Source organism: Camellia sinensis, chromosome 4, assembly GCF_055761805.1.
Source record: "Camellia sinensis isolate YWXY chromosome 4, ASM5576180v1, whole genome shotgun sequence".
NCBI lineage: Eukaryota > Viridiplantae > Streptophyta > Magnoliopsida > Ericales > Theaceae > Camellia > Camellia sinensis.
This window is the reverse complement of record NC_138964.1, coordinates 24,940,314-25,012,402: the sequence shown is the minus strand read 5'-3', so window position 1 is coordinate 25,012,402 and position 72,089 is coordinate 24,940,314. Positions and strand designations below refer to the sequence as shown.

At 35.5% G+C, this 72,089-nt stretch overlaps 2 protein-coding genes across 2 annotated transcripts; one reads left to right on the top strand and one right to left on the bottom strand.

Annotated features, from left to right (window-relative positions):
• Nucleotides 1-14,163: 14,163 nt before the first annotated feature.
• LOC145824522 (uncharacterized) lies at nt 14,164-14,953 on the top strand. The gene is made up of 2 exons (XM_082924457.1): nt 14,164-14,621; nt 14,753-14,953. Exons 1-2 carry the CDS (start codon nt 14,229-14,231, stop codon nt 14,756-14,758), a joined length of 399 nt encoding a protein of 132 aa, XP_082780583.1. The 5' UTR covers nt 14,164-14,228; the 3' UTR covers nt 14,759-14,953.
• Nucleotides 14,954-35,325: 20,372 nt separating this feature from the next.
• LOC114273261 (uncharacterized) lies at nt 35,326-53,624 on the bottom strand. The gene is made up of 5 exons (XM_028215035.2): nt 52,870-53,624; nt 43,935-44,078; nt 43,206-43,349; nt 38,657-38,800; nt 35,326-36,874 (listed from the first exon to the last, which is right to left on the bottom strand). Exons 1-5 carry the CDS (start codon nt 53,561-53,563, stop codon nt 35,484-35,486), a joined length of 2,517 nt encoding a protein of 838 aa, XP_028070836.2. The 5' UTR covers nt 53,564-53,624; the 3' UTR covers nt 35,326-35,483.
• Nucleotides 53,625-72,089: the final 18,465 nt, after the last annotated feature.

Sequence of the window (72,089 nt, the reverse complement as noted above, 5' to 3'; positions counted from 1 at the left end):
AGCAGAAGAATCAACCGTCCGGGTGGAAAACAAATTTATTCACACATTTTTTTATGTGTGCGAACAGAACACTTTGGCCTTGTTTGATTTTTCTCGAGTGATAAGTTTTTAAAAAAAAATTAAAAATTTATTTGGTTAAAAAAATTTGAAAAAAAAAAATTTTAGATTACTTTTTTTTCTCTACAACACATTAATCAGTCATTTTTTTTTCTTTCCAATCTCCTTCTCTCACATATGATATATCAATCAATTATTTTTTTTTCTCATACTCATCTATTCAACTACTACAAAAAAAAAAAAAAAAATTCTGCCATACTCCAAAATTTTAAAAAATATACAACCAAATAAATTTTTATTTTATAAACCCTTTTCGAAAAATTATTTTATAAATACAAACCAAACATCACCTTTGTAATTAGTAAAATTGTGTATCATCCAGACAAAAGGTGTGTTGATCCCATGACCCCACCACTATCCAGTATTAAAAAAATGTCTCTCGGTGTGGCTAATTTTGTCCACATAAAGTTTGTTTCAGGCAGTACAATCACCTCCTTCCCAGCTATATATATGTATATATAGCTACACATTTGGGTCACCATTTCCCTAGCTCGTGAGCGTGACAAACAAGAAAGAAACCCAGTTTCAACAGAATCAAAATGGTTCTTATCAATTGGATGTTCTTACTCTCCGTTTGTTTCTACTTCTGTATATGCACTAGGAGTGCATATATTGCTGTCAAAATGGGGGGAATCCACCCCATTCCCTCATTGACAAATGCTACCATGATGCTGGTTGTTTCATCCGTTTCATTCACCCTTTATACCTCCATCGTCACATTTATCAGGGCTTTCTTGTTCTTATTATCACACTTGGAAGAAGCGTCCAAGTTATTTGTCAAGCTTTTGATGGGAGTCATCTTTCATGTTGTTTGGATATGGGGTGTGTGTGGTATGATTTCTCCGTCTAGCTTGATTGTATGTCAACTGAAGATGGTGCTGAACCATTATACCATTCACCTTGCTTGGTTATCATTTTTCAAAAATACTTTTCAAAAAATTCTACTTTCTTATTTTTCATATTTTTTTTTGTTTTTAATGAATTTTTTATAATTTTTTAAGTAATTTTTTTAATTTTTAGACATATCTAACATAAATATACCTAAAAAGTAAAAAATTTACAAAAAAGACCTTTTAAAAATTCACTAAATATCAAAAATATAAAAAAAATACAAGAATTTAGTACATTTTTTATATTTTTATGTATTTATTAATTTTTTAAAATATTTTTCACAAACTTTTTATTTTTTAGATATATCTAAATAAGGTGCATCTAAAAAAATAAAAAAATATTTAAAATTTTAAAAATATTCACTAAAAATAAAAAAATACGAAAATCAAAAAACTTAAACCAAACATTGGTGTTATAGAAGAAATTGCAATGGGTTATCTGAGGATATCTATTGAGATGATGTGGGAGGGTCATGCAGACATGAGTGTTGCGTGTGCTTTTCCTTGTCTACTTGGATTTCTTGCCATGGTAATGTTTTTATCTCGTTTTTATGTTAATGTCTTCATGTTTTGGATGATTTTTCTTTTGTTCATTAATCTCTCTCTCTCTCTCTCTCTCTCTCTCTCTCTCTCTCTCTCTGTTTTTTATTGAAATTTTTGGTGCAGTTCTCACCTCCAACAACTGACCGAATTGATGAACAACTTGGAGCAAACTTCTCTGAAATGGATAGGGAAGGAAATCATCAGGTATATTTCATCGTGGAAATCTGACATTTGTCATATTTGCATATTTTTCTTTTATCTTTTTATGTTTCTTTTTTTTTATTTATTTTGTTCTTATTTTCTGAAATAAGCAGCTCTGAGAGAGAAAGAGGGTGTGTGGACGTTGAAGGTATATGAGGCTGCTACTGGAATCTGGATTGGACTATACGGTGTTTATAGAATTTCCCCTATACATACATATATATATCTATACTAGCGGTAACACATGCGATGCACGGTGTATAACGTTTAAAATGAATAATTTAAAAATAGGATTGCAAAATATATGATGCATTATGGTTTTAGGTTTAATATCATCCACATTGATTGTCTTTTATTATTTATTTTTTATGAGATTTTTATAACTAAAAACATAAAAAGTAATTCAATTAATCAAACAAATAAGTAAAAAAACAACTCTAGTTAAACATCAATTGAGAATTATATTTTGCTATGATAAAAATAATATTCTATGTCAACCCACAAATAAAACAAAACAAAAGACTCAATTATTCAAGTTTCTCATCAAATAAATAAATAAATATCAAATTTAAAAGAGAAAAGTGCATTAGAATTGCATAAAGATACAAAAAAAATAAATATCACAAAAAAAATATAGAAATCACAAAACTGTGTGAACCCATCACCAAAATATCCTCGAAAGATCAAATTTTAAGCAAAAAAAAATATAATGAATGCTCAATGACCAAGTTATTACTCTAAAATTCTCAAATAAGAAAGAGCTTTTTAGTTTGACGGGAAATTCTTTATTAAAATGATACACACAAATAATTTTCTTACATTTTTTTTTTGGGGGGGTGCAATTTTGGTACATGAAAAATGTTTCAGAGCTCTAAACAATGATCTCTAAGGGAGCTCTAATCAATGGATCACACCCATTGATGTGATGTTTTGGCTTCTTTTTTTTTTTTTTTTTTCCTTCACTTCCAGCATGAGCTGGCTTTAGAGCTCATTGTTTAGAGTTCTCTATCATTTCTGTTTGGTACATAATATCCAACATTGATGCAATAAAAAGAAATTCAAAAACTCTCTAGGCATCAAGCTTGGTATTATATTTATGATGACTTGGGAAAAAAAATTAAAATTTAGACAAAAATTGCAAATGTGTGGAGCATTTCAGTCATATCTATAACAATATAAAAATTATATATATAAAGAAAGAGGAGGAAAGAGAAAGAGCAACATAGAACACCAAGATTTGAGCTCAAAAAGTAATGAACAATTAATAATTTAGTATTCATGTTGGTGGGCCAACCTTTAGATTTGAATACAAATGGCCTTGTTTGATTTCATTAATAGTTTTGTATGTGTTTATAATCAAATATAACTGTATATATAGGAGGAGAGAGATGTGAAATTGGATAGCTAAATGTAGATTATTTATATTGAATATTTGAATTTAAATTTAAATTATCTTTATTTTGAAGTTTGTTGATAGATATAGATTATCTTTATATAAATTTTCAATTCAATTATTTTTTAATTTTCTAATAACTTTGTGTGTGTGTGTGTGTGTGTGTTTTTTCTTGTTGATAAGTTTTATTTGGATAACTATTGTTCTATGAGCATATTATTTTAGCTTCCTCTATCTAAAAAAAGAGAGCATATTATTGTTATTAAATTATTAAAGAATATAGTTTTTATTTTAAATGGGAGTGATGGGAGAGAAGTGAGGTTGAAACTTAAGTACCACACAATTTTTCAAAATTTTAGATTTTATAAAAAATTAGGAATAGAGATTTGGAGGTCTAAGAACATACCTACCACATTTGCTTATATATATAGTATAGATAGATAGATAGATAGATAGATAGCTCATGCAGTTTAGAAGTAAACTCTACCCCTGGGTAATTTTGAAGTTGTATTTTGATACCCAGGTCAAATTAGGAGTAACTCTCCTCCTTGGGTAATTTTTGAAGTTGTATTTTGATACCCAGGTCAAATTAGGAGTAAACTCTCCTCCATGGGAAATTTTTGCAGTTGTGTTTTGATACCCAGGTTAGTTTAGCATACATAACTGCTAGCTTATATGTTAATTTACACAAACTATGGTTTATCTGACAGGTAACAGTGGGTTTTTGATTGAAACAAAATTTGATTATGTATTATTTAGTTATTTATTTACGACAATAACATTTTTATAAAAATTACTTAAAAATAAGCAAAAACAAACTATATCAATAGATTACATTAATTTTAAGAGTAATTCACGTCATATTACCTCAATTTTGAATCTACATCAAACTTTAAATTTATACTATGCATCTCATTTTCTTGTAATTTTTGAGATACAAACTTTAGTTAAATATTATTTTTTATTTAGTTGTAATTTTTTCAAAAATAGAAAATTTTAAGCAAATTGAAAACTAACACAGCAAATCCCTGGTTTTTAACTTGGTCTATTTAGTTTTATAAAAAGAAAAAAAAATGGAAAAAGAAAAAGTGACACCACGCAAGTGAACGGAGAGTTTTTCCAGACTTATTATAATTTAAATTGTTCATATTATAAGATTTATCAGATATGTTATTTATAAAAAAAATAACTTAATTAGTATAATCTCATGATTAGATCCTAATTATTTTAAATAAATTATTAAAATTATGTTAATCATTTTTTTAAATGTGCTCCTGCTATAAGGTTTCAAATGTCTAATCAATTTATTTTTTATTTTGATGATTTATTCTGACAAAATTAAGCAGCTTAATACCGTCTAAAAAAAAATTAACGCCATGTTTGTTTGGGCGGACTGGATTAGCATTCCCATGACTAATAGTCCTAAGACTACGAATCCGTTGGATTATGTATCCTATCTTAACTAATAGTCAAGTTTAAAATAATTAGTCCGTACTTCAATTGTTTAACCAAATATTGGATTAATAATTTTATTAGACTATTAATCCAATCCCAAACTCATGTCCACCCAAACAAATATGACCTAAGGCCATGTTTGTTTGGGCGGATTGGATTAGTATTCCCATGACTAATAGTCTTAGGACTACGAATTCATTGGATTATGTATCCTATCTTAACTAATAGTCAAGTTTAAAATAATTAGTCCGTACTTTAATTGTTTAACCAAACATCGGATTAATAATTTTATTGGATTATTAGTCCAATCCCAAGCTCATGTCCACCCAAACAAACATGGCCTAAGTGTCTTAACTCATCAAAAGAAGCTCATGACAAGTAGATGTGATTCATTTTATAGTAGGACAGATAATATTTTCGTTGATGCGTAGAATAAAGCAAATATTTGTTAAGATTCTGATTAAGTGCGATGTAAAAAGATTAATAAGTATTTTGAAATTCTCAAAAAAACAAAAAAAACAAAAAAAAACCTTGTTTTATGGCTCCAAGATTAAATTGAGAACTTGGCTTTACTGTTTGGTGTAGGGTCACCCTAGGTGTTGTGCCGATTATTTAAATTATTTATTTTATATTGATAATTACAAATTATTTAATTTATTTTTTTGTCAACAAAACAAATGAATGATCTCTTTTAAAAGAACATTTGTCGTTCATTTTTTTTTTTTTGACAAAAATGTACCAAGTTAAATTAGTTACAATTATCAAATCAACTTAATTTTATGGATAAATTACACTGATATCCCCTTGAGGTTTTTATTTAATACAAACTTCCTCCTCACATTAAAAAAATTACATTCTCCTCCCTGAAGTTTGTAATCTCATTACAAATTGTCATCTGGATAACTGCTGTCATGCCTTAAAAATTTCTAAATGACCATACTATTTGTTGTTCCTATTAGCATGACTACATTCTATAACTTTTCATCATTAAATTATACCTGAACATATTCTTATTAAGTGATTATATATAAATATAAAATTTAAAAATAAATTTTCAAAAACAAGATATAGCTTAATGGTGATCTTTCAGTTTAAAACAAAATATCCATAAACATGATTTATATTTATAACAACATTATTATCACAATATTTTATGATATTTTTTATATAAATTTTTATATATGAATAAATTTTTTTATTTTTTATTTTTATTTTCACCATCATTTTTCTTTCTCGTCTATTCACTCACATTTATTACAGTATTATCAAATATCGTCATTCACATTTATTACAGTATTAGTAAATTTTTATATTTTTGCATTTTTTTTATATTTGGTGAATTTTAAAAAAAAATACAAAATATTATACTTGTTAAGTATATCTAGATTATGTGTATCTAAACATTAAAGAAAAAAATTGCTTAAAATATTTTAAAAAATTCAGTGAAAATAAAAAAACACAAAAAATAAAATTTAATTTTTTGTGTGAGTTAAACCAAAGAAGATGATTGTTATTTCTCTTCAAATGACATAAACAAAATATTAGCATTATTTTATTATTATATATGTATAACAGGTAAGGGATAAATATGTCATTTTAATCTGACAAAGCAGTAAGTGGAATTTTTCAAACATAAAGGGGGTTTTGCATTAAACAGAAACCTCAGGAGATATAAGTGTAATTTATCATAATTTTATTTAAATGATATATATAAAGAGCATGTAAAATAAACTATTCAAATTATCAAATTAAAACCATTGATTAATCTCAGGAGCCCAAACAATCACGTTTGGTCACGTTATAAATTGGAGGAAATTCAAATCCTTAAATTAACAAATCACATCTCCTTCGTATATAAAACAAATATATTTGGACTATACAAACTTAAGCACGGTCTTTTACAAAACCAATTGAAATGAGTTAAAATAATTTAATTTAGACTAAAATAATTAACAAGATAAAATATTTTAAAATATTATTATTTTTTACACATTTTTTCATAAAAAAATAATTAAAATAGAAAATTTTCAACGAGGCCTAACCATATTCTAATGATTGGTATTTTCACTATATTTAGTTGAATAATTTGATAAAGAACGTAGAAAGGGAAATAAAAATAAAAAGACAAAGACAAAGAGTTGATAGAATTTATGTTTGGTTAAGTTGGAAAATGAAAACCAAAAAGAGCCTAAGTGAACTCAAAAGACAAAAAGTAATATTACATTTTCCTTTCACTTTTTTTTTTTTTTATTATAACAAAAAAGAAATGTTAGATTGTATTTCTTTTTCCGTTTATGTTCCTCTCATCAAATCCTTCTACCAAACTTAGAGCATCCGTGTTAGCCTTACCAAATGTAATTTTTAGTCAAATATAACTAGTAAATTATAAAATTATTATTTTATCAATTTCAACAAATTATTTTTAAACTATTTTTTGATTAATTTTGCTACAATACCTCAACAATTCATTAGTTATTCAATAATTTATTAGTTTTTTTGATAGATATGTTTCTTAAATACTATTTATTGAAAGGATATTTAAAATTATATAAATATAAAAAATAAATCAGAGTAAATATTTTAATAAAATTAAATTTTAAAATGAATTGAGAGATGCTAAATTAGAACTTTCCGACAATTTTTCTTGATAACAAGCCTTCGTTTGATATGATAATATTTGGGGGGAAAAAGTTAGGGATTATGAAATTTTTTTTATGAAAATGATTATGAAAAATTTATGATTCTTGAATTATCTTGATTAATGTTTGGTATTTTATTCTATGTGTAATTTAAGGGTCACAAATTTTTTATGATTATTTTTATGAAAAGATATTTGTAACAGTATTTTGTAACCAGTGAAATGAAGGGGACTCGACTTTTTCTTCTATTTTGGGTAAACTTTTCTTCCTTTTTTGGGTTAGCTCTCAGCTATATGATATTACCCCACAAATCTGTACATAGATTGTATAGTATCTCTCCATATCTCACCTTTTTCTCAAGACAGAGGTGAAAGAGAGAGAAACGCAGAGAGAGCGCACTACAGGAAAAGTAAGAATTAACGGCGTTGATTTGGCGGCGTTTAAAAAAACGCCTCTGTTTCTAATATTTTACAGCGTTTTTTAAACGTCGCATTCTTATTGACTTAATACGACACCGTTTTAACTTCCGAAAACGCCTTCAAATGTTTTTTGCTTTTTTTTTTTAACGTAAATAGCATGTTCTCTCTCTCTCTCTCTCTCTCTCTCGCTCTCACTGTACCCTGATTTCACTTTCTCTTGCTTCAAACCCTTTCGTTTCTCTCGATTCAAACCCCTTCATTTATTAATCGATTAATCTGCAACCCTTCTCTTCAAGTATTCGATTCACCCCTTCGTTTATTCGATTCAAGTATTCGTAGATCGTCGATTCGTAGATCATAATGTGCCATCTCGAGTTTGTGTTCGAGATCGCAGGTCTTTCTTCGTGGTAAGTGTTGATCAGTGCCATCTCTATCTTCTCACATTCAAGTTCGATTGAAGATGATACTTACTGATGGAATCATTTGATTCAGGTATGCTAGGTTTTGTCTACTTTATCATTCTTAGATCAGATTGATTGAAGATCTGTTGATCGATTGAAGGTGATTTCGAAGTTCAACCTTCTTCAGCTCGATGATTCAATCTCAGATTCATTCTGCGATTTCGAAGTTCTCTCTCGATTTCAAAGCTCGGTGATTTAATCTCAGATTCGTCCGGTGAGGAGAGTGAGTACCATCATCTACCAAGGTGAGCACCATCGCTTTAGAAAATCTCAAGCTCTATATATATCTCTCTCTCTCTCACTCTCAAGTTCTTCCTTCCCGTCGATTCTTCTCCTATGGTTTTCAATCAATGTTTTGAAGAATTTTAATCTCTGTTTTTTATTGATCAGTTTGGATTGATCAATCAGTGTTTTACACATCTCATTTATTTTTCCCCAGATCACCAGAACTGATTTTTCAACCAGTGTTTTTTATTTTTCACTCTCTGTTTTTTTATTACCCTGTTTTAAACCCTAAATTATCCTGGTTCAAAGTGACCTGTTAGATCTGGATACTATTGAACTAACAATATGTCTGTTTTCCAAGAATATTTTATTTTACTATTGAGCTCTTGTTGTCCTACCCAGATATTTGGCGGTGTGGGCTTTGCTTGTCTGCCATTGGGACTTATCTTTTCATTCTTTCGGCATCCAAAAGCTGTTATCACTCGTTCACAGTATATTAAGGTACCTTTTGCATTGTGCTTTATGTATCCATATGAAATTACCTATTTATGCCTTCTGTATCAACGTAATGGTTATTTGCATGTTCAAGTTGATTATAGGCAATTGACTCGATAATTTGAGGAAGCAACTGAACTAGGTAAGAACGCAAGAGAATTGAAGAAAGCAGCTGATGCGCTTCGTCAGGAGGAAAAGAGTGGCTCAAAAGGAAGGAAGTGGCGTAAAAATGTAAAGGCAATAGAAAAGGTACTAACCTTTTTCAGTATTGTTAGCTGAAGGGTGCCTTGCCATGGCTAAAAGGGAAGGTGCATGGTTTAAGTCCACCCTAAGACATATCAAGAAAATTGGTACATCTTATAATTTGGTGTACTTCAGCCCAAAGTTAGTTTTACAGATGATGTAGGGTCTAAGATACAATATGTTGGATTTGAATATCGTTTCTGAGATTTGTAAAAGCTTCTTTTCTTCTGTTAAAATGTTTGCATCAGAAATTAATGTCATGAATCATGATCCAACTACAAGATTGTTTTCATTTAAGACATAACAATTGATAATTACAATTACAAGGTTTCCTGCTTTTTTTCCAATTGCTATTATATGCTTAGGGGCGTTTAGGGTTTGTAGAAATTACATCATTTTTGATGAAATTTGAGGTTTACATTGTTGGTTGACTTGTCTATGTATCCATGGTTAGATAGATTGGAATCGGGTACTGACTTATTCTTAACCTTGTAGGAGCTGCTTCTTCTGGAAGAAGATGTAAAGGCTTTAGAAGAGATGTATCCTCAAGGTGAAAAGGTGATGGTTTGAAATTTTTTTAATGTGCTGACCTACACATTTTTTCAAAAGCAGTTTTTGAGAATATGTTTTTTGAAAAAATTTCAATAAAACTAAAAACTAATTTGATGAAAGAAATGAAAAAATAAAAAACACTCATCATTTTTATATGGTTTTAACTTTTTTTGGGTGTGGAAGTAATTTTTAAAAATCTGAAAATATTATTTTTGATGTTTCTTTTTGTCAAACTAATTTCTATTTGAAAAAAGAAAAAAGAAAAAGAAGAGAGATCTGATTTTGTCTCCTGACTTTGCTGCTTGATTCATTCAGGCGGAGACTGCATGGGCCATGACTGTTCTTGGATACTTGACCAAACTAGTGTTGGGGGTTTTAGGGTAAGTGTGAATTTTATGCATATCGTTAATTGTGACTTTGACAAACAAAATGTTATTTTGATTTCCTTGAAACTGTCATTTTTTGGTGTCTCTCCAGAAAATTTTAGATGAAAATTGTGTTATCACACCAAAAACAAAAAAAAAAAACAAACAAAAGGAATTTAAAAACATTTCTTAAACATTTCTTATGGATAACATATGGATGATGTTTAGTTTCTAGTTATTTGTTCTGGCCTTTAATTTTAAACGCAATGTATTTGGGGACAGGGATAGGGAGCTTGCTTTGATGTGTATGAAGTATTATATTTCTTATGGGGATATTATTGTTGGGTAAATATAAGATGATCTACATCTCTTTCGTGTTGATTCTATTTGTTTTCTCTATGATTTATCATATGCGTTTCTCCTATACCTTACTTCACACTCCACTATTCGTTTGTTCTTGGCATTTAGTTTAGGTGTGAATAGAGTCCAAATTCTCTCTTTGGGGTATGAACAATCAAGAAAAGTTCTATGTTCTAACTGTATGGAAATTCCTTGAAAGCTGAAGGACCTTGAAGGCTGAAAGACCTTAAAGACAAACATTGAAATGCAATTTTGATGGCACCGTTAATACACATTAATAACATTGGCAAATCACCTAATTAGTTTATGGTTCTCTCTTAGATGATTTTGTTTGAACACTGTAGTTATTGAATTCTATAATGTATGCCAGTTTAATTCTAGTTATGACATGGAGATTTTGACACGGGTCTCTGATTTAAATTACAAAAGTAACATTTTGTGCATACTGTTATAGGGGGATTGTGCATGATAACTATGTTATTTGCTATGCTTCTAGCATATATTAGCATCAGAACTTCATGAGATATCAGAAAGCTCTGTGGCTGCGTTGGCTGCATTTAGTCGAGGATTTGAAAACTCGATTGTAGTGTTGTTCTTATCACAAGTGTGCCAAGGCAATCGAGTGGCTGCGCTATTGCTCAGGACTTCAACCCCTGCAGTTGTCATTTTCTTTTCTTCTTCCCTGCTTCCACAACCTGACTCTGTCAGCCCATATAGTAATTAGTTGAGTTGAGAGCTCCAGAGATTGTGAAATATACAGGGAAGACTCAATGGCTGAAACATTTCCAAGAGGAAATATTAGTTTGTCTTTTCCCTGGTGAGATTTTTCAAAAAGAATATTTGGAAAATTGGGGAAAAGTTAAGTTCATCTCTTTTCTTTTTCTTAACTCAATTGTGACATTGACGTAGCCGTAGGTGTAACAATTTAATCGCAACTGTTCAGCTAATTTTCAGAGTTCAAGAATGAGAGTGTGAACCCTGCTCTATTTCTATTAATTTAATCGCAAACATCCTAATCTCTTTTGCTTTATTTTTGATTTTAAACCTATGAATTACTGGTTTGGCGTCTTTGTTTACTTCATTTCTATATCCACTGCAAAGTCTCTGTATGGTTCCATGTGGAAGAGTTTACAAAATAAGCTGTGTAAATTGCATTCTTAATTAAGCACAATTAACTAACACTTCACTTTTTTGGTTTCTTAACTATTATTTTGTTGTTATTGTAGGGTGAGGAAAAAACAAATGTGGCTCCTAATGGAGAGCTGGAGACAGAAGCCAAGGTTGTAAATATACCAAGTTCATGCTCCATGGAGTTTGATGCCCAAACTATGAATGATTTACCAGAAGTAGAAGTGATCCGTAAGTGTACTTGCCATTTCTTCAAGTTTTACTTTCGTGAATAAAAAATAATGGTTAACAACTCTCAGTTATTGAAGCTAAACATTAATGAATTTCTTCAAGCTGTAAAATTTTCTATATGCAATGCTAGTAGTACATCTTTGATTTGTAACAAAACATACATGTGTTGCTCTAAGGGCTTCACTCTTCTAGTATTACCAAAATATCAACTTATATCAAACTTAGACACATGTATTGCCATATTTGGTATTGGCTGATATATGGTGATTGTAATTGCAAAGGTGCTGGCAAATCCTGTGGCAAAATCCTGAAAAATATATGACCAACTCTAGAACCTGAATCAGGTGTCTACAGGAGGTATTGTTGCATTTATGAGGTTCCTGGTTTTTGGTCAGGTTGTGTTTTAAGGTTGGAAGGTGGAATATGTTTGTTTTGGCGAGTTTGTGTTTAGTTTGAATGTAGACAACCAGTGGTTTTGAAATACTCGATATGTCTAGTTGCTTCAGAGCAAAATAAGATGTCAAAAGAACTCGGGCTCATTTAGGAAGCTAATATGGTGCGACCTTTTCTTTTTGTGCAGCTCTAGAAGAAGTTTCAGCTGTTGCTTGTGACGATAAACCAGATCGTTTGGAAATGGCTCAGCTTTATAATGAGGTAAAATCCCATTTATTACAGAATCAAATCATATATCTTACCTGATTTTGATGTCTATGAGAAGAAATATTATTCAGGAAATGATATGTCATCACTAAAGATTGTTTCTTAAATGTAGATGTGCAAAGTACTTGGACAAAATGCCAATGAATCAATGGAGGCATTTTTAGCAAACAAACCAGCAGGTTTCAAGTTGAAGACGATCTGCCTCTATGGGGTATGTATTAACAAATGATTATTAAAGCTTTTTTCACTAATTTTATAATTTGCATATAGGTTGGGGTAGAAAGTTCTGTCCTCTTCGTCTTCGAGGACTGTTTTCATGTCAACTTTTTCCCCTTACAAACACATTAATGTATACTAATTGGACGTTATTTTTCTTACTGTTTTCATGTCAACTGAGAGAATTAAATAATCAATGATATCTTCTAGGATAATGTAAAGCTCCTCACTCATTTGTATTTATTTCTTTTGAAGGTTTGGTAGAGGGAACTGCAAGCTCATCTTAAATTCAGATCGTTACATATTTGAAGAGAGAATCGAGGAGAGAATTTTTTATGGTTGTGCCTTTTTTCTGCTTTAATATTATTTTTCTTTATGTTAACATAAGGGCTTCTTTTGTTTAGGTTGATTTGAAGGACAAGTGGAGAAATATGATACATTACTGACTCTTAAAAAAAGAAGATGGTCTGCAGTTTGTATAAACTCTTTACTTATCTAAAGAAGATGGTCTGTAGTTTGTATATTATAGGAGGGTTCTTGCATGTTGATTGATTCTTCATAGTTTTCTACTCTACTTGATGGGTCTTCAAAAAGGAAAAAGAATATATTGATTGCTTGAATACAATGTTGGTGCATCAGATTTCTTCTTCTTCTTCTACTATTATTATTTATTTATAATTTATAATTTATAATTTTTTTTTAAACTTTATACCAAATGTGTTATGTGATGGATAGATGAGAGTGTAATCATGTTACTAATCGGTATAATAACATGTCAAGAGCCTTATTATTTTATTTTTAATTTTGTTTTCAAACTTAGTTTATTTATTATTTTAATAAACATCAATTATTAGTTCTTAATAATTGTTTATGACAGGTATTTTTTTCAACCATATAAAATTAGCACAACGTTAAAAATAAAAAAAATAAAAATAAAGGCTATGGCAGCGTTTTTTGAACGTCACTATATCCCTACCCCAACGGTTAGATTTTTAAAATGTATCCAAAATGTCGCTAAATGTCATAGTGACGTCACAATACAATTAGGTAGGACATTTTGCGGCATTTAATATAACGACGTTTTTCAAACGCCATGAAGCTATAGCGACGGCCGCGTCGTCGGCGTTTGGTACTAAACGTCACAAAAATAATTAGCGACATTTTTAATACCTATAGCGGCGTTTTTAAAACGCCGCTAAAAATCGATTTTCCAGCAGTGGAGAGAGAGAGCAACGCAGGGAGAGAAGGGGACAAAAGAAAGAGAAGAACAGAGATGGTCAACCAAGGTGTTCTGGGTTGAGGATATCTAAATCTTCTCTCTCTCTCTCTCTATATATATATATATATACACTAGTGTAGTGATTGCCTCTGTCAATTCAACTTCGAAAGATGCATGCTCTATTGTGGTTCTTCTCTTTGATTGCGTCGATCTTCACATCCTCTCTTCTAGGAATGCTTCAGCTTGTGTGCTGGAGTTTTGATTTGGGAGTACAGCAAGTTATGGAGCTTCTACCAGGAAGATCCTATGCACTCTTGTTGATTCCTCTCTCTCTTGCCGTGTATTCTGTCGTCTTTGTAGCCTGCTACCTTCCCATCTTACGCCATTGGAGGGAGCTTCTCACCTACCTCTCATCGATGGTAGGTGAGACCAACCTTTTACTGCTGAAATTTCTAGTCAGCCTCCTTCTCCAGGCCATCTGGGTGGTGGTTGAAGACACCAAAGACAAGCTCTACTTGCCTCTCATTATGCTGATAGCCTTCTCCATTATCATCATTGTCAAAGTGAAGATACTTGTAAGACATGATGAGATGAAAATACTTGAAGAAGTAGCTGGCTCTTTTCTGCGATTCATCGTTGAAGCTGTTGAAGTTCAGAACTATGTTGGGGCTTACTTATGCATTTGCCCTACCGTGATTGCAATCATAGCAGTGCTCTCTCCTCCTTTGGATGCTGATGTGGTCCTTAGCAGATTTTTCACATCTGTTTATGAATCTATCGGTGGCTATTTTGCTGCTATAAGAATCGAGGTAAAATGTTTTTCCAAATTTTCGGTGTTTGTTCAATATAATAGGGTAAAACAATACAGAGAGAGATCAATCCACCCACTCATTTGTCAATTGTTTTCGTTATTATAATGTTTCTTGTTTTGGCAATACAGAACTGATGGGGCTGTGACTTGTGATGGAGGGAGTAAGGTTCTACCATGCACTTGTGGATGGGGGATCAATTGCTCCTGCTTGTTTGCCTCTTTACTTTATTGTTTTCCTTACGGTCTGTTTATAACTATTTAGCCAATAGATGATGGTTACATATGTCCTGTAGTAGGAATCTTATGTATATATATATACAACAATGCTAGGTATCATGAAAATTTTTTCATGAAAATAATCATGAAAGTTTTGTGACCTTCGGATTATACATAGAATAAAGCACCACACACTAATCAAGGTAATCTAAGGATCATAAATCTTTCATGATCATTTTCATGAAATTTTTTTTATGAACCCTAACTTTTCTCATATATATATATATATATATATAGGTAGTTTTGTTGCACAGTTAACTAGATGTGTGATTTTCCATGTTATGCCCAACTCTGAAAGGCTTGCCCTGTTTTGTCCTTCTATTGGCATGAGATTTAAGTACTGCTACAGATTTATCTATATATTATGCTAGCCCTCTTTTGAAATGTGCTGTGTTATTGATTTTATTAATCTGATGATTTAATTTAGGCTTTGTTTGTTTGACCATAATTGATCATCCAACTCCACTCTGAACATGCTCTACTATGGATTAGTTCCCAATTTTGTCAAATCCGTAGACACATAAATTTAAGGTCATTTGGGAGTTGATTTGAACTTAACCCAAGTCACACACAATTCACCAAATTCATACTAGAAGTTTTGGATAAGAATTTGGGACAAGTCTTGATTTAAAAAAATGGTGAAGGTGAAGATCTGTTTGTTTTTTAATGTGAGATTGGGAGTGAACTATAATTTTTGTTGCAACCAATGAGACCCGTATTTGATGTTCCTTTGCTTAATATAGGAAATTGTTGCTAAAACTAAATGAGTTTCAAAGCGAATATTTAGCTGCTGGCAATTAATTAGGAGGATTGAATATGATTCACTCATTTTGATACATGTATTTCTAAACCCATCTGTCCATTCATCACAGGACAGAAAATATCCAAAAGTAGGCTTGAGAAAACAACTTAATTGATAGTAAGTAGTCCGGCATTAACAAAGTCGTCGGATTCACAACTTTATGGATCAAATCCTTGCGGTTGTGTGTCGTATTAGAAAATTATCATGTATTAATCACTCTTATTTTCATTTTAGTTGAAGACACAAAAAAAAGAAAAAAAAAAGAAGAAGAATTGAATTCTGTGTAGCTGTGGTCAGCCACGTGAAGACAGTCCTCCTCTTCACCCACTACAAGAAGTATTTCATTAGTTGTTGTGGCTATCATGTTCTCATCTCCCTTTGACTTACTGCTTTGGCCTTTATCTTTCCAGCTTGGGTAGTTCCTCTTTGTAACGCCCTAAAAAAATAACCCATTATATATATATCATAGACAGGCATTATTTAAAGAAGACAATATATATTCATTCATTCATCAGAATATTACTAAATAAAGCATTACATGTAACATCAAATAAAATGCCCCACAGGCTTACATCTTTCCAAGCCAACACTTGGATACAAAAATATGAGTTCTAACTCAATACAAGAAAAGCCCTAGGCTTGAATGTTTACATGTAATAATAATTAAAGACAATTAACTAAAGGTAGTCTTCTCCAATCCAGAAGCCGAACCCTCCCAAGCTAAGTCCTTGGAGGTAGTTTATCAACTGAACCTGAAAATGATGTTCCCATATAGGGTGAGCCACAGCCCAGTAGAAATATACTAAACCACATATAAGCAATGAATAAAGCAATAGCATTCAACAGATGGTTAACCAAAATAATCAATTACTTCATTTTACAAACTCATGACATTATTGCCAAAGATACGTTTTACTTTCCAGTTTTATCAACATGGCTCAGAACCTGGCAAAACTTATAACAGTGAAATCACATATATCATATTCACATCCTTCCAATATTAACAACAAATGAGACTCAAGCTCAAATCAAACACTTCATACTTCCAGATTGATACACATTTTAGTGCTGTATCAATAAAACACTTCTATATAAATAAGCACACATAAAAGTGATGCTAATGGAGTCCATCCCCTATCTCCTCCCAAACAAAATCCGGTTTAGAGGTCCATCCCCTATCTTCCCCTAAACCGTGGAGTACATCCCCTATCTCCTCCCACACACAAACAATGTATGCAAATGCAATGCTCAATCAATACACGTATTATCTGTATCAATGCCACAGTCAAAAGTAATGACTTAACCAATGTGATTAGTTTCAGTTATTCCTAATTCACATGCACTGTCTACAACAATCACGACTATCCTCCACCGATAGCCCAAAACAGTTATTTCTAAACTGAAAATAACCATGTCAACAATACAATGGACAAATGATACCAATTACCCAATTATGCCATTTAATCAATAAATTCCCCAATTCCGTGAATTTAACCCTCTTTTCCCAATTCCATGAATTACTTATACAAATTAATTCAATAATACAATTAGGGTTTTTCCCAAAATTTACCAAAGTAGTCCCAACATATTGAAATACCAAAACTTAGAACATAACCTATAAAATGGAGTAGGAAATCCCTACCTCAGAGAAAACAACCCAAATGGTGAAGACAGAGATGAGTGCCCAAAGACCAAAATGCTCCAAATTGCCAAATGTTCAGATTAAATGAAAGCTCTTGACTTCCTCTATCTTTTTAATAAAGCAATTAGGGTTGAAACACTCTCTAAACAGATCAAACCTAAGAGAGAAGGTGAGTAGGGAGAGAGAGAGGTCGAACCTGGGGTTTTGAATCAAAAGAATATGAAAAAGACTGATCAAATCCCGCTTCTGTGTATTTAAACTGGACAGGCTCGCTCGAGCGAAGACTTGGTCGCTCGAGCGACCAGACACAGAGAATCTACGCTCAAGCCAAGGAAGCCTTGCTCGAGCCAACAACCCAAAAGCTCGCTCGAGCGAAAGAAAGCTCGATCGAGCGAAGAACTCAAACCCTCAGGTCTGAAACCAGACTCACGCTCGAGCGAAGGAACTATTGCTGGAGCGAAGAACAAACTAACTCGCTCGAACGAAGAAAAGCTCGCTCGAGCCAAGAATGCAAAGCTTCAGGTCCAACCCAGACGCAAACTCTCGCTCGAGCTACCAAACCCCGGCTCGAGCGAAGAACCAAAACAACATCTCGCTCGAGCGACAAACTCCTCGCTCGAGCGAATAACCAAAATTCTGGACAACAACACTTGGTTTCTAAACCCAACCAACCTGAACAAACCTGCCCAACACATCCTATAATTCCAAATGAGAAAATAAGGAACAACAACAACAACAACTATACAATGACAGAATCTACAGAACAGACCGGATACAATAATCAAATGGGAAAAGACCGGGGTCGCTATAACCTCCCCCCCTTCAAAGAATTTCGTCCCCGAAATTAGGCACAAATTTGAAAACAGGTTTTTCTCAATACCCAAAAATAGTACATAACAATAATAAACAACTTGACCCAATACTGGTCACTTCATCTCTTTATCAAAATGCATCCCACAATATATATAAAACAACATATATTTCAACCTGCACCACTATTATGCATTATTCCTTTCAATATTAACAATTTCCATATCATATTCAATTGCATGATATATATAACACATCCAACAATGTAATCAACATATACAATGTTACACTAATCTTCTATAATGAAACAAGTTTCAAGATACACCCATTTACCAAAACATACTCAATGTTTTACAACTTAAGACATATGTAAAGCTCTTAAGTTCAACAATATAACAGGATCTAATTATAGGATTACAAATCAACAAACATGTCCGGATATTTCTCGCGGACTTCCAATTCACGTTCCCAAGTGGCTTCCTCCACTCCGTGGTGTTTCCACAAAACTTTGACCAAAGGGATGGTCTTGCCTCGCAAAACTTGATCCCGCCTATCCAAGACTCGAATCGGTCTCTCCTCATATGAAACATCCTCATCAACTACTAAATCGGTCCAATCCAACACATGTGATGAATCTGGCTCATACTTCTGAAGCATACTCACATGAAACACGTCATGTACTCCGGACAACTGCGGCGGCAAAGCTAAACGATAAGCAGCCTCGCCAATCCTCTCAAGGATCTCAAACGGACCAATGAATCGAGGGGACAACTTCCCACTCTTCCCAAACCTCATCAAACCCCGTCTAGGTGATATCTTCAGAAAGACATGATCACCCACCTCAAACACCAAAGGTCTCCTCCTACGGTCGGCATACGATTTCTGACGACTCTGTGCTGTAACAAGCCTCTTACGGATAAGCTCAACTTTCTCCGTCGTTTCCCTCACCAACTCTGGACCCAACAGAGGTGCATCACCCACCTCAGCCCAACAAACAGGAGATCTACACGGTCGGCCATACAAGGCCTCAAAAGGTGCCATACCAATACTAGACTGGAAACTGTTGTTGTAGGCAAACTCCACCAACGGCAAGTGCCTCTCCCACGACCCACTAAAGTCTAGAACACAACCCCGTAGCATATCCTCAAGTATCTGAATAGTACGCTCGGACTGTCCATCAGTCTGAGGATGATAAGCCGTGCTAAAGGTCAACTTAGTGCCTAAGGCACTCTGCAAACTTTGCCACAACCTGGCAGTAAAACGAGGATCTCTATCTGATACGATCGTCACTGGGACCCCGTGCAATCTCACTATGTCCCGAATATACAAGTCGGCAAGATGATCTACCGAATCACTCACGCGCATAGAAATAAAGTGCGCCGACTTAGTCAACCGGTCTACAACCACCCAAATAGCATCACTACCCCGCTGAGTCCTCGGAAGACCTACAACGAAGTCCATAGTGACATGCTCCCACTTCCACTCGGCAATAGGCAAGGGTTGCAATAAATCCGCTGGCCTCTGATGCTCGGCCTTCACTTGCTGGCAAGTAAGGCACTTAGATACGAAAGCTGCCACATCTCTCTTCATACCCCGCCACCAAAACTGGCGACCCAAATCCCGATACATCTTAGTGCCTCCCGGATGCACCGCAAGGCGTGAATGATGAAACTCTCGGAGTACCTCCTCTCGGCAAGACTCCGGCACAAACAGACGATCACGGTATCTCACACTCAGGTCGGAAAATACCATCAAACCCTTCTCAACCTTCCCACCGGAAATCTTCTCACGGAGAGATTCTACCTCAAAGTCACCTCTCTGAGCCTCTAACACTCGAGTCACAAGTGAAGGCTGTGCAATAACAGAAAACAAGGCCGTAGCCTCAACGGATTCGCCCAGAAGTAAATCAAACTCCCCAAGTGCACCCAACATCTCCCATTCTCGGATGGCAATACTAGCTATGTCACCAACAGGTTTCTTGCTAAGGGCATCGGCCACCACATTGGCCTTTCCCGGATGATAATGCAACTCAAAGTCATAATCCTCTATAAATTCCATCCACCTCCTCTGCCTCAAGTTTAAGTCTTTCTGTGTAAATAAATACTTCAAACTCTTATGATCCGAGAACACCTCGAATTTCTCACCATAAAGATAATGCCTCCAAATCTTCAAGGCAAAAATCACAGCTGCTAACTCTAGATCATGTGTAGGGTAATTCTGCTCGTGAATTTTCAACTGACGTGAACCATAGGCAACTACTTTCCCTTCTTGCATTAGTACACAACCCAGACCCTCTCGTGAGGCGTCACAATAGACTGCATAACCCAATCCTCTCTCTGGAATAATCAATACTGGAGCGGTAGTCAGTCTAACTTTCAACTCCTGAAACGACTTTTCACAAGTCTCACTCCATACAAATTTGACTCCCTTCCGAGTCAGTCTAGTCAACGGTGATGCTAACCTGGAGAAATCTTTCACAAACCGACGGTAATACCCAGCTAATCCCAGAAAACTGCGGATCTCAAATACACTCTTAGGCTGTGCCCAATCCTGCACTGCCTCTACCTTGGATGTATCAACAGACACTCCTTCACCGGATACCACATGGCCTAAGAATTTGACTTCTCTCAGCCAGAACTCACACTTCCCAAACTTGGCATACAACCTATGGGCTCTAAGTAACTCAAGCACCACCCTCAAGTGTGCCTCGTGCTCCTCCTCAGAAGGCGAATAGACAAGGATGTCGTCCACAAAAACGACTACAAACCGATCCAAGAATTCCCGGAAGATCCGGTTCATCAAGTCCATAAAGACTGCCGGTGCATTGGTGAGTCCGAATGGCATCACCAGAAACTCATAATGGCCATACCGCGTACGGAATGCCGTCTTCGGAATATCCTCTTCTCTGACCCTCAACTGGTGGTAACCTGATCTCAAGTCTATCTTAGAGAAACAACGGGAACCCTTCAACTGGTCAAACAAATCATCTATACGAGGCATAGGATACTTATTCTTAACCGTAGCCCGATTCAATTTCCGATAATCTATACAAAGTCTCAAAGCACCACCTTTCTTTTTAACAAAGAGGGCCGGTGCTCCCCACGGCGAAACACTAGGGCGTATAAAACCCTTGTCTAGTAACTCCTGGAGTTGGATCTTCAACTCAACTAACTCAGCTGGGGCAAAACGATAAGGTGCCATGGAAATCGGCGCCGTGTCAGGCACTAGATCAATAGAGAACTCAATCTCCCGATGTGGTGGCAAACCAACAAGATCCTCGGGAAAGACATCCGAGTACTCACAAACCACCCTTGGCAATACAATCTGAGTCTCATTATCCTCACTAATCAAAAGGTTAGCAAGTAGCCCACTAAGCTCACTCCTTCCTCGCGGAACATACCCCGGTGGCAACACATCACCAACCCGGTCCCCCAGAAAATGAAAATACTCTCCGCTCACGGTACAACAAGTGACCCTCTGGCGATAGCAATCAATAACTGCCCGGTATGACGATAACCAGTCCATACCCAAAATAACATCGAAACCCCTCATAGGCATAACAACAAAGGAAAATGGGATTCTATGATAATCAACCTCTATATCACAACCCCTAACACCTTGTTTCAAAATCAATTCACCCCCAAGAGGTGACACTACACATATAGGAGATGCTAACTGTGCTAACTCCAATTCCAAAACAGATGCAAATGCAGTAGACACAAAGGAATGAGATGCACCCGTATCAATCAAAACATTAGCAACCGAGTTGCAAAACAAGAAGGTACCTCTCACAACTGATGGAGTCGGTACAAGATCATGCGCGGTAACAGCGTACACGCGCCCAGACGACCTCTGATCAACCTGCTCACCCCTAGGAGCATAAGATTGCTGCACTGTCTGGGACGATGAAGCCCCCTGATTAGCCCTCGAGGCCTGACCCGACTGAGCTGGTTGCTGACCCTGAATCGACCTCAAACCAGATGCACCAGGTGTGCCACTCAACTGTGGGCAATACCTCTTCATGTGCCCTGGCTGACCACACTGATAACACGAGAGTGGCTGACCTCTACCCTGACTCTGGCTCTGAGATCGAGCCGAAGATGATGCTGCTCTCTGAACTCCTCCCCTCTGAGGACAAACTGGAGACTTGTGGCCCAGCTGGCCACACTTGAAACAGGTAATGTCTCCCTGACTGCCTTTCCCCGAACTAGCACTCGGTACAGGAAAAGTCGATCTAGCAAAGCTACCCTGAGACTGTTGGGGATTAAAACCCTTCTGTCTCCTACCATCACTCTGACTATCCTGACTCCTCTTGGAGCCCTTCTGCCCTTCCTCCTCCTCCTGCATCATGATCTCCATATGGGCTGCAGCATCAACCATACGCCCATAATCCCGAATCATAGTTCCCCCAACTCTCAGCTTGAGGCCACGCCTCAACTTCTTCTCAAACTCAATACAACGGCGTTCCTCAGACGCCACCAACTCAGGTGCAAACCTGGACAAACTAGTAAATGCAGCCTCAAACTCGGCCACTGAAGAACTCGCTTGCTTAAGCTGACAAAACTGGTCTCGCAGCTTCTCCCTGACTGCTGGAGATAAGAACTTCTCCTGGAGAGCATTCACAAAAGCCTCCCATGTACCTCCTATATGCCCCTTAGTAAACTTCCACCACTGACCTGCATCCCCCTTCAACTGGAAAGATGCCAAGGTCACTTTCAACCCCTCGTCTTCGATGCCAAGCATCTCAAACGTCTTCGTTGTCTGTTCGAGCCATTCATCTGCCTTAAGTGGCTCTTTAGGATCACCCACAAATTCATCCGAATTGGACCGGAAGAACTCCCTCTTCAGAAAGGAAGGTCCTGCATCCGCAATACCAGCCTGAGCTTGATTCTCAACTCTAAGAATGCCTACTGACTCCCTGAATGCCCCTGCTATCTCTCGGGCTAGAGCGCCCATAGCCTGCTGGCCTACTGGCTCGGCCACATTGGCCTGGCCAATTCCCTCTTGAACTGCCGGAATCTCCTCTGGCACAGGCACCTCCTGCCTACTCGGCCTACCACGCCTACCGCGTCCTCGTCCTTGTCCTGACATCCTAATAAAGGAAACAAAAACATTAGCACATTAATAAATGTGCCGAAGCTAAACACTCGCGTCCTAATACAATGGACAACAATAATTCAATCCACGTAAGCACATAATCACATAAGCACCTACGAATTTCATTCCCGGATAATGATAGTCCCAATGCGTTACTATAGTTCCGGTTGGAAGCAGCAGTGATCAAGTGCCTTTCCAACAAGACTACTAGAAACTCAAGGGTCCAATCAACATCCTAGAAACTACATTCCATACCCACATAATCACATAAACATGTTATCACATAAGCATATAACATTACACTAAGTCTCTATCAAAACGAGACGAACCCAATGTGATACTAATCACTTCCCACGTACCCAAAGTATTCAAACCCGGTACGCTCTGATACCAAGTTGTAACGCCCTAAAAAAATAACCCATTATATATATATCATAGACAGGCATTATTTAAAGAAGACAATATATATTCATTCATTCATCAGAATATTACTAAATAAAGCATTACATGTAACATCAAATAAAATGCCCCACAGGCTTACATCTTTCCAAGCCAACACTTGGATACAAAAATATGAGTTCTAACTCAATACAAGAAAAGCCCTAGGCTTGAATGTTTACATGTAATAATAATTAAAGACAATTAACTAAAGGTAGTCTTCTCCAATCCAGAAGCCGAACCCTCCCAAGCTAAGTCCTTGGAGGTAGTTTATCAACTGAACCTGAAAATGATGTTCCCATATAGGGTGAGCCACAGCCCAGTAGAAATATACTAAACCACATATAAGCAATGAATAAAGCAATAGCATTCAACAGATGGTTAACCAAAATAATCAATTACTTCATTTTACAAACTCATGACATTATTGCCAAAGATACGTTTTACTTTCCAGTTTTATCAACATGGCTCAGAACCTGGCCAAACTTATAACAGTGAAATCACATATATCATATTCACATCCTTCCAATATTAACAACAAATGAGACTCAAGCTCAAATCAAACACTTCATACTTCCAGATTGATACACATTTTAGTGCTGTATCAATAAAACACTTCTATATAAATAAGCACACATAAAAGTGATGCTAATGGAGTCCATCCCCTATCTCCTCCCAAACAAAATCCGGTTTAGAGGTCCATCCCCTATCTTCCCCTAAACCGTGGAGTACATCCCCTATCTCCTCCCACACACAAACAATGTATGCAAATGCAATGCTCAATCAATACACGTATTATCTGTATCAATGCCACAGTCAAAAGTAATGACTTAACCAATGTGATTAGTTTCAGTTATTCCTAATTCACATGCACTGTCTACAACAATCACGACTATCCTCCACCGATAGCCCAAAACAGTTATTTCTAAACTGAAAATAACCATGTCAACAATACAATGGACAAATGATACCAATTACCCAATTATGCCATTTAATCAATAAATTCCCCAATTCCGTGAATTTAACTCTCTTTTCCCAATTCCATGAATTACTTATACAAATTAATTCAATAATACAATTAGGGTTTTTCCCAAAATTTACCAAAGTAGTCCCAACATATTGAAATACCAAAACTTAGAACATAACCTATAAAATGGAGTAGGAAATCCCTACCTCAGAGAAAACAACCCAAATGGTGAAGACAGAGATGAGTGCCCAAAGACCAAAATGCTCCAAATTGCCAAATGTTCAGATTAAATGAAAGATCTTGACTTCCTCTATCTTTTTAATAAAGCAACTAGGGTTGAAACACTCTCTAAACAGATCAAACCTAAGAGAGAAGGTGAGTAGGGAGAGAGAGAGGTCGAACCTGGGGTTTTGAATCAAAAGAATATGAAAAAGACTAATCAAATCCCGCTTCTGTGTATTTAAACTGGACAGGCTCGCTCGAGCGAAGACTTGGTCGCTCGAGCGACCAGACACAGAGAATCTACGCTCGAGCCAAGGAAGCCTTGCTCGAGCCAACAACCCAAAAGCTCGCTCGAGCGAAAGAAAGCTCGATCGAGCGAAGAACTCAAACCCTCAGGTCTGAAACCAGACTCACGCTCGAGCGAAGGAACTATTGCTCGAGCGAAGAACAAACTAACTCGCTCGAGCGAAGGAAAGCTCGCTCGAGCCAAGAATGCAAAGCTTCAGGTCCAACCCAGACGCAAACTCTCGCTCGAGCTACCAAACCCCGGCTCGAGCGAAGAACCAAAACAACATCTCGCTCGAGCGAATAACCAAAATTCTGGACAACAACACTTGGTTTCTAAACCCAACCAACCTGAACAAACCTGCCCAACACATCCTATAATTCCAAATGAGAAAATAAGGAACAACAACAACAACAACTATACAATGACAGAATCTACAGAACAGACCGGATACAATAATCAAATGGGAAAAGACCGGGGTCGCTATACTCTTTATGTGACCCCCCTGGCCACAGTGAAAACAATTAAAGCTAGAGTTTCCTCGACCTTTGTTGTCTCTGGATTTACTCTTGTTGTTCCATCTGCCTATACTCTTGCTTCTTCCTCTGCTCTTTCCGCTACCTTTCTCTTTGTCTCTACCTCTTCTTTTTGTGACCAGAGCATGGCTCTAATTGCCTCTCGTGTCTTTCCTCCTTGTCTCTTCATTGTACATGGCGTCTGTGACCATACTCATGGTCAGCTTCCCCTCTGGTGCAAAGTTGCTGAGAGAAACCACCAACGTCTCTCAATTGTCCGATAAAGAACTGAACAGTAGTACGACTTGCATTTCATCGTCTAAAGGCATCTTGACAGTTGCAAACTGATTCACCAGATTTTTGAATTCACTGGTCTGCTCGACGATAGACACACCATTCTTTAACTTCAGCTTTACAAGCCTTCTCATCACAAAGGCTTTGTTCTGGGCAGTCTTTGACTAGTACATTCCTTCTAACATTGTCCAGAGGACATATGCATCTATCTCCTAGGTGACATGGTGAAACACACTATGGTCTATCCATTGTCTGATTTGACAGACAGTCTTTTGGTTCATCTTTATCCAGTCTTGATCCTTCTCTTCTTTTGGTATAACCACTTTTAGAGTAGTAAGGTCAAACAGGTCTCTACAGTATAGGGCATCTTCCATCCGCGGCTTCTAGATTCCGTAATTGGAAGCATTTAATTTGATCATCGATCCTGAAGTTGAAGTAGATTCTTCCATCATCTTCTTACTTTTTACAAAAACTCTGATTCAAAATTCTGACCATACGGATCTCTCCGGAATAGTCCAAACAGTTGGAAACCACTATTGTATCGTCAAAATCGGACTTCAAATGGCTCAAATCTAACGAAAAATGAGTTCGACGGTTTAGATCTGCAGATGTACCTTAGTCGTGTAGCACTGGATAATCCTTTCACTTCTGGGCCGAGTCGGATTGCGTCAACCACTATGCTAACATGGCAGCCACGTGGCGATGACATGTCGATAACGTGGCAACACGTGTAGATGACGTGTCTGACAAGTGTCGATGATGTGTCACCTACTTGCTAATGACTTGGCGATGACATGGTGACACATGTTAGTGACGTGTTTGACGGGTGGCATCTAACGTGGCACTGTCTGTCTGATGACCTGGTGCTGATGTCAGTTGTACCCATAAAAGAAATCAAATTCTCCAAATAAAGCTTAGAGGATTCGAACTCCTAACCAAGGACTTAAAGCCTTAAACTTTAACCTCTAAGTGAAACTCACCCTTATGTTATTGTTTCCCCAGACAAATATTTAAAGTATTTGGATTGCTAGAGTGGGACTCTAGCTTAGAGTTGACTTTGTGCGCCAACTTTAACCTGCGCGTATGGGCCACCCCAACCTCCATTTTGCTTCTTCCTTCTAGGTATGGACTTCTCTCGTCGAGATCTTCCTCCTGAAATGCTCAAAAGTGAATTTTGAGCAACTTGATTTCTAGAAGTTTTAGAAAAATAGAGTATCCGAGCCTCTGTTTTACCTCCTTGCTCACCCTGTGCTCTAATACCACTTGTTAGGATTACACACACTTAGAAATCAACCACGCACACAGAAAGGAGACACAAGAGATTTACGTGGTTCGGTAATAGCCTACGTTCGTGGAGAGATATTTCTCACTATAGAATTATCCCAGAGGGAGATTACAATTCACACCTCACAACCTTCTATAGAACTCACTCTCTTACACATAGATTGTACACTGTGTGTTTGTTGCTCACACACTCTCTATGTTGCCTGTCTCTTCTCTTCCTCTATATATATATACACAGTGAGAGGAAAACAAAGTCAAGTAAAAGGAGTTGTTGGGCCTATCACTTGCCCTCTTCCCTCCTACTTCTTGACTTGGAGCTAGCCTTCATTAGTCCTCCATGTGGGCTGGAGCTAACAAGGAGGAAAATAATTTTGAGGTTGATATTATTTATTCCAAGGGGTAATAATCCCCCTACTTCGGCCAACCTATCATGGGACTATGAGGTTGATAAGAGAGACAAAATGAAGAACATGTGGGTCACTTCCTTGACCACCTTCTAATCCCCTTTTATCTTGGAAAATAAAGGTAGCCTTTAAGGATTTCATAATAATTTGGATGGTTATTTTGGGTTTTAGTGTCTTGGCTACCTGTTGTACCTATGTATACTTCATACTTGGGTTGCACTCTTTCTTTTGGCATTCGTTCAATAAATTTTCTTTTCAATTTAAAATGTTTTTGATATTTTAACTCTTGTCCATTTATGGCTTTGTTGTTTTAAATAAAATTCTCTCTGTTAACTTGTGGGCTTACAAACCAGCCCAAATTTCTGATCTATTAGTATATAGGTTTCCAAGGGATCAAAAAGTTATTTGACGTTTTGAACATTCCTATCTGATTATCACCAAATGTTTTGATATCAATGACTAAGAATGGCATAAAGACTTATATGGCTGAATTTTCATAAGAAACAAAGTTAAGAAGTGGCTTAATCTTGCGTAAAAAAGTTGATTTCTACATAATGCACTTCCATTTACAAAACTAATTATAGCATAACAAATAATTTATGGGTGCCTGCGCGATGGGACAAAGAGTACTTAAACTTGAAACTTGTTCTTTACTTCGTTTCAGCAGTGAAGTGTGGTTGAGAATGTAATTGCCTCTCTCTAACCCTTGCATAGACATTGTATGAGTGTGAAAGAATCATAGATGGTTGTCTCTAATAGTTAATTCAAATTATATAGGTTATGTTCACATACAACGTAAATCTGTTTTTGTTAATATGCACTAATGAGGAAGCAATAACCTAAAATGGTCTAACAATCAAAAGGCATCAGAATACTCTCTTTTTAGAATAAGTAAAAATGGTTCCCATTCCAAGTCCAAACTAGTTTGAGATCTACACTAACCAAGTGTTAAATATTCAAGGAAGATGTCTGACCATATATATATGTTTTTTGAACGGCAAACAAAGAAAATTTATTAAAAGTGAAAAGATACAAGACTAGCTTAGGGAGCATTTGCATCGTTGTCAAAGCTAAGCATACCAACTAAGTTGGCATCCAATGCAAGACTATTATGAGCATCCCCAAAGCCACCACCAAGAGTTAGAGAGGTCCTAACTCAATATACCCCATCACAACCTTAAGAACAAAATAAAGATTACACCTTTCCACCTAAACAATATCTAATCTACAAAATATTGAACATAAAATCATCTATAGTAAACTGGTAATCCTTTGATTCAACTTTTAGCCATATGGATAATCTGATGATGATTGCCTCCTGAAGCTTCTCCATATCTGGATGAATACCATTAAACACACAATCATTCCTATGCTTCCAAATGGACCAAAGAGCAACCAGAGGAATTGCATTCCAAATCCTTTTTTCAGCTTGCTTGAAGCAATTTTCGGCCCACCACTGCAGCAAAAACTTAACTGAACTAGGCACCGCCCATAACACTCCCCATCACTGCAATAAACCAAACCAAACCTTCCAACAAAGGGTAAGAAATAAGCACATGTTCAATAGTCTCTTCCTCTGATGTACAGAAAACACATAGAGTAGATGCTCATCAAGAACTCCAATCCTTTGGAGAAAAACAAAAGTTTTGACCTTATGTTTCCAAGCTAGCCGCCCAAAGAATTGAACTTTAGGTGGGAGATAATTGATCCACACCAAACTACTAGAACTAATACGCTCACCAAACTCCAATTCACACTGCCTATAAAGTGATGCAACAAAAGACTGACCTGGATGGGTTGCTAACCACCTTAGTTTATCCTTGACATCCAAACATAATGCAAGGGCTGCTCCCATATAGAAGACTGAAAAATCTTCTATAGAGGTCATCTTGTGAGTTGTGAGATTTGATGTCACTGATAGTTTTAGCTGCCATGCTTCATTTATGTCACATTGTTTTTTTTTTTTTTAAGGGAAAGTAAATTCAAGAATCAAAAGGAGTCACTATTGAAATATTAATGCCAAAATCTTGTGGAGCATTTATTTTATGACATTATATTTTTATTTGGCTATTAGCACACAAATGTATTAGGCAATTTTTTTTTTCAGTTATAAATATTTATTATGAAAAATGGTATTGTACTTTTCTTTATGCAGAGCAAGGAAAAAATTTGGATGAGTTTTCTTTCTGTCAAAAGCTGGTATAATTTTTGACATATTTAATTGATTTGTGTCTACCTTTACAAAAATATGAACCTTCAAAATACTAATTTGCTTGTACATAGTTGGAAGGCTTATAGAACTAAAGGAAAGTTTAACTTACACTAAAAAAAATAATAATAAAAAATAATAAAGAAAAAATAATAAATAATAAAAAAAATGGTGACCAAGTAACTTTTTAACCTAGTCATGGGAGCTAGTGACACAACATGTCCGCCTTTATGAAAACTTGAACCGTCAAATGACTTGGTTGCTGTTGACTTTATTTTCTATAAATATTTCTCTTCCATATTTTCACTTAGTATTTCATGCAAAAGATAAATAATTGGAAATGGTTATTTCTTCTGAAGGTGCTGATGATGGCTTGAGTGGATCACTATTTTTGCATCTGGCTAAATGATATTCTGCATTACGTAGTGAACAAGAATGACATGGAAAATTTTGATGTACCACACTTTTGTAAATATTCGCTCACCTAGTCTCTGATTTTTGTTGAGGCTCATCTGAATAAGAATGGATGAAGCAAATATGCATTTGGATATGCTTGGTTCTCTAATAAGACTTCATTTCATATATCAAATAGCAAATAGTTATGAAGTACTGGTTCTAACGCTAAGGATATTATGAAGTTCATGTGACATGAAAGTACCTGAACATGATAATGTGACATGAAATGCAAGATACAGCTATTTCATGCTTGAACAAGAATTTGTGTTTTATATGTCTTATGAATTTTCATAAAAGAACCTTATTATTTGTTATGACTTAATAAATAATAATGTTTAACGTATTTATTATAGATGCATTTGGCATTTATATATATACATAGTATTGCAGAGTTGGTTATACTATACATTATCGTATATGATAGTTTAACAAATGTTTATAACTAAACTGGACTTCAAGAAAGTTAATGGGACCTAGATTGTGTATCTATTTTATCAGCTAGAAGAGGATGTGGTTTTCAATAACTTGTATGACCTTTTGAGCTCTTTAAAGATGGTTTTAGAATGTACTTTTGAAGAGGAGTAAATACATTTTTGATCATTGAAGAATTTGATTACCAAAAAAAGAAAGAACTTGTAATGAGAATTGTTATTTTGGTAATGAGAACTAGGCAACAAAATATTTCTTCAATATATATTTATATATAAAATACATTAACCCTTCCCTAGGCACTTTCAATCTTAGACTATTTTACGTGTCCCCACTTCTGCCCCCACTCCATGCAACTAAGTATTGCCTATTAATGCACTTTTTAAACAAGATTTTCAAAAATGGTTTTAATCAACTATCTGTTTTATCTAATTGTAATGACCAGGGCATTGGTCACAAGGGTAGAGCTTTGGATCTCTCTTGCGGAATTATCTTTTCCCATGGTAAATTTTAACTGATTATGCATGTCAATTCCACTGCTATTTTCCACTTGCTATATAAAACTCTTGAACAATATATGGTTCGATTTCCAACCCTAGTTTCTCTTTTTCTAGGTTGAATTAGAGCTTTGTTGTAGTAGATCATCGAGTGCTCCATGGTTGGTTTAAAAAATCAGGGCATTTCTACATTGCCTAACCTATCTGTTATAAAATTGATATACAGGAGTCTTACATTATACAATTGATGTATTTTGAGTATTATATCTCCATGATGCGGTGCATATATTTCAGTACCAAAAGCCAAGTTATGTTTCATTGCTAAAGGGATCAAGAAATCTTTTGGTGTTGATGACATGTTTGTCATGACTCATAATGAACTTCTTACTAAAAATCTGTAATAGTATTAGTGAGGCATATTTTGCCACCTATTCATGGGAATATGTAGTTCTCCATAGGGAAAAAAAAAGAAGAAGAAGAAGAAGAAAAAAAAAGAAGTTTTGGTTGTTTTGGTGTATTATCAAAACCACTCATCAATTGGGTTATATATTTATTTATTTATTTATTTTCATAAGCATAATTATACAGGGATGTACATTTTTTGCTACCCAATCCTAAACAAACTTGAGCTTTATTTTTAGGTTGAATGAAATATCTACTTAGAACAAAAACATTGTATGTTGTTCTATTACTCACTAATGCTTGATATACTTTCTATAGGGAAGTTTTAGACTGAACTAGGCAAGGCTTGTGTAATAACCCCGACCTATGATTAGCCGTTAAATCATGATTAATTAGGCCTAATAAGTAATTAAGATGAAATTCTAAATTAACTGCATGTGTGTTGCATTATTTGTGCTTCTATATGTTTACCATAGGAATATCTATTTGAGATTCTGCTATATTTTGCAAATTGAAGGCCTTATCGGCATCCGATCATGAAATTGACATGGCATATGTGTTATGTGAACTTTTGAGAATTTTATGGTAGATTTAATTAAAATTTGATTCAAAACAATTAAATTAGAATAAATAATGCCCATTTGATTAGCTTAAGCCAAGCTTAATTAAAACTCATTAATGAGCCTATATAAGGCCACTCCCAACACTTTTTATACACTTTACACTCTCAATCCCTCATTTTAAAGACTAAATGTGAGAGAGAGAGGAGGGAAAGAATTGAGTGCAACCAAAGTGACCTGCTCTAGAATTGAAGGGAACTAAGGAGAATTAGCTTGATCACTTAAGATTTGGACTACTTGAAGGTCAATAGGGAAGTTTAGGTGATAATTCAAGCTTTTGATGATGTAATTAAGTTAGCTAACTCATGAGTTCAAAACAAATTCTATATTAAGACAAGAATTGAGCTTGGTTAGATGGCCATGGCAGTGTATCATGCATGCATGCTTAATTCTCATGATTTTGAAGTTGCATTCAAAGAATTTCCTCTTGCATGTCCTCAATTTGGCTTTGTTCTAAAAATTCGTCATGTTTTCCATCACTTTGCCTTCTTTGATCATGATTTGGAAGCTTTGAACTCACTCCATTGCATATACGATATGTTTTCAAAGTGTTGAGTTAAATTGGCGCAATTGTCATGCTTTTGGACTTTGATTTTGCGAAATGATTTTAGATTCTCAATTACAAGTTTGAGCTTGTTTTCTCAAGTTTTGGGGCCCAAAAGTTGTATTTTGAGACTTTGGATTTGAGTTTTGAGCTTGAGAACAAATCTGGAAATTCCAGAATTCTGCTCCTCCACTCGAGCAACAGAACCTCGGCTCGAGCGACCACCTTTATTTTTGTACTTCCGCTCAAGCAACCAAAAGTTGGCTCGAGTGTAAAATGTATGCTTCTAGAAGTTTACACATTTTGTAGACCGCTCGAGCGACAATAGCTTCACTCGAGCGAAGACCTTAGTCTCATGCTCGAGTGACAGTCGAACGTGTATCGAGCGAAAAAATCTAGCAACCAGTACTTTTGCAAAGTTTACAGACCGCTTAAGCAACCACTTACATGTTTGGACGTCCGCTCAAGTGAAGGAAGTTACGCTCGAGCGAGACCACTGTTTCCACCATATTTGACTAAATGTTTTCAAGTGCATTTTAGCATCCTCATTGCATCCTAAGCATTCTTAAGCCAAGATTAAGACATAATAATGAGGATAAGACTTAGAAACACACTAAGAACGAAACGTAATGAGTTAAGTATATTCCGAACATGTGCTTCAATGTGTATCTGCTATGTGTTTGTGTAGGTCACGTGCCATAGACTATCCGAATCGCTTGCTTTCTCTATTTTGCTATCGAAGCCATCTGTGAGTAATAACTCTGTAAAATTATGTTTGACTTTAATTATTTCTGACGATACACAATGGTCAGTCTTCTGAACTGCTATGTTTTGTTTACATGAATGATTGTCCAAGTCGTTGACATGTATTCGTGGCATCCTTAGCATCATATGATATGCATCCTTATGGGTCATCGGAATGCCTTTATGGCCGTCCCTCTGTGGGTCATTGGAAATGTCTCTATGCACATGAGTCATTAAAATGTCTTATGGTTGTCCCTTTATGGTTCATCGGAATGCCTTCCCGGCCGTCCCTTCATGGGTCATCAAATTTGTGAATGCTAATGGATGTACCACGTACTATCATGTGAAATGTATGAACTTGGAATTCGAATGTGATTATGTATATGAATCTATTTCTTCTTGAAAATCTGTTTGTGTACAAGACTCTGTTACTGTTATGGACATCATTCGTTAAAACGTTTACTCTATTATTATTCACTAGGTTTCCGCTCACTATTTATATTATGTATGTAGGTGAGCAGGCGCATGACCAGGCCTAAGCTGCTTCCTGGAGAGTTTTGTTTTGTCAGTCGGCTACCATGCCTCCCGGGGAGGTTCCCGTTTGAAAGTCAAGTTTTGTGAATCATGTGAAGGATGTTTTTGTTTTGTTTTTGTCTAACTGTACATTGGGCTAAATCCTTTATGATACTATCTGTATGGTGATACATGACGTATGGAAGTTTGACATTATATATATAAGTTTTAAATTTTCTATTCCATGTATGTCTACGCAACTCTATGGACATTGTATTTTGTATATTTGTTTCCGCAGCCCCTTATATTTTGTTATTCTATTTAGAAGCCTTTGGTAATCCCAAGATTACTGGCCGGTTATGACGCAAAACCTATAGGGGCGGGCTTGGGTCATGACAGCTTGGGCATCTGAAATCGCATCAAGAAGAAAAACAGAACGTTAGATTCTAGTTGAGAATTGGAACTACACCTTTTTGGTGACTTCTTGCTCCCTGCACTTCTTTCCTTATAGAGTTCATTCAATGCAAAGTAGTTTTAATTAAAAGCTTTGATTTGTTAAGCATTCTAATAAGTCACTGACCATATTGCTTCTGTTGAGTTGTCAATTTCCTGATTCTACATTTCTAACTTTATGTTGTCGACAATGTATATAAAGTGGGACATCTAAATGACGTTATTTTTAGAACTTGATTTTCTTGTTTTCCAGCATGTAGTGTACTTATGATATATAATGAAGAGTTTTCTCCACCATTTTCTCTCCATGTGTTCCTCAGTGTCCTCAAATTTAATGGCAGTAACTGGATCAGATAGTCAGTCAATTAAACCATTTTCTTTCTCTTCGCCATTAGAGAACCTGGTAATTTATTTAGAGAATAATGTTTCAGTGATGACTCCAGTGTTGCCTTGTAGTTTTATTTACAGAACAACGAAACCAAGGGATTGTAGTGACTTTAGGCCATATTAGGAGAATTTTCATGATAAAATGTTCAAGATATTTGACGAACATAGTATTTTTGGCAGCGATCGATGTATTGTGTATAATGTTGATTCATCAAACCAGGTTGTATATGATCATTATAGCATAACACTTCATTAATAGTACACACAATGTTCATTCACTAATTAAAATAAAATTATTATTTGGCTTTGTTTCCAAATCAATCTAATAACTTAAGTATTTTAATTACCTTGTGCAAAGCTTGCATTTCAAACTACTTTATCAGTAAGCATATTTAAAGTTACTCAAACGAATGGAGAATTTTTTGCACAAATCTTACTTTTTCTGTAGCATAGTACAATGTTAGAAACATCACTTAACCGTTATGCCATTATAAAAAAAAGTTCTCTATTCATCTAACAATGAAAAAAAATGGTAAAGCACTACCTACCTGACAAGACATTTGTGTTTGCTACTTTCTTCTCCCTCCGTGTTTGTTACCACCCTTGTGTGACCTTTTCCCGTTCTTTTGTTGTTCTCCTTCAGCAATTCTTACAAACCATTTTGGTTTTCCAATTAAGAACATAATATATCCCATTACCAATCCCAATACCATTCCATATCCGTACCCCATTTGTACCACTTTCCAACTAAATCCATGTGCAAAAGTTGGATCATCTTTCTTGTGCAACATAGGTGTTGGATGTAATGGTGTCTTATTATCTTCACATTCCTTTGATAGAGGAAATCCACACAATGCCAAGTTCCCATTGTACGAGCTATTATCAAATGTTTCAAATTGGTTGCCACGAGGTATGCGATCCTCAAGATGATTTTCTGAAAAATTTAAGACTCCAAGAAATGTCAGACTTGTCAATTGGCTAGGAATCTTACCAGAAAGTTGGTTTGAAGAGAGGTCCAAGGATTCAAGCGAACAAAGATTTCCCAGTGATGGAGGAATATTGCCAACAAGGTTGTTGTGAGATAAGTTAAGCAATCGAAGTGCATAAAGCTTTCCGATGACATTTGGAATCTCTCCACTAAATTTGTTGTGTGATAAGTCAATCGTCGTGAAAATTGTTAGAATTCTTGGTAATTCAATCTCAAGACCCTTTACCATGATTGTCACTGAATCATGATAATAAGATTCCCCCATATATCTCAGTCCCACACTTTCATTGATGATCCTCATAGCTTTGAAATGCTTGAAATATGTTGTTGGCAAAAAGCCACTAAACTCATTGTGAGAAAGATCCAAGATTCGAAGTTTAGGAAAGGGTAATTGAGTTTTGGAAGAGCCCATGGGACTGTGAAATTTATTGGATTGAAAGACAAGGACTTGCAACTCTGGAAGAGTTTCCAACCAGTAGGGGAATGTGTCATTTATATTGTTGTTCCCGAAGTCTAGAACTTCCAAGTGTCTACATGTTGCCAAGGATCGTGGCACTTTCCCTTCCAATTGATTCCCGTTTAAATCAATAGTCTTCAACTGGTTTCCCTCTGCAAATGAGGTCGGAATGCTGCCGTGAAAGTTATTCTTTCTAAGATCTAACACACTGAGTACATTGCTAAAGTTTCCTAAACATTGTGGAATTACACCACTCAAGCTATTATGAGACAAATCAAGGATCTCAATGGAACTCACATTACAAATCGCCGAAGGGATCTCTGTGAATTTATTGTGTGAGATTAAAAAGTTTGTCACCACAAGTGGTGGGATGGGGCCACTTAGTTCATTGATGCTCAAATCTAACAATTGCAATGAATTATTTGGGAATTCTTGGAGTTGACCATTGAGTCGATTAGAACCAAGGAGTAAGTGCGACAATGACGAAATATTAAACAACCCAAATGGAATTGGACCTGTAATATTTGAAAAGTTAAAATAAATAAGTTGTGATTGAAATTGTTTCGTGATAAATCCAAATAAACAATCTATGTAATGTTAGAAAATATATATATATATATATATTTCCTTGCAACATTCAGAACTATTAACCGTGTAAGGTTAGCAAAATCATTAGGACTATTTAGCGTTCAAACTTGTTACAGGATAAGCCTTTATAAGTCATCTGCATAAGGTTCTCAAGAGACTCAGGCATGTACCTAGAAAATTTGCATTGACATTATTTTTCACGTCTTGTCACGAAGATATGCTTATCAAGGAATTATGTACAATTTAATACATGTTGATGTTGAAAATGCCGTTATTATAACCGTTAAAGATTTTGGGGTCACACAAACCAAAAATGCTATTTGATTTTGCCATTTTTCTTACAACATTTACTTTATTCTCCATATAACTAACACTACAAAGTAGTGTAACAATTATTGAAAAATGCTAAGAAATTCAAATATTTATCAATATTTCTACCAAATGTCTCACATGGGTATGGAATCCACACCATGTGGGTCACATATGGATCCCGCGTCTATGTAAAACATTTGATAAAAATATTAATAAAATATTTGAAATCCCTAGCATTATTCACAATTATTATCCCCTTTTAAGGGTGTACATCATACAACTATCGCATCTAATTCGGTACATTCATATTTATTAGATATTAGACAACACACGTGAGATCCATTACGCCAATAGTTATGTGATAAGTAAAATATGATCAAAAATTTAATTAATGTAACATTGTTGTAATAAATTATGGTAGTATTGACAAGTTTAGTTGAGTTTTCAAATTTTGTTTATCATTTAAAAAAAAAAAAAAAACCTAGTTTTGTTATAAAAAAAAATTAAGAAAGTAAAAAAACAAAAAACAAAAAAACTCATCATTTTCTCTTTTTAGGGGGTAAAAATAAATTTTAAAAACTTCAACAAAAAAAAATCTGTTTTTTTTTTTTTTTTTTTTTTCTAATTGGTTTCTACTTCCAAAAAAAATTAAAAAAAATAAAAAGAAAAAAGATTTGGATTCTCTCAAGTTGGTCGTCTCAGAGGATGTTTGGGTGCACTACAAAAGTGTTTTTTTTTTTTTTTTTTTTTTTTGTCACATTATTTCTATACTTTTTTGCACATCTTTTTTTAAAAAGTCAAAAATTATATTTATTTAAATTATACTTATGATTATGTCAAAATTATGGGGGTTAATGTATTTTTTTCAAACCTCAAAGAAGGTTAATATATAGTTTTTCACCTTTTTCTTTAGTTGAAAAAAGAAATATTTATGAAAATCAACTAAACACCTTAAATGACTTTCAAACTCCCAAGATTTTAACGAATTTGAGGGAAGTAAAAAAAATGAAAAAATAATATACACGTTCACTATCTAAACCCAATGAATGATTTGTTAATAATTAAAGAAGATATGAGTGAGGAAGCTGTCTTAAATATTCTAATTGATTGTCACATCATAGAATTTGAAAATTGATCTTACTTTTGGGCTTGAATAGCAATGCTCAAAAGAAATACATGTAGTCTATCAAGACCTTAATATGTTTTCAGCCATTTATATTTTCGCGTGTTTTCACGTGTGACTAGTTAGTTGATTGACTTATAATTTGAGCTCTGCAAGATGGGAAAGCCAAAAGTCCAGATCATTGGAAGATTTCCAAAAGAAAGGCATTAGAATTCAAGTAAATTTCAATGATTACGCAAAAATACTAGTTAAAAATTGCAGGAGGTTATCGAACCTGTGAGACGATTGTTGCTCAAATAAATTTTCTGCAGATTTGGAAGTTGTCCTAATTCAGTTGGAATTCTTCCATGAATGTTGTTATATGCCAAGCCAAACCATTTTAAGCTTGAAGCGTTGCCAAAGGAAGGTGGAATGGTACCTGTAAAGTTATTTTCTTCTAGTCAAACAGTTCTCAAAATGAGTAAGACACTCAACTCTTTTTGTAAGCCACAGAGTCCTAGTTTGATTTTGATTTTGATTTTGTGTACAAATGGAAAGAGTGTGTGAACAATGCACACATTTTGATTGGGTGGAGTCGTTACACTTTTTGGGTGTGAAGTCCACATACTATTTTGCGTATTGTTCATATACAAAAACTAGGGATGACCATTGGTTCAATGGTTAAGACTTGGCCTAATAATTTTGAGATTATGGGTTCAAGTATTGGGACCATCACTTTGTGAATTATGCCAAAGGCTAGGTATGTACTCAATTTTTTCTCTCCTAAATACACTTTAATGTGTTGGACTCTTTTTTTTTTTTCATATACAAAAACTGTGTGAACAAATTCATTATATGACCTGCTTTATGAAAAAGATAAAAAATAAATAAAAATCCATTATATGGCACCTCTAAAATTATTAACTGTAAGAGATATGACACAAAACATCAAACAAAAGTGCAAATCCACAGGGATAAAAACATATACAAATAAGCAGTAGACACAAAAATAAATAAGGAAAAATATGATTCGGTGTGAAATAGCTATTTTTTGTCAATATAAATTTTTCATCCATATGTTTAGGGTTTACTTTTCCAGCCATTAGTTAGTTGATTAACTAGTAATTTGAGCTATGCACGATTGGAAAGCCTACGCCCTGTGGTTGTTGGAAAATTTTCAAATGAAAATCATTAGATTTCAAGTAAATTTTAATCAGCGAAGAATGCTAGTTAAAAATTGTAGAAGGTTATCGAACTTGTGAGATGATTGGATCTCATCTTGATTCAAACATAATTCATACATGTAGCAATTGATATCCAATCGTTTTGATTTTTTGAATAATTATTCTAATCAAAGAGTCATGAAAAATGAATGATTCAGATAACCAAAATCGCTTCCATAATAAGCCCACCAAATCCTTTTCTCGAATTGGATGACCATCTAACTTCAGAGAGCAATTGGATTTAGTGAGCCCACTTTGGGATCGAGCTCGATGATTTGAACCATTTACTTTATAAAGACTATGAGAATCAACCAAACACAATAGCTTCCAAACTCCCAAATTTTGACTCAAAATCTTCATGAATTTAAGGGAAATAAAAAATAAATACGTGTGGGCTGTGATAGTCTTAATATGTTTCAGCAATTTACATTTTGGATGGTCTAAATCATTTGATAATCAATGGCCTTGTTTCAATGATCTTAATCGATCATTTTCTAAGATCCTCAATATATATATCATCATGAAAAAAATTAAGTTAATTTGATAATCATAATATTTTATTTTAATTAAATTTGCCTCTTAAAAAACCGACAAATATTTTTTTAAAGCAGACCATATAATTTTTTGGAAACAAATACAATAAAAGGAAAAATATATGATTATATGATTCACCTAATTTTTCTTTCAAGGATTATATATATGCAAAGCTCTGCAAAATGAATATTTTGGATAATTGAAACATAATCCATGATGAGAGTGATGGGCCCCTCAATATATTTTCATGTGTGCCCAGTTGGTTGATGGACTTGCAATTTGAGATTTACAAGCTGGGAACGTCAAAAGCCAATAGTCGTTGGAAGATTTCCAAATGAAAGACATTAGAATTCAAGTAAATTTTAATGATTACTAAAGAACACTAATTAAAATGTCTGCAAATTTGGAAGTTGTCCTAATTTAGTTGAAATTCTTCCATGAATGATGTTATATGCCAAGTCAATCCGTGTTAAGCTTGAAATGTTGCCAAAGGAAGGTGGAATGGTACCTGTAAAGTTATTTTTTTTCTAGTAAAAGAGATAAAAAAAGAGCAAGGTTCGCAACTCTTTTGCTATGCCACCAAGTCCAATTTTGATTTTGTTTACAAATAGAAAGAGTGTGTGAATATTACATACATTTTGATTGGTATAAAATAATAGATCCTACCATTTTGGGTGGGCTTATTACACTTTTTGGGTTTAAAGTTTACATATTTTGGCCAATCATATTTTGTATATTGTTCACAGAAGGGCAGGCTTGGAGTTTTTCTAGCCCAAGGCGAACATTAAAATGGGGGCCTTTTATATAAAACTACAACCAAAAAAAAAAAAAAACTGTGAAGCAAAATGAAATGACTTAATTTTATTTAAATTGAATTAGTTTTTCTATTTTTTCGTTTCACATTCAGAACAACCATGATTATAAAATTAATTTAAAATGAAGAGAAATTCAACTGAGATCGATTATCTAAAACTCAATAGAAATTCAATTCATAACTACAATTCAAAGAACATCCACAAAATGGGAGGACAATTGAAGAAAATATTTGATTCAAGCAAAACAAAAGCATGACAAAATTTAATCAACAAAAAATTAGATTAAAAAAATAGGCATTGAAATTAGATTTATGGCACAAATCAAAATTAAAACCAATGCAATCAATAATTAAAAAAAAAAAAGAGAGAGAGAGATTAAATTGAAAAGCAAAGTTCTTAAATCAAATAAGAGCAAGGAATTTAAAAAAACATCGCATCTATTATCTCGTGGCATAGAATTTTGACCGGACGTTTGCTTGGTCTCGGCACAATTTGCTTCCACCGCTTACAGATGGGAATAGGGGTGAGCATGGTCCGGATTGGATCGGATTGGGATAAAACCAGGACCAATCCGTTATTTACGGTTCCTGAAAAATTGGAACCAATCCAATCCGTTTAAATCATGGAACCAATGCGAACCAATCCATTTAAATACGGATTGGATTGGTTTAGGACCATGGATTCACATAATTAAATAAAAAATATATATATATATAACACTTGAATTTCATAAAAATATAAACATAACGTTATATTAGTTCCATAATAGCAATATGTTTTTCTATAATAACGACATACTGTTCTAGAATTTAAACAACCATAAGAAAACTGGTTTCACTATAAGTATTTAGACCATTGCAAATTAAAACTTAAAACTAACAACCAAAAGTAATAAAAGAAGATATTATACGGTTTTAGGTTTGAGTTTAGATTTTACATAGAATAAGAGAAGATACTATGGGGGAGGATGTATAATAAAAATATAGACTATTTGTAAATGATCCGGATCGGTTCCAATCCGGAACCGTGGGATTCAATCCGGAACCAATCCGTGAACTACGGATTTTTAATTGTTCAATCCGGAACCGAACCGCGGATTCAAAAAACCAATCCAAACCTACTGGATTGGACTGGACTGGATCGGATTACGGATTTCACGGATTCCTTGCTCAGCCCTAGATGGGAAGCAATAGAAAGCACATGGTTTAATTGATATATTTCTATTATTTACATACTTTAACCAATATATTATTGTAATTCAATTTGGAACCCCGCAATTTTTTATTTGGACTGTGTGGTGAAGTTAAGAAACTTGGGCTGGGCCTTAATTTGGAGCTACTAATATTAAAAGTATTTTGGAACCCTTAAATTTGATTAAATTTGTGGGGCCAGGGCGGCAACCTTGCTTGCCTTGGGTCAGGGTCGGGCTTGGCTCACATACAAAAGGTGTGGACAAATTTATTTTCAAATGCCACCACTGAAATTATTATCTTTAACAGATATGACATGAAGTATCTGACACCAATGCAATTCCACTATAATAAAAACAAAAACAAATAGGGAGCATATACAGAAATAATAAATAAGGAGAAATATATAATTCAGTGTGAAATAGATAACAATTTTACTTTTTAATCCATAGGATTAACGAATCATTTAGAAAATGAGGCAAGATGTGATGTGAACTAAAATTTTAAGAGAGTTTAGAATAATTATGTCAAAATTGTAGAGGTCAATGTATTTTTTTCAAACATCAAAGAAGGATAACGTAGTTTTTCATCTTTTTTTATTGAAAAAAGAAGAAATAATTATGAAAATCAACTAAACACTGTAAATGACTTTCAAACTCCCAAGATTTTAATGAATTTGAGAAAAGTAAAAAAGAAATGAAAAATGACATACAAGTTCAATATCGAAATCCAATGATGTGTAAGAGAGATGCTTGACTAATAATTAGAGAAGATACGAGTGAGAAAGTTGTCTTAAATATTTTAATTGATTGTCATATCGTAGAATTTGAAAATTAGGTCTAACTTTTGGATTTGAATAGCAATGCTCAAAAGAAATACATGTAAGCTATCAAGATCTTAATATGTTTTCAACCATTTATATTTTCATGTGTGACTAGTTAACTTGTAATTTGAGCTCTGCAAGATGGAAAAGTCAAAAGTCCAAATCATTGGAAGATTTCCAAAATAAGGCCATTAGAATTCAAGTAAATTCCAATAATTACTGAAAAATACTAGTTGAAAATTGCAAGTGGTTATCGAACCTGTGAGAAGATTGTCACTCAAGGAAATTATCTGCAGATTTGGAAGTTGTCCTAATTCAGTTGGAATTCTTCCATGAATGTCGTTAAATTGTAACCCAAGCCCTTGTAAGCTTGTAGTGTTGCCGAAGGAAGGTGGAATGGTACCTGTAAGGTTGTTTTCTACTAGTACAAGGTATCTCAAAAGGGGTAATGTACTCAAGTCATTATAGTACAAGCTTGTTTGGTTGTGTTTTTCCAAAAACACTTTTCAGAAAATTTTACTTTTTTGTTTTTCATATTTTTTTGGTTTTATTGAATTTTTTTAATATTTTAAGCAATTTTTTTTTTTTTTTTACTTTTTAGACATACCTAACATAAATATACCTAAAAAGTAAAAAATTTGTGAAAAAAACCTTTTAAAAATTCGCTAAATACCAAAAATACAAAAAAAAAAAATACGAGAATTCAATACATTTTTTGTATTTTTATGTATTTATTAAAATTTTAAAATATTTTTTTACAATTTTTTTTACTTTTTAGATACATCTAAGTAAGGTGCATCTAAAAAAGTAAAAAAAAAATGTTTAAAATTTAAAAAATATTCACTAAAAACAAAGAAACACAAAAATCAAAAAACTGAGTTTTTAGAAAACTTAATTCAAAAAACTCAAAATAAACACACTGAGAATTCAAGTAAATTTCAATGATTACTGGAAAATACTAGTTAAAAATTGCAGGAGGCGATCGAACCTATGAGATGGTTGCCGCTCAAGAAAATTATCTGTAGATTTGGAAGTTGTCCTAATTCAATTGGAATTTTTCCATGAATGTTGTTATATGCCAAGCCAAACCATTTTAAGCTTGAAGTGTTGCCAAAGGAAGGCGGAATTGTACCTGTAAAGTTATTTTCTTCTGGTCAAACAATTCTCAGAAAGGGCAAGGTACTCAACTCTTTCGGTATGCCATCGAGTCCGATTTTGATTTTGATTTTGATTTTGTTTATAAGTGGAAAGAGTGTGTGAATAATATACACATTTTGATTGGGTGGAGACATTATACTTTTTGGGTGTGAAGTCCACATACTTGGGCCACTCGTATTTTGTGTATTGTTCATATACAAAAATTGTGCGAACAAATTCATTATATGACCTGATCAAAAATAAAATAAAATAAAATAAAATCCATTATATGGCACCTCTAAAATTATTAACTTTAAGAGATATGACACGAAACATCAGACAAAAGTGCAAATCCACAAGGATAAAAACATATACAAATAGGGAGTAGACACAAAAATAAATATGAAAAAATATATAATTCACTGTGAAATAGATGTCAATATAACTTTTTCATCCATTTGTTTAGGGTTTACTTTTCCAGCCATTTATATGTTCATGTGTGGCTAGTTAGTTGATTAACTTGTAATTTGAGCTATGCACGATTGGAAAGCCAAAGCCTGTGGTTGTTGGAAGATTTTCAAATGAAAATCATTAGATTTCAAGTAAATTTTGATCAGTGAAGAATGCTAGTTAAAAATTACAAGAGGTTATCGAACTTCTGAGATGATTGGAGCTCATCTTGATTCAAACATAATTTATATATGTAGCAATTGATATCCGATCATTTTGATTTTTTGAATGATTATTCTAATCAAAGAGTCGTGAAAAGTGAACGATTCAGATAATCATCCAAAATTTAACCGCCAAACCCTTTCTCTCAAATTGGATGACTATCCAACTTGAGAGAGCAATTGGATTTAGTGAGCCCATTTTGAGGTCAACCTCGATAATTCGAACCATTTACTTTATACAGACTATGAGAATCAACCAATCACGATAGCCTTCAAACTCCCAAAATTTTGACTCAAAATCTTCATGTATTTGAGGGAAATAAAAAATAAATACGTGTGTGTGTGTGTGTGTCAATTGCTGACCACACTGCCAAATTAGTACTTAGCTGGAGAGCATTGGCAGAATAGATTAAGCCCGAACGACCTGCAACAGAAAGAAGAGATTCCGACGGTGGTTCGTCTACCCAGGGGCACTCCGACGATCAAGTCAGTAAAATATCTCTCAAAGATAACCAATAGTGCATAACTCACTAGACAGAGCATAAAAGACATACCTTAGACCCATGGCGGTGCCTCCCTTTTCTAGCCAACACAATCCTAGTCCCAATAGAAGCCTAGCTCTAATGGACTTAGGATTACTGCTAATCTTGGACTCCTAGTAGGATTAGGATAAACTCTCTAAGAGTCTTATCTTTACCCAAACTAAAGTCTTCTCCCATTCTAGGACTCTTGTCCCTTATCTGCTTATTCCAAATTCTGGTATCTTTGCAGATAACCTCGGCCTAGCCGAGATAATCTTAGCGTCATGACCAGGACATATGACACCTCGACTAGCACTTCGGTGACACCTCGACCACGTGTTTTCATTCAAAATTTATGTCCCCACAACTGTCCCCTAGGTTCTATTACCTCGGCATCCTGAGGTGATGGAACCTATATCATTTCTTCCATTTAGCACATCGGCTAAGCTCACTCCATTATTCATTACCGAGGTCATCACTCGTCAACTCAATATGACCAAGACCTATAGTCTACTTTCATCAATACTTTAGAACCAACAACCAAGTTCGTTCAAGTTTCTCAACCGAAATCATCCTCCTAGCCGAGGTATTTGCTTCATTAAATCAAGAACTCCAAGATTTTCATAACGCGTATGAGCTCGCACGCACCGTATTTCAACCGTTTTTGTCACGCGTCTTTCCCCTATCGAGCCGTGTCTGATACGCGCCATTAAGTCGCCTCGCATTTGCGTACGTCGTCTGACAAGCATGTCGTCCTAGGCACACTAATTGCCATTTTGCCGCCATTCTGCGTGTTTGATCAAAATCACTTTACTCTCTTCATCTTTTTACTTTTGTATCTTCGTTCTTGTTCAAACTTTCTTTCTCAAATCCTTCATTGCTGCTTTAGCGAAGCTTTTTTCAACCAGTTTCACTCTCTCCCTCCGGTGAGGCTTTCGTTGCACTTCTTTGCTTACTACTACCGTCTAACACCGGCGTACTTCACACCGGCCTTTTTGTAATCTAAACAATCACCCTTTAATGTTAGGCGGAAGTGCCTTCTTTTCTTTTATGAATGCATTCTTTAATTTCTTCTTTCAACGTGGTTGTATGTGTCTTCTTTCTACTCTTGTATGCTTCTATGTTTAAAATAATTTTCATGTCTTCAAAATACACCTTAACTGTGCAATCTCCTTGGGGTGTAACACCTCGGTTGCACCCACTAATCGATCTATCTCAGCCTCGACTTAACACTTGAAAATATTTTTTACAATATTTTCACAAGTGTTATTTACAACTCGATACTTCACTCTTAGCAAGACTTCTGTCTTCAAATTTCTTCCAAGTCTTGGCAACATGGTAATCCCGGCAAGTATGTAGATACTTCTTTCAACATAGCCTTGGCTTAACTTGTAAATTTTTCTCCAAAATTTCAACAAGTGTTAAACCAATCTTCCTTCAAAATGACATCGGCTTAACTTCAACTTGTAAGCTTAAATTTCAACAAGCGTTAAACGTGACCTCGGTTTAACTTCAACTTGTAAATTTAAATTTCAACAAGCGTTTAAACATAGCCTCAGTTTAACTTCAACTTGTAAATTTCAATTTCAACAAGTGTTAAACATAGCCTCGGTTTAACTTCAACTTGTAAATTTCAATTTCAACAAGTGTTTAAACATTTCTTTGGTTTAACTTCAACTTGTAAATTTCAATTTCAACAAGTGTTAAACATATCCTCAGTTTAACTTCAACTTGTAAATTTCAATTTCAACAAGTGTTAAACATAGCCTCGATTTAACTTCAACTTGTAAATTTCAATTTCAACAAGTATTAAACATATCCTCGGTTTAACTTCAACTTGTAAATTTTAATTTTAACAAGTGTTAAACATGACCTTAGTTTAACTTCAACTAGTAAATTTCAGTTTCAACAAGTGTTAAACATATCCTCGGTTTAATTTCAACTTGTAAATTTCAATTTCAACAAGTGTTAAACATATCCTCAATTTAACTTCAACTTGTAAATTTCAATTTCAACAAATGTTAAACATGACCTCGGTTTAACTTCAACTTGTAAACTTAAATTTCAACAAGCGTTAAACATGGCCTCGGTTTAACTTCAACTTGTAAATTTCAATTTCAACAAGTGTTTAAACATATCCTCGGTTTAACTTCAACTTGTAAATTTCAATTTCAACAAGTGTTAAACATATCCTCGGTTTAACTTCAACTTGTAAATTTCAATTTCAACAAGTGTTAAACATGTCATCAGTTTAACTTCAACTTGTAAATTTCAATTTCAACAAGTGTTAAACATGGCCTCGGTTTAACTTCAACTTGTAAATTTCAATTTCAACAAATGTTAAACATATTCTCGATTTAACTTCAACTTGTAAACTTAAATTTCAACAAGTGTTAAACATGACCTCGGTTTAACTTCAACTCGTAAATTTAAAATTTCAACAAGTTTTAAACTAGTCTTAGCTTGTAAATTCCAGCTCCCAGGCATCATTCTCTAACTCTCAGCCCCCTAATGTGAACTTAAGTTCCACTTGGATTTTCATTAGGCACGTGGCTTTGACCTCGTCGCCGATGTAAGATTCGATCAAAGACTGGCTGAGGTTATCAACCTTGGTCTCTTTACTAAGGCACTCAGCTCCAATCTGTGTCTAATTTTGCCGATATGACAAGTCCAGGTTAACCCAACTTAGTTCAACTTTATTATATACAAGTAAAGTTTCTACTCTGCCATATAATAAGTCTAAGTTATTCGTCATGTTTCAATTAAAAACATCGTCATAGGACTGGTCAGTCCTATCACACAGATTTCAAAAATCAAACTAGCGCTTTATTATTGCTTCAGCCGTTATGCCCCATTGCCGGCAACCTTTCTCAGGCTGAGGTCCTTAACTTTGAACTCTTTTGGGCTGACCTTCTTGTTGTAAGCTCTAGCAAGTTGTTGCTGGTATGCCCCCAGCCGAATTGCTGTTCTATCGCACGTTGCAAGTGGATTTCAAAGCATTTTCGTGCTTTTTTACATAGGCTTCAGCTTCTTTTTGCATGTAAGGCAAAAAGAATCCCTATGATATTGCTCTATGGGTAAGGGATTTGCCCCTTGCATGGCTTCCACATACTCCTTTGTGGACCTTATATAAAAATTCTTTAACTTAGGCCAAGCTCTTCTCTTCTCGGACTTAATCATCTAGGCCAAGGTCTTGTCTTCTGGGATTTGGGATTCGAGATCTAGAATCCGGGATATGCTCACTTGGGTTGAGCTCTTGTCTTCTTGTATCCAATGTTATCTCGGCTTCGCTTCGGCGAACCATTTCTCTTTTCTTGTTTGGACGCCTTTGTCCTGGGCGTGTCCTCCTCGGCTCTGGCATACTTTTCTATCCTGGCCATCAGCTCCTCCATGCTTTTCGGCAATGTCTTTGTTAGTGATTTTCGAAGCAGGCAGTCATCCTTCAAGCCGTTTTTAAACGACACGACTACCATCTCTTGGCTGCATCCTCGTATTCAGTTGAATACCTCATAATACCTTTTGGCCTAGGCCCTAAGGCTTTCATCCTCGTCGATCTTCAAGGCCATTAGGGCGTCCACCCTCAATGGCTGTAGCTTGTTTGTCTCAAACCTGGCCACAAACATCTCGGCCAAGCCTTCCCAGGTTTTCACAGTTCCTTTCGACAACTTGTGAAACTAGTCCGATGCAATTTCTACGAAGGATGAAAGGAACACATTGCAGAGCAATGGCTCGTTCTCGATGTACAACGCCATCGAGTTCAAGTACAAACCAACATGAAAGTTGGGGTCCGACTTATCGTTGTAGATCTGGAATCTCGGCATGCTAAACCTCTTTGGGGCTTCAAATTTGTCCAATTCTACCGAGAACGGCGTTCTCGGCTTGACCAGGGAGGTTACCTCGGCATCTTCTTACTTCCTCTGTAGGTGATCTCCCAGATTCTCTTTGGTCCGTCCGAGAGCTCGGCTATCTCCTGACTTCAGCCTTTTCGGTGCACTACTCCCAGTTTCATTATAGGTCCTTTTGGACTTCCTTCCATTGGTTGCGTCAAAGCACAACTCTTGCCCTTGAACATGCCGATGTTCTTTGGTGTCAGCTTCCTTGGTGCGATGCGTCCTCCTCAATTCTTCCCTTCTTGGCTCTCCTCGCCCGACCTCCCTTGAAGGCCAGTGACAGCGTTTTTCGATCCTGGTGTGCTATAGGACTGTAGGGATTATTTTCTGCCACTTTTTTTGAGCATCCTTCTTTGCCGCTGGAATCAGCGTATCTTGTAATGGGAACGGTGACTGTATGACATTATTCTGCATCATGAAATTGACAACTGTTTGTAGGTCCGCCAATTTGTTCACCATGGCCTTTACCTCATCGTCCCTCCGTAGGTATCTTTCTTTCCATACTTGGAGGTCGTCCTCGTTGTAATACCCGCTCCAGTCCGTTTTCTTTGGTACTTCGCTCTCCTGGCCGACGTCCTTTCCTCCGTGATTCTTATCACGAGTCTCTTCATTGCAGTTGTCTTCTTCGACGTCAAGGTCAATATGTTTCCCACTTTCAGTAGGGGTGTCCTCCCCAACCTTCTTTTTCTACCCGTCGTTAGCCATCTATTCTCCTTTCTTTCCCACAGACAGCGCCAAATTGTGTGTGTCAATTTCTGACAACACTGCCAAATTAGTACTTAGCTGGAGAGCATCGGCAGAATAGATTAAGCCCGAACGACCTACAACAGAAAGAAGAGATTCTAGCGGTGATTCGTTCACCCGGGGGCACTCCGACGATCAAGTCAGTAAAATATCTCTCAAAGATAACCAATAGTGCATAACTCACTAGACAAAGCATAAAAGACATACCTTAGACCCATGGAGGTGCCTCCCTTTTATAGCCAACACAATCCTAGTCCCAATAGAAGCCTAGCTCTGATGGACTTAGGATTACTGCTAATCTTGGATTCTTAGTAGGATTAGGATAAACTCTCTAAGAGTCTTATCTTTACCCAAATGAAGTCTTCTCCCATTTTAGGACTCTTGTCCCTTACCCGCTTATTCCGAATTCCGGTATCTTCACAGATAACCTGGACCTAGCCGAGATGATCTCGGCCTCATGACCAGGACAAGTGGCACCTCGGCTGGCACTTCGATGACACCTCGGCCACGTGTTGTCATTCAAAATTTTATGTCCCCACAGTGTGGACTGTGATGGTCTTAATATGTTTCACTATTTACATTTTGGATGGCCTAAATCGTTTTGATAATCAATGGTCTCGTTTTAATGATCTTAATCGATCATTTTCTAAGATCATAAGTATGTATATCATTATGAAAAAAAAAGTTGATTTGATAATTGTAATATTTTATTTTAATTACATTTGTCACTTAAAAAATTGACAAATAGTTTTTTAAAATAGACCATTTGATTTTTTTGGATAGAAATAGAATAAGATGAGAATGATACGATTATATGATCTACCTAATTTATTCTTTCAAGGATTATATAAATAGAAAGCCCTACAAAATGAATATTTTGGATCATTAAAACATAATCCATGGGGCTCACGACCCCTCAATATACTTTTATGTGTGCTCAGTTAGTTGATTGACTTGCAATTTGTGATCTACAAGCTGGGAAAGCCAAAAGCCCAATAGTCGTTGGAAGATTTCCAAAAGAAATTAAAGTAAATTTTAATGATTATTAAAGAACACTAATTAAAAGTTGCAGGATCTAGTCGAACCTGTGAGATAATTGGAGCTCAAGTAAAATGTCAACAGATTTGGAAGTTGTCCTAATTTAGTTGAAATTCTTTCTTGAATGATGTTATATGCCAAGTCAATCATTGTTAAGTTTGAAGTGTTGCCAAAGGAAGGTGGAATGGGTACCTGTAAATTTTTTTTCCCTAGTAAAAGAGTTATAAAAAAGAGTAAGGTTCTCAACTCTTTTGGTATGTCACCAAGTCCAATTTTGATTTTGTTTACAAATAGAAAGAGTTTGTAAACAATACACACATTTTGATTGGTGTAAAATGATAGATCCTACCATTTTGGGTGGGTTTATTACACCTTTTGGGTGTAAAGTTCACATATTTGGGCCAATTATATTTTGAGTATTGTTTACACACAAAAGGTGCGTGGATAAATTCATTTTCGTATACCACCACTGTAATTATTAGCTTTAACAAATATGACATTAAGCATTTGACACCAGTGCAAACCAATAGTAATAAAAACAAATACAAATAAGAAGCAGACACGGAAATAATAAATAAGGAGAAATATATAATTTAGTGTGAAATAGATGACAATTTTACTTTTTAATCCATAGGATTAAAGAATCATTAATGCAAATGAGGCAAGATGTGATGTGAACTAAAATTTTAAGAGAAAGTTCAGTAAAATTATGTTAAAATTATGAGGGTCAATGTATTTTTTTAAACCTCAGAGAAGGTTAACGTAGTTTTTCACCTTTTTCTTTTAGTTGAAAGAAGAAGAAATAATTATGAAAATCAACTAATCACTGTAAATGACTTTCAAACTCTCAAAATTTTAAGGGCAAATTACACAAATAGTCCCTACAGTTTGGAACTTGTGTTACTTTGGTCTCAGACTTTTCAATTGTGATATATTTGACCCTGAATTTTGAATCTTGTTCCAAATACGGACAATTGAATATATAATTAGATTTTACCAAGGGTAAAATTGTCAATTTGATAAAATATAAACTAATTTGACAAAAATAAATGTCAAACAAATATTTTTGAATTTTAAAAAATTATTTCTACCTACTAAAAATAAAATTATGTAAAATTGATAAATCTTTTAGACATTTATTTATTTATTTTACCAAATTAATTTTTATTATGTGTTTGGATGATGATCATGTAAAATTAATTTTAAAAAATTAATCATGTAATTTTTATTAATTTTACATAATTTTATCACTGGTGGATAAAAATAATTTTAAAAAAATTAAAAATAATTTTTTTGATATTTATTTTGGTCAAATTAGTTTATATTTTATCAAATTGACAATTTTACCCTTGAAAAATCTAATGATATTTTCAATTGTCCTTATTTGGAACAAAATTTAAAATTCAGGGCCCAATGTGTCATAATTGAAAAGTCATGGATCAAAATGACACAAGTCCCAAACTCTGGGGACCATTAGTATAATTAACCCAAATTTTAATGAATTTGAGGGAAGTAAAAAAAAAATGAAAAAAGATATACAAATTCACTATCTACCCCCATTGATAAGAGAGATACTTGACTAATAATTAGAAAAAATATGAGTAAAGAAGTTGTCTTAAATATTTTAATTAATTGTCACATCATAAGATTTGAATATTAGGTCTAATTTTTAGATTTGAATAACGATACTTACAAATAAATAAATAAATAAATGTAAGTTATCAAGACCTTAATATGTTTTCAGCCATTTATATTTTCATGTGTGGCTAGTTAGTTGATTGACTTGTAATTTGAGCTCTGCAAGGTGGGAAAGCCAAAAGTTCAAATCATTGGAAGATTTCCAAAAGAAAGGCAGTAGAATTCAAGTAAATTTCAATAATTACTGAAAAATACTAGTTAAAAATTGCAAGAGGTTATCGAACCTGTGAGAAGATTGTCACTCAAGGAAATTATCTGCAGATTTGGAAGTTGTCCTAATTCAGTTGGAATTCTTCCATGAATGTTGCTAAATTGTAACCCAAGCCCTTGTAAGCTTGTAGTGTTGCCGAAGGATGGTGGAATGGTACCTGTAAGGTTATTTTCTGCCAGTACAAGATATCTCAAAAAGGGTAATGTACTCAACTCTTTTGGTATGCTACCGCTAAAATTATTTCTTGCAAGAGATATGGAAAAAAGCATCCGACACCGGTGTAAACCCATTGGGATGCCCCCTTCCAACGTATTGTTCATTAAGCTGAGAATTTTCAAGCGATGCAAACGGCCAACTTCATGGGTCAGATGACCATGGAAGCTGTTGTTGCGTAGATCGAGCACTTGGAGGAAGGAAAGGTTACCGACATGAGAAGATATGGTGCCTTGGAGACCCATGCCGCGAAGGATCAAACCCGTGACTCTTTGCCTACGTCGGCTACAAGAGACCCCCGCCCAGACACAAAAGTCGGTTTCTTGTGTCCAGTTACTCAACACGTTATTGGGATCAAAGTTGATTGAGGATTTGAAGGAGAGGAGAGCCAATTGATCAGTGAAGTTTGAGGAACAAACGGCCAACTCAACCATCAGTGAATGCAGTAGCAGGGCGCCCAAAAGGGAACCAATGTACAGTTTCTTCATAGACATGATATGTAGACGGCAGTGGTAGAAATGAACAGCCTCTTCACGCAATGATGATCCTTTTATATTATTTTTGATGCATAGTCCGAATTCTCGTCACTAATTTAATGAGTCTAATCACTTATATTTAGGCCCGTTTGGAAAAGGTTATTTTAATAATTTTTTGATTTTTTAGTTAAAATATGAGGTAAAAAAAATTAGTATATTTGGAATGAATTTTTGATTTTTTACGAAAATATATGTAAAAAGTAGAGAGAAAATAGAATTTTTGACTTTTTTTATATAGGTTATAGACTTTTTAATTTTTTTAGTAATTTTTTGACTTTTAAGCTAAAAAAGACAGTTCCCAAACGAGACCTTATTTTTAATACAGTAGTGACAACTCCAATACTTTTTTTGTTTCAAATTATTAGTCCATTTTTATTATCCTAAACAATCTACAAATATTAAACTTTTGTGGCGTGCACCATAAAATAAAAGTTAAACTTTTTCTAATTTACAACAATTTATGTTGGTAAAATTTATATCATTTTATCTTTTAGCATTTGGTTTCTACCAAGTTAGTAATTTTAACTTGAGAGAACGGTTAAGCTTGGTAGGCTCATTTTACTAAATTGATTCTAGAATAGAATAAAGAAAAGAAAATAGATTATCTCAAATGAAATATTACATATTTAACACATTATATGTGTTAGTTCCTCTTAAATAAATAATAATAATAAATAATAAAAATAAATAAAAAAAGAAGTGGGTGGTGAAGTGTGGCCAGGACCGGCAGACTAGTCATTATAAGACAAATAAAGTGGACTTGATTCCAAAGTCTTCAAATAAATCAACAGCCTCCAAACAACACATTAATATATCAACAAAAATATATATATATATATATATATATATATTTTGATACAACCATTGATGAAATTTACTTGAGAGATCGGCTGAGTTTTTTTTTTTTTTTGATCGGCAAAATAAAACTTTATTGATGAACAAACAAGCACAATGAAACAAGTTAAATAAGTTGAAATTACTAACTTGATGAAAACCAAACCCTAAAAGATAAAATGACATAAATTTTATCAACATAAATTGTTGTTAACTAGAAAAAGTTTAACTTTCATTTTATGATGCACACCACAAATTCGTCATTTCGTAACTCTTGCCATAAATTGACATATCACACACTACAAATATTCATAATCTTCATAACAAAAATATAAATTTCATACAATGTGCCCCTTTTGTTTAGAAAAAAAAAAAATTTAAATCACAATTTATTTATTTGAAGACTTGGGAGTCAAGTCAAATTTATTTATTTTATAATGACTAGCCTGCCGGTCCTGGCCACACTTCACCACCCACTTTTTATTTATTTATTTTTATTTTTATTTTTTAAGAGAAAGTAACACATAATGTATTAAATACATTTAGTAAAATGTTTACTAAATTGAATCTAGAATAATAAATAAAGAAATTTTTTTTTATCTCAAATGAAATATTACATATTTAATACATTATGTGTTACTTTCTCTTAAAAAATAAAAATAAAAATAAATAAATAAAAAGTGGGTGGTGAAGTGTGGCCAGGACCGGCAGGCTAGTCATTATAAAATAAATAAATTTGACTTGACTCCCAAGTCTTCAAATAAATAAATTGTGATTTAAATTTTTTTTTTTTCTAAACAAAAGGGGCACATTGTATGAAATTTATATTTTTGTTATGAAGATTATGAATATTTGTAGTGTGTGATATGTCAATTTATGGCAAGAGTTACGAAATGACGAATTTGTGGTGTGCATCATAAAATGAAAGTTAAACTTTTTCTAGTTAACAACAATTTATGTTGATAAAATTTATGTCATTTTATCTTTTAGGGTTTGGTTTTCACCAAGTTAGTAATTTCAACTTGAGAGAGCGGTTGTGATTTGTAGGCCCATTTTAAGGTCAACTTTGGTAATCCGAACCGTTCTTCTTTTAAATTTCATTGAGTAGAATATTTATGTAAAAAATCAAAATGACCAGAGATTAGTAACTATATTTTTTAAGGGTGATTATTCATTATTCCTGGAGTATAGACACATGGTGCTCCATAAGATTTTGATTAGTAGAGAGGGATAGGGATCCACGTTTCATGTTGGAGATGGGGGAACAATATGAGACTAAATAATTAGTGATTGGCTTGAAATATGGCCACGTGGTGTTCCAGAATTATTGAATAATTTCCTATTTTTTAATCACATTTTTATTACAAAAATAAATAACTATTTTTAAAATTTTACTTGTCGTTCAATTTTAAAAAATAAAATATTTGATTTTAATTCAATTATGTTTCTCCAATTTCAAAAATGAAACCCTACTATTTATTTATTTATATTTACTAAATTGATTCTAAAATATTAAATAAAGGGAAAAAAATAGATTATCTCAATTGAAATATTACATATTTAATACATTATATGTGTTCCTTCCTCTTAAAAAAAATATATATATATTAAAAAAAAACAAGAGTGGGTAGTGAAGTGTGGCCACGACCGGCAGGCTAGTCATTATAAAAGAAATAAAGTGGACTTGACTCCCAAGTCTTCAAATAAATCAACAGCTCCAAACAACACATCAATATCAACAATATATATATATATATATATATATATATATATATATGACAGATAGAACCATTGATGAAAGTGCCAAATGGCACTTACTTGTTTTGAAAAATAGGAAGGAAAAAAAAAAAAAAAAAAGTTTAGGTCAAATTGCGTAAATTTTGATATCTTGTGTTTGGTTTTTTTTTTGTGAATTTATATAATTTGCACGGTTCTTTTATTCCCTATTCGAAATCATTAACTATCTTGGTGATGTTGAGTTTTTCAAGGACACAACAAATACCATTAAGTGTTATAACCAAACACCTTTGAGAAAAAAAAAATATATATATATATATATAAACACTTCAATTATAGTTCAACTTACAATCATAATAGGTCATAATTAAGTAATAATCAATTAATGATAATCGTACTATGCACGGGATGTGAAAAAATTAATAAAATATGTTTTTATGAAATAATATAAATAGTTAGATTTTTGTATCTAAATTATGTAAATGAAAAAAAATATATTAAAACTTACAATGTAAGTTTTACAATTTTAACACAATTTATGTATCAATTTTTAAATAATTTAACTTTCAACCCCCTTGCCAAAATTATAAATTTAGGTGAGTTGAACCCAAGCAACTCAAGTCAAGCTTGTAAATTTCTAAAAATTGTGCAACATAATTTTTAATTTGGTGAGAAACTATATAAAATTCAAAATTTCGAATAAATATGAATAGACTACGACAGAGACACCAAATAATCTGAGCAATTGAAGCAAAATTGTATATATAAATATATAAAATTATTTTCTAATTTATTTTTTTAATAATAAATAAGATTAATTAAAAATTTAATATTAATAAACAAAAGCAAATACACCTTTTAGAAAGGGATGATCATATAAGTTTATATTAAAAAAATTATATTTTATAATGACATAAAATAATTTAAATATGTTTTTTTAAAATTATTTTTAATTTAAAAATTACTATAAAATATTTAAATATAATAAAATTAAATTTCTACAAAATAAAAGTATGCGTATAAAAAATGAAAATAAAAAAGTAAGAAGAAAATTTAGAATAGTATTCTCATTTGATTGGAAAATAATTATAGATAACCAATAAATTATAACTTATAGCCCTCATTTTTTTTAAATAAAAAATGAAATTTCGCAAACTATCACTTTTATTATAAAAATAAGATTTACTTCTATTTGTTCTAGCAAAACTCACTTTTTACCAATTTGAGCCAAAAGTTTTTCATTTTTTATTTTAGTTTGTTTAATTAACAATTGAGATTAAAAAAGAAAATTACTAGGATCCACCATATTTCACAAGTGCTAAAAAACTCTAGACAAACAATAAGAAAAATATTGAAGACCCACAAAAAAAACACCCACAATTGTATCCATAATGATGTAGTATCATATGTGTCAACTCTTGATTTGCTATACACTTAATAATATAGACCCAACTCCCTTATCACATCATTGTGGGTGAAAGTGTGAGCCTGTAACATTGCTGTAATAATAAATTATCACATGTAACTCCTAGTTTCCTTTTTTATTATACAAAACGTAAGTAAATAAATAAATAAGTTTCACCAACTATCATTTTTAATAGAAAAAAAATGTTTATTTCTATTTGATTTTAGCAAAAGTTACTTCTTAACTATTTAAGCCATTTTTTTTAATATTAATTTGTTTAATTGACAATTGAGAAAAAATTTTTAATAAAATCCATTATGTTTGGCAATTGTTAAAAAAGTCATTCCTTTTCTTAATGTTTTTGTATTTTGTTTTTTTTTTTTAAAAAAAATTGTATTAAAAAAATTAATTTTTTAAGTCCTTGCATTTTAAAAGGACATAATTTTTTTTTCTTATGTAAAATTTAAAATCAGAAATGACAAAAAATAAAAATATAAACTTTTAATAGTGATTAATAACTTGAATACTTGTATTTAATAACATATTATGTTTAGACTAATTATATTATGATACATCATTTTAACACATGTGAATATTGATCTCATTCTAATTGTAGTAACATAATTTAAAAAAGAATTTAGATTTAAAATTTTATTTTATAATTTAATAAAAGATGCATAAATTAAGGATTGAATATTGATCTTATTCTGGTAACATAATGTAAGAAAGAATCTAAATTTAAAATTTTATTTTAAGAATATAAAATTAATTTATAAACCAATCGGACAAATATTAACAAAAATTAAACAAAATAAAAAAAATAATAAAATAAATAAGAATTGCAACTTTAAGTTTTAATAGGATGACAATTTTCAATTATAATAGTATATAAATTTTGTAGGAGATTTTGAAACTCTCATAATATCCCTTCTTAAAAGTATTCTTTTGTAAAATATATAAATAATCTCAACGACACTTTTATTATTCCAAAATACAAAAATTATGAGCTAATTATGATAATTTTAAATTTGTATTTAAAACTTATAAATCATGGGATAGATCATTATAATTTTAAATTTATATTGTGCTAATTTTAAATTTAAATTAATAGATTACTTTTCATATTTAGTGACCCTCAAATTTGAATTTTGAAATAGATGAGCATACTTTTCATTTTCTTAGATTTGAAATACTTTTCATTTGAAAGTCATAAATAAAGAGATATTAATTTTTATTTATTTATTTATTTTTGCTTGAATAAGAGTTAGTAACTGGAAAATGGTTTTTTTTTTTTTTTTTTGGGGGGGGTTTGAATAAGTCATACATTAAAAAGACAAATAAATACAAACTACAAGAGGCATACCTCAGGAGCTAATCAACTGTACAAGATACTGACAACAACGAACCAAAGCAACAAGAAGACCAAGACAAAAACCTATTCAAACACCACATGAGTAACAAGAGCAAATGAGGGGCAGATAGGAAAATGAATTTGATCTTTCTTATTCAATAATATCACTTTTACAGGTATTTATACAAGTTGTTAAGAGTTTGTTATATCAAGCTCTCAACTAACTATATCTAACCAACTCCTACATTTCTCTCACTACATAATCCACTTCGCTCTAAATCATTACTCACGCCATTCACTAGCATACATTTGTGTTGAGTGAGCTGTGGCTACAGTCGTGGCCTTATCCTTTGAGCGTTTATTAGAGGCTTTGTAACGCCCCGAAAATATAACAATATTAATTAAATAACAACAAAGTTTCTGAATATAACATTCTTTTATTCATGTAATTCTATTATACAAAATGGTAACATATGTAGTTATACATTTATAAGTCCTAACACTGAATCTATAGCATGCATCACATGATACTGGTATGAAATAAAAGTTAAACAAATATATAAATGTCCCAATGGTTACAGCTTTTCAAGACAATACTTGGTTACAAAAAGTGAGTTTAAACTCAATACAAACAAAGCTCTAGGCTTGTACAAAATAAATACAACAAAAACAAAACAAGAAGCTCTCGCCTCCAAATCCTTCCAAGCTATGGCATTGGCGGAGACATATCATCAGCACCTGAAAATAGTTTTCCACACACTATGAGTCAAAGCCCAGCAAAGATACTCTAACACAGTGCATGAATCTTAACAAGGTTATAAGGTAAATGCATATGCAATGCTCGTGTCAAAACCTTTTATATCTTTTTCCAAAACCATGCAATGCTAGCTTTATATCACAGTTCATGAAGACATTTCCTTTACAACATAAAACAGGTCAGTGGATACAACACTAGGAATCTCTAGGTACATGTTTGTAAGTAGGCTATACAAGCACTACCAATTGCCATTTTTACTGATACTAACTGGAAAGCTCGGCACCTAACTACGCAGGTTTCTAAACTTTCACCAAGGACACACAAGCCAACAATAATATCCAACCATACCCCTTACCCAGATTCACCTAGGTATTCACCATTTTTTCTCAAAACAATATACATTTTCAATGTGTTAAATATGCAACAAATGCTCAATGCAATAAATGAAAAATTAGTTTCAATTCTCCCAATTCTCATATAATTTCTACAACAATAATAGCTATCCTCCATCGAAAGCCCAAAACAGATTTCTCTAAATAGATAGATAATTTTCAATAAAGATAAACTTTTCAAAATTTCAAGATATGAGTGATAAGGCATATCCAACTCCACCATCATCATCATCATCATCATTCCAATTCCATAAAATCCAACACATTTCCATTTTCTCTTTACAAAATCAAATTTTCACATTTTAGGACAAAATTCCGTTTTTTTAAAAATCAATTCCAATGATAAAAATCCAATATTTCATCACAACTCAACCATATTTACAAATCCATAATCATATCCACGAACCCCCATAAAAATTCCTCTTTTGAATTTTAAAACAAAATCCTAGATCTTGTTTAAAATGCCCAAATCACAACATTGTTTGGAAAATCAAATTACCAAGTTAAAAACCATTCAAAAGTGTGGATAAATCCCTACCTCAAGTTAAAATATAAGTAAGAGCAAGGTTGAAACTTCAATGGAGTCGAAAATAGACTTTGCTCCAATCAAATGGAAGCTCTAGGTGAACTCTACCTTTTGCTCAAAGGAACTAAGGTGTAAAGATCAATTGATGATTGTGTATTTGAGGTTTAAAGATGGTTTCTAGAGAGAGAGAGGAAGATCATCTGAGATTTTAGAATGTTTAGAAAGAGAGATGAGAAAATGACTCAAAAAGTGACTTTTCAGAATTGATATACGCGCAAACCGCTCGAGCGCATGAATGGTCACTTGAACGACCAGACACAACAAGTGACACAGCTTGAGTGAAGAATACCACATCCCAGTACTTTTGCAGGCCTGCAAAAGTACTAAGACCTACAAAAGTACTGAGAGTTCCAAAACACCACTCGAGCGCAAGAAGGACTGCTCGAGCCGAGACCACTCAAGTGCAAGAAACACCGCTCGAGCGAGGAATACCATACTTCTAGTAGCTTTGCAAACCTACATGTAGACGTGCCCGCGTGGGGGGGCCTCGCTACTACAGTTCGGACTCGATTTTGTGTCACAGTTCTTAATCTGAACCAAAGAGTCCAAATCTGGCAAATCGTTTTGAGAAACAGATTTTTTGAAAAGAAGTGCCAAACATGGACTGCTTTGCCAAATACAGAGTCACAACCTAAATATTTTTTATGGGGAACTTAGGAAACCCTGACTCGGTGCCGAAGGCCACATGTCCGTCATCACCAGAGTTGCCTCGGCTCGGGAGCTAGGGTACGATTGGGGAAGGTCAGCTATGAGCACCCCCTCTCGCCCGATCCAAAGATCGGCCTCTACTAACCGTGATATCCGTTTTTGAAAACATTATGTGTTCTTATTCCATTTATTAGCCTAGAATTACTATCTTATGCGCACAGCAAACAAGTAGAGACTAGGTTGCCTAATTTGGAAATAAGCATTGCATATCCGTTTGTCTTAAAAAAAAATGCTTTGGAATTTGCTACTTGCAAGTAGGCTAAAACACGGATTTCAACGATTGTTTCCAACTCAGGCAATCCAACCTTCACCCACAGGCATTCAAACAGTTTATCACATAAGCATCTAGCCACATGGTAAGCATGCTGTCATGATAGCATTCACACGCATGAGATATGCTAAAGCATAAATGCTTACCAGGTACTCCGAGCCAAAACAATAAACTAGTTAGCTAACATGCATGGTCCTAGTTCATGTCAAATTGACTAATGCAACACATGCAGGATGCAATTAGAATAGGCTCGGCTAACCTAAACATGACATGTGAAATGCAATCAATTGATGCACATATTCGATTCGGAATTGAAGTACAAATGCAGTTAATATGATGTACCGAGCCCACTGCATGTAAGACAAATGTATGGATGCACGCATGCATAGCATAAGGTATGCTAATTTAAAATATGCCCTAGTCTACCATCATAAGCAGGTAAATAAAAGGGAAGAAAGACGTGGGGTTGGAAGACATACACACACTCACGCACACTTATTACATAATTGCCCTCACTCGGAGGGTCCAAATAAATATTACAGTCCGAATAATAAACACATAAATTATTACAGAATTTCTAATTAATTAACAGAATGAATACAAAAAGAAAGGTGGCCACAACCCCCGCCTTGGGATGCGCGAATGATGCATGCTCGAACCCGTCTCGCCCGGAAAGTCCGCACCATACCATTGCCGCCTCTGTTTACACTGCCCTGCTTCTCTAAAAATTTCCAAAGTTCTGGGACAGGTTCCTTGCACACTGTAGAATACCATCGGCTGGAGGAAATGCCCACCGGCCATAGGTAATTTCCATCGGCTGCTGATGGAGTTATCGGCCATTAACAAATGGCCGGTCGGCATTGGATGCTGCCGGTCGGCAGAAACTTCCTGCAGAAGACAGTTTTGACAGCAATAGAGGACAGACAGTATATGGCATGGGATTTCAGGCACATGTGAGCATGGTCATGCTCCCCATCATGCTTTGAACTCAGGGAAGCATGGCCCTCGATTCTCGAGCCATCAATTGTGTATGATAGCCTAAGTGATCAAGCTTGCCATTTGATGTAAAAATGCATGCAACACACAAATGAGGACCAAGACCCTATCATGTCGAAGTCAAGGGCCCCGGTGACCGAGAGTTAAGACGCGTTACATCACTTATAGTATGAACGCTCCTTAACCCTCACACTTGGTTTGACACCCCAAACCAAGTAATGCAATGCATGTTATGCACTCATGACCCAAAGATACAATATGAGATTAAGATGCAAGTCATGCCAAGTACCATACAACCACTATGGCAAGTATACAATGCTAGGCATGCAAGATGCAAATGCAATGCAAACATGGATGATTTAAGCAATAGGAACGTCATGTTACAACACCTAATGAAGCAATCATGCAACAAACATGAGACAAGTATGCAATGGTGGGCTTAAACCATAAAGGGGCAGACCTTAATCCACCCCAAAACAGTGGCCAAAAGTGCCCAAAATGGTGGACAAACACTCATGCCAACATGCAAGCCAATGGACCTAAGGCTAAGGCACAAAAAAGGGACACTTTACTTCCACTAACATGACCATTCATGGCATGAATTAGACAAGCAAAAACAGAAACTTAGCATGCAAAATGGACTCCAAACCCACTGATATGGCAGCTTGAATGGCTCCAATGAGATGCATGCACCAAAGCTCATTTCTAGGCATAAAAGGGCACATCCTCAAAGCATGAAGGAGGTCACATAGGCAAACATACAAACATGATTTATGGACTGAAATACGACCCTAAATGATGCCAAACAATGGGAATGGTCTAAACTATGCATGCTAGAGGCCAATATACTCAAAGCTTACAAGCCAAAACATAAAGAGATGACACCAAACATGGAAAGCATGGCTGAAATAGATGGCCAACAGGCCTTAAACATGGTAAAGTAATGCCAATACCTTCATGAAATTAGGCTAACACATGCAAGAATCATGGCCTAAACACAAGATGCATTTCTAGGCCAAATAGAGGAATGTAAAGCAAGTATAGTAAGCATGCAAAAGGGCACAAATCCGACCAAAAACAGAGGTTACATGTGACCTAAAAACACCCAAAAACCTCTGAAAAAGGCCAAAATCAATCAAGCATGCATGTTACCCTTTTAAGCCAAAAGGCAAGGAAATGAGGCAATGAAGGGAGAGGGGTGTCCCTCCCCTACACAAGACTTCAAACCACATTTCTTACCACTGAAAATCCATTGGTTTTCAGTGGTGAGAAGGCTAAGACACTCAAGCAAACAAGGCCTTACAAAGGAAGCACCAAAAGGGGCCAAATAAGGCCTAAGAGGGTGAGTTTGAACTCAAACCACAAAACACTCTTAATGAAAGTTCTTAAGCATGAAAATATAATCTTTTTTTATGTTATGCACAAAGCCTAAATCAGCAAGCAAGACAGGTAAAAAACTAGTGCAAGTTTGGGAAAACTAAAGCAAAGTGATTACCCTTGAAGATCCTTTGAAGAACAGATGATCCAGCCACCTTCTATTGACCAAAACCACTCCAAAAACTCAACAAACAACCCTCAAAGTGCCTCAAAGTCGAAGTAAGGTGTGGTAGTGTGTGTTAGTGCAAAACTAAGGTAGAAATGCACTTTAAGGCCACCAAACACACACAAGAGAGGAGAGAAGGAGGAAATATAGAGAGAGAGTGTATGTATATGTATAAGCTCTGGTTTTCTCTTCAAACTTGCTAACCTAGAAGAAGGAGGAGAGCCTTCCTCTTATAGAAGTCCCCCTTGCAAAGCTTACACAACAAGCTTGCTTAGAGGGAAATCCCTCCATACACGTGTATGGAGGGGAACAGAGTTGGTGCTAGCTATCACAGCTGGCACAAAATATCTACCTAAAGTAGATGAACAGTAGTCGGCTGCTCAAAATTGCCATTTTGACAAAAAGGAGTGCCGACCGGCAACAAATAGTGCCGACCGGCAATATAGATTGCCGATGGCAACAAAACACTAGCCGGTGGCCTCTGGCCATGGCCGGTGATGTGTGGGGATGCCTCACAAGGCATTCCCTGCCCCTCCAAGGCAAAACACAAGTGTTTGGTGCAAAACCAGACACTAAACAGTCGAGTTCGGAGATCCTGAGGCAAGGCGCATAGCCGAGACTTCCGGGAACTCCAAACGAACACAAACAAGGGTAATCACCGAGTGTTCCAATGGTGACGTCCAAGTCTTGAGGACGGTCAAAAATGGGGTGTCTACAATTGCCCCTCTTTGGCAGAACTCGAAAGTCATAACAATGGCGGGAGTGAATGTCAAAGCCCAGAGACAACCCATTTTTGACAAGGCCGAAGACATAGACAAACATGCGAGACAAACAAGGTATGCGCCCGAAGGCAGGGGCAAAATGGAAGACAATGCACAAAGCCAAACATAACTTATGATCATGTAAAGAAAGCTGTAACGAAGCATAACATGCAACAGTTTTAAGCTAGCATACACCGGACTACACTACAATGCAGAAAGGATGTAAGAGAATTATGCAATTCTCAATACGTCTCACTCGGAAGATATAATACCTGTGCGGCTCATCTGGTTGCACCAACCTCAAATGAACCGTACATACAATATCGTGCCTGTAAAGAAAACAACTTAACAGGTACGATGTTATTAGCAACATGCATATTAATGTATTTGAAAATGCGTGACAACGCAAAGCGAATGGGAAGCATAACAATGCTGTGAAGGCACAGATATATAAGTGGAGCACGCGGTCTACGCAGGTAATAGAATTAACATGCGGTCTACGCAAGTAAAACATGCGGTCTACGCAGGTAATGAAATTGAATAAACATGTGGTCAACGCAAGCAAAACATGCGGTCTACGCAGGTAATGAAATTGAATAAACATGTGGTCTACGCAAGTAATGAAATTAATTACAAACATGCGGTCTACGCAAGCAAAACATGCGGTCTACGCAGGTAATGAAGTTGAATAAACATGCGGTGTACGCAAGAAAAACATGCGGTCTACGCAAGCAAAACATGCGGTCTACGCAAGTAATGAAATTAACATGCGGTCTACGTAAGCAAAACATGCGGTCTACGCAGGTAATGAAATTGAATAAACATGCGGTCTACGCAAGCAAAACATGCGGTCTACGCAAGTAATGAAATTAATTACAAACATGCGGTCTACGCAAGTAAAGTAACTAACATGCGGTCTACGCAAGCAAAATATGCGGTCTATGCAGGTAATGAAATTGAATAAACATGCGGTCTACGCAAGCAAAACATGCGGTCTACGCAAGTAATGAAATTAACATGCGGTCTACGCAAGTAATGAAATTAATTACAAACATGCGGTCTACGCAAGTAAAGTAACTAACATGCGGTCTACGCAAGCAAAACATGCGGTCTACGCAGGTAATGAAATTGAATAAACATGTGGTCTACGCAAGCAAAGTGTATAAAGAAAAACTTGAACACACGTGAGTGAAAACATATCATTCATAATGCAGGGATGCAAAATACTGTAACACAACATAATTGAAGCGATTTGTGGGAATCCTCAAGACATGAAAAGGATACGGGAAAGGACGTTCTTCGTACGTATCGAGCATCGTTCGCAGAAGTTGTGGCCTGAGGTCAACTCGAAGGTCCATGTTTCAAAAGTGTGCTTCCCCGCATGGTCTCAAGTAATGAAGGTGCCAAAACATGTCGTTGACCCGAACAAAGGCACGGAAGGCGCGTTTGACCGCAAGGGGAGTTTTGCTGGTATCAATTCTGACACTTTGTTACCCTGTCATTTTATGTTTTACTTTCCTTTTTACTGGTAGTTTAAGCACATTGCACTGTCTCGGGCAGGTTTTATTCTTTCTCAAAATTACACATTTTGTAAAACACGTGACTGTAGACACCCCATTTTTGACCGTCCTCAAGACTTGGACGTCACCGTTTGAACACTCGGTGATTATCCATGTTTGTGTTCGTTTGGAGTTCCCGGAGGTCTCGGCTCGCGCGCCCCGCCTCAGGATCCCCGAACTCGACCGTTTAGTGTCTGGTTTTGCACCAAACACTTGCATCTTGCCTTTGAGAGGCAGAGTGGGGCTTGTAGACCATCCCCACCCTTCACCGGCAGTGGCTAGATGCCACCGGCTGGTTTTTGCTTCCACCGGCAATTTAGTTTGCCGGTCGGCACTATTTGTTGCCGGTCAGCACTTTTTTGTGCCGGTCGGCACTTTGTTTGGCCAAGATGGCATTTTTTGCCGGCCGATTGCTGTTCATCTGCTTTTGCAGATATTTTTGGACAGCTGTATAACTTTTGCTCCCCTCCATACACGTGTATGGAGGGATCTCCCTCTTGCAAAGCTTGTTTGGTAAGCTTTACAAGAGGCTTATAGAGAGAGCTCTCTCTAAGGCAAAAAGGGAGGAGGCTTAGACATTTTTGAGAGAGGAAAATACAGAGAAGAGCTCTGGTTTTTCTAGGGTTAGGGTTAGATATACACTTTCTACCTCTATTTCCCTCTCATTTTGCACACTAGGTGTTTTGTGCCTTACTATTGCACACAAACACCTAGTGTTTCACCTTCCTCTTGGAGCTAAGGTTCTAAAGAGTGTGTTTTGAAGTTTTTGTCTTGGATTCAAGCTCAAGGAGGCCATTGGAGCATCTTTGTTGAAGAAGGCTACAAGGGTGAGAAACTAGTCCCTTTTTCCCTTATTTTTGCTTTGATTTTATACCTATCTTAGAGCTGTTTTTGTGCTTGTTGTATAACATAAAAAAGTTCTGTTTTTAGGCCCTCTTTATTGTTTATTAAGAGTGTTTTGTTGTTTGAGGGGTGTTGACCACCCTTAGGCCTCAAAAGGCCTCATTTTGAGCCATTTTGTGCTAGCTCCGGGATTTTGGTGTTGAGGTCTCTTCACCACTGAAATCTTGAGGGATTTCAGTGGTGAAGATGATGCTTTGAAGTCCCAAGAGGGAGAGGGCCACCCCCTCTCCTTGTTGTCCTTGAAAAGGGCATATTTTGGCCTCTTAAAGAAGCCTATGCTTGAGTGTGTGTTGAGCATGTTTGGTATGTTTTTCATGCTTATATATCCATGATATAACATGATTTCAAGTTGGTTTTGGAACCTTATGCATGTTTAGCATAGTTGCCTTGTAATGCCATATTTGTGCCTTAACATGTCTAGGTTGTTAGCCTTTGTTGGAGCATGTTTTAGGCTTGTATTTGTGAAGATTATATGCTTATTTTGCCATGTTTTAGATCTGTCCATAGTCGTTTGGGTCGATTTTAGCATGCATTATATAGCTCCTTTGCATTTGGGCTTGTTGGCCTTGAGTATGTGCATGTGTAGCATGCCATCTTTGCATTGTTTTGGTGATTTGGGATCATTCTACATGTCATTTCAGTCCCATTTCCATGCTTGTTTGATTGCCTCGCATGCCTCTTTAATGCTTTGAAAGCATGTTTTGCAATGTTCCATGTTTTGGTGCCTTTGCATGCCTTTGAATTTGGGCCACTTAGATGCCATCTAAGGAGTCCTTTGGCCTTGTTTTAACATGCTAAAAATCTGTTTTTAGTTGTTTAATGCATGCCATGTTTGGTCATGATAAGTGTAGTTCAATGCCTTATCGACTTGCCTTGAACACTTGGACTTTTTGTTGCATGCTTGACTTGATTTATAATTTGATTTGGCATCATTTTATAACATGATTTTAAGGCTCATGTTGCATGCTAATTTGTCCATGTTTCCTTCTTTCAAGTGTGCTTGAATGTTGTTTGATTCATGCTTAAGTGTTGGTCCTTATGAGCATGTGTGTGTGCATGCCATTTAGCCTTCATTTCATAGAACTTTGGCTACTGTTTTAGGCCTTTTTTTTAGAGCCGCCTAATTCATGTTTAAGTCCATCTTTGCACTCATTTGTATTGCCATATGCATGCTTGTATGCTTGCATAAGTGTTTTGCCATGCCATGTTGCATCCTTAGCTTGTATGCCTAGGTTGCATTGCATCTTGCATGCATGCCTTGTTCCTTGAATTGGTGATAGGAATTGGGCCTAATTTGTTTGATTGGTGTGCATTGCATTTGAAACCAAAGTTGCATACTTGGTTCTTTGGGCCATCATGCATGGAGATGCGTGATTGGTGGTCCGAGAACCGAGGCACATGTCCCTTTGAGTCATTACAATGATAAGAGACATGTTTGGTGCATACATGCCTTGAATTGTGCTGTCATGCCTTGTTTGCCCTCTGTTGCTGTGAGTTGCAGGTTCTGCAGGAATACTCTGCCGACCGGCAGTTTAATGTGCCGACCGGCACAATTTTCTCTGCCGACAGACCCTATTTTGTGCCGATGGACATACTACACTGCCGGTGGAAGTTTCATTCAGCCGGTGATGATCCCCTCTGTCCAAGGATGCAGTCCTGAGGCTTTGACAGCCTCCAGAGGAGGAAAGGAAGGAAAACAGAGGCAGCTTGCGCATGGTGGCACGCTTCCCGAGGCGTTTTTCTGCTTTAATTAATTAGTTAATTTGTTAATTAGTTAATTTGTAATATTAATTAGCTTGCGTAGTTAATTAATTTGTGATATTTATTCGGTCCCTCCAAGCGAGGGCAAATCTGTAATAAGTGTGTGTGGGTGTGTGAATGTCTTCCAATCCCCACTTCTTTCCTCCCTTTTATTTACCTGCTTATGATAGTAGATTAGGGCACATTTATTTTAGCATACCTTATGCTATGCATGTGTGCATCCATGCATTTGTATTGCATGCATTAGGCTCAGTACATCACGCTAACTGCATCAGTACTTCAATTCAAAAATTGAATATGTGTTAATTGTGCATTTTCACATGACATATTTAGGATAGCCGAGCCTATTCTAGCAACATTTTGTATGCGATGCATTAGGCACTTCACATGGACTTGGATCATGCATGTTTGCTAACAAGTTCTTGGTTTTGGCATGGAGTACTATGTAAGTATTTTAATGCTTTAGCATATCGCATGAGTGTGAATGTTACCATGACAGCATGCTTAACATGTGGCTAGATGCTTATGTGTTAAACTGTTTTGAATGCCTGTGGGTGAAGGTTGGGTTGTTTGAGTTGGAAAAACTCGTTGAAATCCGTATTTTAGCCTACTTGCGAGTAGCAAATTCCAAAGCATTTTCAAACTGAACGGATATGCAATGTTTATTTCCAAATTAGGCAATTTGGTCTATACTTGTTTGCTGCGCGCACAACATAGTAATTCTAGGCTAATAACCGGTTTAAGAACACATAAAGTTTTCAAAAACGGATATCACGGTTAGTAGAGGCCGGTCTTCGGACCGGGCGAAAGGGGGTGCTCATAGTTGACCTTCCCCGATCGTACCCAAGCTCCCGAGCCGAGACAACTCCGGTGATGACGGACATGTGGCCTTCGGCACCGAGTCAGGGTTTCCTAAATTTCCCCATTTTAAAAATATTTAGGTGGCGACTCTGTATCTGGCAAAGCAGTCCATGTTTGGCACTACTTTTTCAAAAAATCTGTTTTCTCAAACGATTTGCCAGATTTGGACTCTTTGGTTCAGATTAAGAACCGTGACACAAATCGAGTCCGAACTGTAGCATGAGGCCCGCGGGCGCGTCTACAGTTTCTGGCGACTCTGCTGGGGAATTTAGAGAGCTTGACTTGAACTCGTGATATCCTGTTTTGATCTCATTTATGTGTTTCTTTGCATTGCATGTGCATTGGTGCGCCTAGGACACCGTGTTTGCCATCTGCCATTCCTGAACGGTTTGCCGGAGGCTTGTCTTGTCAAGACATGTCCATAAGGCTGACCGGCTATGGGCTCTGACAGTATGGGAACACAAACCCCAGTTTATCCGGGGCACCCTTTTTGACCATTCGACCTAGTGCATATTCGGATCCATAGTGACCATTCCAAGCTAGGACAGGTTGCTTACCCGATATTAGGTTGTTTGAGAACCACTGTGTGCGTAGTGGAACCCTAGCTCCTGACAAAATAGGACAGGGAAACCCTACCCCCAATATAGGGGTGTTTTGTTCTCTTTACTTGCTATGTGCTTTTAGAGTGTTGCTCTACAGGAACGCACATGTCAGTTTGCAAGTCAGAGTATCTAACCTGGGGACACCAGTATCAGTATCAGTTGTAGGAATCAGTTATCCGCGGGTATCGGTTCAGTTTTCGGGAACAGAAATCTGGGAACAGTGATCAGCAGTAGGGTACAGTTGTTTGGCTACACCCGTGTTTGATCAGTTTGGGCTGAAGTGCTGTCTGTTTTTCTTTCAGTTCAGAGAGTTGCAGAGTTGAAACAGAATAGCCAGTGTCCCCCTTTGCTGAGGCAAGATTTATGGCGGCACAAAGTTCAGAAGAAATTGTGGTTATGGCAGCTGCATCGGAGCAGGGGACCGCTCCGCAGAGTGAGGCCAATATCAGTATGTCATACCCGCCCAGGTCGCCCGTTGTGCACCCGGTTTGGGCTCCCCAGTTATACCAGGCTCGTGAGCCCACCACCTTCGAATTGATGGGGATGATAGGCGATCTCCAAAGGTCTGTGGCAGACCTCGCCTATGGAATGTCGGCTTCACCGCCAGCGGCGCCGTACGCCGGGAATTTTGTACCACAGGAGCCCCCGCTACTGGGGCGGATTGTGATAGAGCTTAGCCAACCAGAGGTGGCTTCCAGCTATAGCCACGACATGTCAGCACCAACCCAGACCTTCGATCAGGCTGAGGCCAAAGGAAAGGACAAGGCAAAGGTAGACGCCGACCCTATTGAGCAACTGCTGTGGGCAGTCGAGGCTTTGAAGGCCAGAGGGATGAACAAACAACAAACATCTGCAATAGTGACCAAAGCTGTAGATGATGCTTTCCCCGCTCCAACCAAGGGCAGTTCAAGCCAGACAGAAAACCGGGATGGGCCCCGTCATGCCCAGACAGTTCCTGTTGTTCCCAACCCTGCACCGGGGAAGGTTCAAAAAGCCAAGGCAGCGCCAGCTGATCCTTTCGCCAGCGCATCTGGCAAGAATCCTCAAACTGCAAAGTACCTGCCCCGAGGGCGCAGGGTTTTTCATGACCTCCACATGCCTTTGTCTAGGGCATTGTTAATATTGGCAAAGAATGGGCATCTTAAGCCTTTGGAGTCCCGGCCACTCCCGAAGAATCTCCCCGCCACTCATGATGCTACCTTGTACTGCGCGTACCACCAGCAGTCCGGCCACAGTACCGATGGATGTTCCCGCCTTCGTCATGAAGTGCAGGATTTGATCGATAACAAGGTTATCCTACCACCCACCTCGGGCAAGCCCGTCACCACTCAGTTGTTGGATTTCGAGGGCTCAGATACTGCGAGTATGTAAAGTGAACCGCCTGCGGGCAACATTTGGTACATTTTTGATGAAGCGTCTGGCACGCATTTTTGAGCATCGGTGAAACCGAGTTTCAT

Excerpts from the sequence above, each read along its gene's own strand:
- LOC145824522 (XM_082924457.1), top strand. The coding sequence starts at position 14,229 with ATGGTAGGTGAGACCAACCTTTTACTGCTGAAATTTCTAGTCAGCCTC.
- LOC114273261 (XM_028215035.2), bottom strand. The coding sequence starts at position 53,563 with ATGTCTATGAAGAAACTGTACATTGGTTCCCTTTTGGGCGCCCTGCTA. Across the intron at positions 43,350-43,934 it reads GAGCGGCAACCATCTCATAG|GTACCATTCCACCTTCCTTC; the intron begins GTTCGATCGCCT and ends ACAACCTTACAG. Across the intron at positions 38,801-43,205 it reads GAGTGACAATCTTCTCACAG|GTACCATTCCACCTTCCTTT; the intron begins GTTCGATAACCA and ends ATAACTTTACAG.